General features: G+C 36.4%; 4 protein-coding genes and 1 long non-coding RNA gene across 9 annotated transcripts; 2 read left to right on the top strand and 3 right to left on the bottom strand.

The window, feature by feature from the left end:
- The first annotated feature begins 39792 nt into the window (after positions 1 to 39792).
- LOC114377278 (uncharacterized mitochondrial protein AtMg00810-like) lies at positions 39793 to 40269 on the top strand. Its single transcript, XM_028335718.1, has one exon. It carries the CDS (start codon positions 39793 to 39795, stop codon positions 40267 to 40269), a length of 477 nt encoding a protein of 158 aa, XP_028191519.1.
- A 2343-nt stretch (positions 40270 to 42612) lies between these two features.
- LOC114375106 lies at positions 42613 to 43474 on the bottom strand. The gene is made up of 2 exons (XR_003658714.1): positions 43107 to 43474; positions 42613 to 42997 (listed from the first exon to the last, which is right to left on the bottom strand). It is a non-coding gene; the product is annotated as an uncharacterized LOC114375106 (long non-coding RNA).
- A 291-nt stretch (positions 43475 to 43765) lies between these two features.
- Positions 43766 to 45695, top strand: LOC114373938 (basic leucine zipper 24). Of its 2 annotated transcripts, none has more exons than XM_028331516.1 (2): positions 43766 to 43913; positions 44448 to 45695. In XM_028331516.1, exon 2 carries the CDS (start codon positions 44511 to 44513, stop codon positions 45231 to 45233), a length of 723 nt encoding a protein of 240 aa, XP_028187317.1. In that variant the 5' UTR covers positions 43766 to 43913; positions 44448 to 44510; the 3' UTR covers positions 45234 to 45695. The 2 variants fall into 2 exon arrangements, with proteins under 2 accessions (XP_028187317.1, XP_028187318.1); XM_028331517.1 differs by lacking the exon at positions 43766 to 43913 and adding an exon at positions 44015 to 44145.
- Positions 45696 to 50046: 4351 nt separating this feature from the next.
- On the bottom strand, positions 50047 to 62612 carry LOC114373568. Of its 3 annotated transcripts, none has more exons than XM_028331052.1 (3): positions 62348 to 62612; positions 57873 to 58184; positions 50047 to 50504 (listed from the first exon to the last, which is right to left on the bottom strand). In XM_028331052.1, exons 1-3 carry the CDS (start codon positions 62476 to 62478, stop codon positions 50450 to 50452), a joined length of 498 nt encoding a protein of 165 aa, XP_028186853.1. In that variant the 5' UTR covers positions 62479 to 62612; the 3' UTR covers positions 50047 to 50449. The 3 variants fall into 3 exon arrangements, with proteins under 3 accessions (XP_028186853.1, XP_028186854.1, XP_028186855.1); XM_028331053.1 differs by lacking the exon at positions 50047 to 50504 and adding an exon at positions 50512 to 50867; XM_028331054.1 differs by lacking the exon at positions 50047 to 50504 and adding an exon at positions 55669 to 56084.
- A 4728-nt stretch (positions 62613 to 67340) lies between these two features.
- Positions 67341 to 71401, bottom strand: LOC114377606 (chromatin-remodeling complex subunit ies6). 2 transcript variants are annotated; one of them, XM_028336203.1, is made up of 4 exons: positions 71170 to 71401; positions 69592 to 69772; positions 68744 to 68811; positions 67392 to 67763 (listed from the first exon to the last, which is right to left on the bottom strand). In XM_028336203.1, exons 2-4 carry the CDS (start codon positions 69764 to 69766, stop codon positions 67632 to 67634), a joined length of 375 nt encoding a protein of 124 aa, XP_028192004.1. In that variant the 5' UTR covers positions 69767 to 69772; positions 71170 to 71401; the 3' UTR covers positions 67392 to 67631. The 2 variants fall into 2 exon arrangements, with proteins under 2 accessions (XP_028192003.1, XP_028192004.1); XM_028336202.1 differs by lacking the exon at positions 71170 to 71401 and having other exon boundaries at positions 67341 to 67763; positions 69592 to 69794.
- Positions 71402 to 72089: the final 688 nt, after the last annotated feature.

The following is a 72089-nucleotide window of genomic DNA, read 5'->3' as shown; positions in this document are numbered from 1 at the left end:
AGAATAAGTAAAAATGGTTTGTGAATTGGTTAGTTATAATTTGAGATGGATAAAAAAAATCATTTTCTTTGTTTAATAATTGACTTCTATGACTCTTCAACTTTTGCTGCACAACTAATTTTGTGAGAGAATCCAAAACAAAACAATGATATCACCTTTGCGATACTTATTTTAAGATAAAAGAAAGTGTGCCAGTTGAAAACGGATTTTTCTTATATTTCATACAAAATGTAGTATAGGATAATGCACTAAAAGAGAGAGTAAGTTAATGGTTCATGCAATGCAATGCAATGACAGTTTTATTTTCAGGAGTTTTAAATTTCTATACTTTTATTTTATCATATGCTGTTACATATATAATAAATTTATCATTTTTTATAATAATTATTTTTTACAGATTTATAATAATTATCTTAAAAATTATTCAAACCAACCATGATTTGTGTAAACCATTTTATGGATACAATAGACTAAAAGTAAACTTATAATAAAAAAGAAACTTAAATGTCAACATAAATGATCATTTTGATCTTTAAATATGCGGTAATAATTTAATTTTTAAAAAGTTTGAAAGTTTTAATTTTATTTCTAAATATATGTAAAAATATAAAAATTAAGTATTTTCATATAATTTAATATTAAATTAATCATGATAAATATATTTTAATATTAAATTAATCTTTAAACATTACAGAAAATATAATCATATCAAATTTAACCATAGGATTTCATGCACTGTCACACTATTTATATATTTAAGAATTAAATCAAAAATTTTATTGAGAGATTAAATTATCATCTATTTATTACATATTTTAGAACTAAAGTGATCATTTACTCATCATATTATTTGATTATACATTAATGAGACATGCTAATTAATGGTTAAAAAAAGAAACGCTAATTATTGAAGGGTTTTTTCTACAGTAGTGGCGTGGACTTCAACTTCTTTATTATCGGATTATTGAGAAATAAACCTTTGGTATTACTGCATTTGTAGCTGGTGATGGGTAATTTTAATTTTTTTAAAATAAGTGTTTTTTAAGAAATAGATATAATTTATATATTAAAATAAAAAATTATTATTTTTTAAATAAAATCAATTTAGACAAATACACTAAAAAGATAGAAATTAATCATTTTATTAAAATAAACATTCTTTTAACAAACAAGTAGTTTAAACAAATCCACCAAATATTTGCGAACAGTAAGCAGGTTGTGACTCGTAAGTGTGTGGAGGAGAGTACTGAGAGGTGTCCAAGAAAACAAAGACAAAGATAACTTAACGTAAAGGGCTTCTCTTTAGGTTGCGTGGTGGTGGAGTTTTATTGTGTTTTAGCTAATTGAAAAGTCAAAGACAATGCCTCATATTTCGACTGAAAACATGCCACGCCTTTATTCTGAAAAATGCGTTTTTCTAATTTTTGTCTATATTCTCTACAAAAATTGAGAAATTAGATGATTTTCTCAACATGAAATTAAAATTAACTAAATTAAAAAATATCAAAAGTTTTTATAATATTATCGACGCGTGCCGTGCAACAATAAACAAATTATGTAAGCATTTTTGTTTGGATTTTGTATTGTATTCCTTGCGTTCCTATTTATAAAACATGGTTAATAAAAAAATTGTCTCGTATATAAGATTTTATTTAATCTATTTTGAGTATTAATAATTTTTTTTACTTAAATGTTCTTGTTTCTTTTAATTTATAATTAAATTCTATTTTGAATTATTATTTTCTCTTTCTTACAAAGATCAGAGAATATGAATAGATTTTCATTAATGTTAAAGATAAATTTAGAAAATTACATTAAAGATAAATTTAATGTTACACCTAAATTAATTAATTTTCTTAATAAACATAATTTATGTTTATAATAATTATTATTTTAACGAATATGTTATAGATGTTTTGAAATATTTATTATAATCAAGTCGTTGTTTAAAGCCATTTGAGTAGATTAAAATGATAACTGAAAAAAATGATAAATTGAGAAGCAAAAGAACACAATACTTTATTGCACCTATATGACATTTGAATATCTGGGTGAATATTGTAAAAAATTCCTCGTAATGATAAGATGAGAATTTGTCAAATCTAGAAGACAATCATATAATTACAGTTATATTCCAAACAGCCATATTTTTATAAATAAATATCAATCAAGTAATATTCAATCAATCAATAAAGTATTTTAACTAGAATGTAGTGTCATAAATCAAATAATTATATATTCCATATTCCATAAATCTATTTAATATGTTAGATAACCAATTTAACAAAAGAAATACCCATTGAAACCAATTAGTGATTGTAATAGTTCAATGATACAAATACATGTGGACAATAACTTTTTGAAGTATACTAATTGGCATAAAAGTTATAATCAATAAGAATTTTGCTATATATTAGTGAATTTATAAATTTGTTAATAAGTTAATTAACGTGTATTAAAAATTAATGAGCGAGCATATATTTCTCAAGAATCATAATTAGTGGGTAAGGAAAAAATTATGAAAATTGAAATATGACATTTATTTTATGTATCGAAACACAGTTAATAGGTCAAAGAATTACATCTTATGTCAAATTTTACTATATTTTTCACTAGAGAAAATATTGTAGATCAATTAGGTATTAATATTAAAAAATCAATATCATTCATTACCATTTAATTTCTTGTTGATGATAAAAATATTTAACGGTGGAATTATGTAATATAGTTTGGCAAGAAAATCAAATGGTGTAGTATTTTTTTTTATAAATATTCAAAGATCGTCTCCATAGAGACTATGTTTTTATCAAAGTATTTGTTTAAACCAATTAAATGACAGAAAACATAACAAATTTCTAAGACGCAAATTATCAAATTGTTTTGTGCAAAATGTAGATTTTTAATAAGTGCTCGGTGTTTGATTGTACTCAACTAACTTTTAATATAATATCAGATATTTCACCATTTAATATTAAGTTAAGCGTCATTCTAACACAATTGTTTGTTGTAACATACTGTTCCTTTATTTTTATTAAAATAAATAAATAAGAATTAAGTCATTATAATTCTCACTGTACAAAGAATTTTTGCTCCATAACAGTTTTATGAAATATTTTTATTTTTATTTTAATGACTCTTAAGAACTTTAATAGATCAAGCACGAAAAAATCTTTAGAGAACATAAAAAACGTCAATATTGTTAACAAAGAATACTTAAGCGACTTCATCTAGATAGAACATACTTAAGAATCCTAAAAAATCAATTTTGAATTATTTCTTTTTTTGAAATTCAATTCTATTTTTTCCAAAATTTTCACTTGTTCTTGTGATTAAATTTCACTCGTATAAATTTAATTTATTTACGCATGTTTTAAGTTTTAATTTCACGTAAATTATTTACACATGTTTCAAGCTTTGATTTTAATTTTGAATTATATAACAATAATCATATATATACCTATTGCATAGGTTTCAATTTCAAAACTCACGTAAATTGTCAAACCCTTAAATTTTCGTATGAATAATTCTTATGGTCTGGATTCTTTGATTTTGGCATTCAAAGCATGATGACGCCGTGTCCTTTGTTTATAATAATTAACAATATGCTTATATGACTGTTAGATAGATATATGAGTTATTTTTCAAATGTTTTAATAGCCTAATTTGTTTATTATCACCTTGTCTTTCAATTCATGTAATCTTTGTATTATTAGATATGTGAATATGAATTATTATGGCATCAAATTGCACATGCTGAGGTAGAACCTTTGTACCATTATTGGATAAACTGAAGAGTGCTTTCCGCTGTTACTGGATGCATGGCGCAAATGTTAATATTTAATGGACATTATTTTCTAATCAAAATTACGTTAGAGGCTTTCTTTCTCCACCTAAAGTTATATTCCTCGATTGTGTAAACAATGCTGGAACTTATTGGCCATCCTTTTCAAGGTGCAATAGTAAGTGTCACTTATATATATATATATATATATATATATATATATATATATATACACATGTTTATCTAATGATACATTTATTATTATGGTGTGCTATATATATTTGTTACATGTAAATATATTTATAAACCTTGAAGTTAGATATATTTTATTATTATAATACATGCTTACCTATTTGTTAAATATTTTTGTAGTTAGTTAATTGAGACTTAGGGGTGCATATCAGTATTTTATACTTACTATTTTGACTTGGTTAGTGCTTGTATACCACATAAAGTCTATATTGTTATTAATTAATTGACACCGAAGATGTTATAGTGTTGCTATGATATGATTTTGAAAATTATTTGAGTCGATGTGTATGTCAATGGGTTATGTCTTGTAAACATTGCTATGATTGTATAATATGATATATAAGTATAAGTGAAGTATGCAATGAATTGTGAGCTATATTAACTATGCAATTACACAACAACAAGATCCTTTAAGGGCGACAAGTTCATGCGCAATGAATTTGTGATGGGCTCCACTGTGGGAACCCGACGAGTTTAATTACTGGAGGCGTGATGAGTTAAAACGATTTTGAAAATAATTGAGATTTTAAAAATAATTGAGTAGTTGTGTGTATTGCATAGTTTATAAGTAGAGTTTGTATGTTAAAATATTTTCTGGGTTGGACATGAATCAAGAGGGAGAGGCCCTGATGGACTTCTCGGAGTCTAGACCTTGAGGGTAAATACACTTAGTTTGAGTGCTCCTTTAAGTCTATGTCGATCCCACATGATTGGAACATTCTCGCAAACACAAAGTGACCTTGGCTTGTCTCCCTATGATTTCACTTAGTGAGAGTGTGATGTAATCCTATCCCCCCAAGGCATTGGATAGAAGACTCCAAGAAAATTGGGCTAGAGATGCAGGAGAAGGCCCTAGGGTTCTCATGAGCCTTAAGGTAGATTTTGGGTCCATAGGTTAAGTATGAGCTCACTTATCTTTATACATATTAGATTAGGGTTTCATTATTTTTGGGCCTTGTATTTAGGGCTCCATAGTGTAGGGAGGGTACCCTCGTAATGTAAGATTTTTCAACCCTTGTATTTTAGGGCACCTAGACTAGTTTTTGTATTAGGGGTAGTTTTGTAATTTCACATGCATTAAGTGTACTATTTGATGTGTGTGTTGGGAGAGAAATTTAATTGAATTGGGATAAGCCTAATCCAATTAAATTTCAGACTAGGGGGAGGTGAGCATTTGCTTGCTATACCCCATTGCCACATCATATAGTCACACTTTATGCATGTCCTTCATGCTTTACACGCCTCATGACACCTAAACACGCTTAATGGAGAATCGTGGATTAGTGGGCTGAACCATAACTGAAATTCATTAATCATAATTAGTGAAATTTTAGCTCCAAATTTGACTCCACAAATTCAAATTCAAATTCAAGTGAAATTTTGAATAGAAATGTAAATTTTCCTCCAATTTTGTGTGACACTTAGACGATAAATAAAGGTCTTGCGTGTGCATTTTTTTTAACTTTGATTTTGAGAAAATAGACTTCAAAGTTCATACTTCATTATCCCTGTTCTCTCTCTCAAAATTTCGTTCCCTTCTCCCTCCACTCATCTTCTCCTACCTTCAAATTTTTATCCGTGGCTTCCTATGGTGGTGAGCTTGTTCTTGATTCATTTTCTCCTTAAAGTGGCGTCTCCAATCACCTTTCCTCCTTCTCCATTTTGCTACCACTGATCTTCAAGAAGCAAAGGATTCCATTGATGAAGAAGATCCAAGTCCTACAAGCTCTACATGGAGCTACATTATGTGGTATCAGAGCATCTTCATCTAGGTGATGTTCTTTTGCTTCCTCTATCTTTTGTTCTATCAATTCACTTCAATTCCTTGTTCTTCATCGTCTTCTCCATGTATCTCCTCCATTATCTTGTGGTTTGGTTTTGTTTAGAGTAGATTAAAAAAAATCGATTAAATCTTATATCTACACTTGTTCTTGCATTTCTATGGTTCAAATTTTATAGATTTAATCTTGAATCATGTTTTTGTGTTGATATTAGGTTCTATCATTTTTCAATCATAATTTTCTTGTGCTGAACCTTTAGATCTCAATTTTGTTGCAAAATATTGATTAGAAAAGAAAACACAAAAATCTAAGTGTAAATCACTTCATTCATGTTGTCTTAGAGTCATGTTTAGTCATAATAATTGTTACATTATGTTCTAAGTTTGTGCTGAATTTTGATTTTGTTAATTGAATTCTAGATACATTTGTTCATGTATTCTTGCAATTTTTATCCTGTCATTTGAATTTTGGGTCTAATTCATGCATGTTATTTAGTTCATAACATGTTCTAACTCAATTCCTAGAAGTAGTCTTGTTGTTGAACTTTTCTTGTCTTCTAAGTTTCCTATATGATGCCTATGAAGAAATTGAGTTGTGGTGCTAAGTTGTGGCTGGATTTATGAATCAAAATAATTCTTAAACTCCCTTGAATTGTGTTATCCAAGACAATTGAGCATAAGCAAACACAAATTGTAATTATCCAAGCCTTAACGATTGAGGTTTTGGTGTTATTTTCTAGAGTGTGTGAAACTTGAATAAGTGTGAATAATGTGTGTGATTTTGTGAAGTGATGTTGTTTATGTAAATTCAGCTTTAAGTATTATATGTTTCACATGCTCTAGTATTTTATTATATGCGAATGTGATAACTCAATCCCGGTGTATATTTGGGCTGAATGACATTTTGTTTCAGGTGAGCCAACATATGACGAGTTCTATGCTGGAGATGGATAGGCCTAGCCCTTGCCAGGGAAATGCTCTGATAAATATGACATCGGGGCATGCGGTTTTATTTCATATGTTACAATTTCATGAATAGTATAGTTGTTTTATGTTTTCCGCTATTAGTTTGACTTCTTTTCATTCACAATGGACGGTCTTGTTTTGAGCTGAGATGATTTTATTATTTATTAGGGCAAGTTTCTATTATGATGTTAAAAAAGTGAAAGTGAACCTTTTACCCTATTGAAATGTTTCTTTGAATGTGTTTTAAAACTTTTAATTAATTCTGAATTCCTATTCCTTTTATTATTAGTACATATATGTGTGGGGTAGAGGGTGTCACAATTGTACCCTAACCTATATTCCTCAAGTGAGAGAACCTGAATCACTTAACTCTCAATCCCTTAGTAAGCTAAGCTAAGTGATTTGGATCCACACAACGGTTAAAAATGTAGCTAATAAACGTCATTCCATTCCAAGGCATGAGTTCATTAGGAGCCTTCTTTTAGTTTTTAGTATTAAAGCATTTTCCAATGACAATCATACTATAACACATGCATATGAGTGATCAATCCATAAACAAGACAATAATAATGGAAAGAAAGCAATAGCACTAACAATAACATTGAATGGATGGTAAAAATAATTATATCATAGTGTTTAGTTCACAAAGCCCCCAACAATGGATTTTCTAGTCTCTCATTGTCATGAGACTCATAAAAAATGTAAAATTACAAAAAAAAATGGAGAAATAAGGTGGTAGATGAAGAAAAACAAGGGTATGTGAAGCTTCAACCACCAACACAAAGTCCTGGATTGATATTCCATTGATTCCGTTGATAAGACCCTTTAAATTGGGCAAAAATCTTTGTTTTTTTTTGTTTTTGAATAAAAGGTCAACTCACTTAGTGAGATGCTACGCTTAGTGAGGTGCCACTCACTTAGCGAATTACAGGAAATTGCCTAGATTCCATTCCATTCTATTTTTCCTACACACACCTCTTTTTTCGGAGAGGGGCGTGTGTTGGATATGCACGGGTGCATAGTTTTCAAAATGCTAATGATTATGCACGCCACATGCATAATTTATGTAGGGGTTACACATAAGTTTCTTTTGTTGTTCTTGCGCTATTTTTACTAATTGATCCAACAGTTTTTTTTTTTACCAAACATAAATTGCAACCTAGACTACCTAAGCTTAAAGACATAAAATAGAATATAGGTTGCCTCTTGGAAAAGCTTGTTTAAAGTCACGAGCCTGGCGAAAAATCCTCTTGGGATAAATCAACCACCTTGAACAGGGTGATACTATCTTCCATTAGTAAACCTTCAACATGGTCATTTACCCTGTGCCTAAGAACTAGAATAGTGACGTCATCTTTTTTTATTTTTTATTTTTATCTCCCATACCCTCTATAGTGTCCTCACTTTAGTCACTTGGAAAACCATTAAAATGGGTGTTTTTAAGGTTAGGAGGAGGATACTACTAGCAATCCCAATGGAGAAGGGTGAGGAAGTCTTGTAGTGTCCCCTCAACCTGCTCATCTTCTTCATTTAGATTGGCACGTTCTTCTCCTCCTGCGACCATTCTTTCTCTTTCTCTTCTCTTTGCAATGTTCTTACAAACAAGCCTTTCTAACACTATGAGAAAGATTAAAATGCAACTGATAGAGGACAATAAATAAAAGAAAAATTAAATTGACCCTAACCACGACCTGCTGATAGAACTAAAGTTATAAAAGAAAGTGCAATCCTAACTACGACTTGCCGATAGAACTAACACTATAAAGTTCTTAACCTAAGAACAAAGGGGAAGCTCTCACAATAGAGAAACACTCAATTTGATTGATCTGAATATTCTGCCTTTTGAAGCTTACATGAGGTTTTTATTTATAAGCTATCCTAGGCAATCCTTGAAGTACAAGTAGTGAACTTCCACTAAGCATTAACTTCCCACTAAGCCTTTACTTTCCACTAACCATCACAATGGTTCATTAAGTCCCACTAACCATCATAATGACTTAGGAAGCTCAAAAACACTAAAAACTAACCTAGGAAAGATGAAAATACATATGAACTTATGCCCCCAAAAATAAGAACGAAAATTACATCAAAATAAGTAAATGAACTTAATTAAGTATTCAACCCAAAAACTAAGTAATCCACCCAAATAAACTCCAGCCCACAAATGCATCTTGAGTATTCAATGTTAGGCTAATTTTTCTCTCCAAATTATTGTCTTTAAGTTTGTTGAAATCGTCTTCAAATTGTAGATATGAAACAGTTCTTGGATTGGGCTTTGATTTAGCTAAACCTTCTCTAGATTGCAGCTCCACGATTAAGCTTTGAAAAGTCTATTTGTTTCTTTTAGCTTCTACTTCTGTCAATGAGTCTTCCATCAATTGCAAAAGAGATTTAAAATAATTGGACGTAGAAAGGTTCACATCAAATAGTGTTGCACAAGGGCAAGCATACCCTACGCAATAATTAAAGTGGATCAAAGTTCGGATATCGTACCCAAAATGTCGGATCAAATATTCTGTCAATCTTTAATTAATAATAATTGCTCGAGGGCAAGCAATGCTCAAGTGTGGGGTGGTTGCTATGTTACTATGTTATTTGGATGTTTTTTTAATGGTTTGTAATGGCTTTTTAGTCTATTTTGATTGAAATATATGATATAATTTTCTATTCTCTACCTTTTGTGTTATGTGTTTTTATTTGTTATTCTCATTTGATACACACTTTTTGTCTTTATGATGCCAGAAGGGGGAGAAAGATATGATTGACTTGAGTATGTACCTAGTTGCTTTAATTGAGATGTTATTGATGTTTTTGTTAAGCATGATGTAGAACAAGTACATTGACAAGAAAAAACATCAATACACATTATATGGTTTGGCATGATCAAAACTAAAAAGGGGGATATTGTTGGATCAAAGATTAAATCTTTGAAAATTAGTCTTTAGGTTTTAGTTTTAGTTTGATAATTTTACAATGTCAAACAAGTTTTTACAAATGTGACATTTGTATTGGATGTTTTTAGACTAGATATGATGCTTGATATAATTTAAATTTTCTTTTATTCATGCTTAGTGTGAATCAAATATATTAGGAAAATGGATTGATCTCTAAGTTTCTTAGAAACAATGAGTTCAACAAAGTTTAATCAATTACAAGGTTTTGCAATTAATTACAAAGTGTTAGAACAAGCAACATAACTCACTTTTACTTAAAATTTGGCAAGAAGTAATGAATTAATCAATTACAAAAGCCAATTTCAGAATAAGGAAGGCTTTGTAGCTTGAGATAATCGATTACCATTTATTATAATCGATTAAATTGCATATGAAAACTTAAGAAGCTCTGTCTGTGATGAAATAATCAACTACCACAATTGATAATCGATTATTTCAGCCTCGGTTTTTTTACTACTTCTCTATCCTCATTAGGTTTGTTCTTGAAAACCCATTTGGTTCCAATCATTGACTAATTATTAGGAAAGGCAACAAGATTCTAGACATTGTTCTTGGTGAATTGGCTAAACTCTTCTTCCATAGCAATCACCCAAGAATCTTTACTCAATGCTCTTTGGCTCAATGGTTAAGAGAAGGGACATCATTCCATTTTCTTTGTTCAAAGAGGCTCTAGTCTTGACTCCATATATTGTTTCTCCAATGATCAGATTTGGAGGATGTGAAGAAACAAATCTCCAACTTTTAGGCATATCAACTTTTGTTGTCTATTTTCAGTTTGACCTTTCTAAGCCTTTCTGAGGTGTCTTCTTCTTCAGTTTTCTTGGGGTTTTCTCAAATAGGTACAATGTTCTAAGCATGTTGGTTGGCTTTTATTCTTTCCAGCTCTTCTTCTAAATTTGCAATCATTCTCTTCTCAAGTGTATTATATTCTGACAGATTCATTCTGCTTCTAAATGCTCTTCATGTTGCCTTTGATAAGTCTTCTATGTAAGGTCGTGTTGATTAGTAAAGTGCCACGATTAAGTGCTCACAGGGAAGTAGTTTTCATCATGTTGACGGGCTTTAAGAATTCTTTTGAGTTCACAACACACTAATAACTGTTTTGAGCCTTTCTGAGCACTTCAAAATGAATGAACATGTTTGTGTCTTAAAGTATAAAACACTAAAATACTTATGGAGAATGTTATTCATCACTTAAATCCATCATCCTTTTAATTTTCATTGCTAATGGTTTGTCATAATTAAAATTAGGGATGTTGATTCAACACTTAACACTTTTCTTTAGTCCTTGATAAATTAACGAATTTTATGTTTGCTCCTGATAAATTTTTTCATTTGTCATTAGTATTTTTCAAAGGGACAAATACGAAATGAATTTTTTTATTAGAGAGCAAACACAAAATTTGCTAATTTATCAAGGACTATAAAAAGTGCCAAGGACAGAAAACAAAATTTTTGTTTTATCAAGGAATAAGAAAGAAGAAAAAAATTCTTAGGGAACTAACACTAATTTTGAATATTTATTAGAGGATCACAAACATATTTTAGCCTAAATTTATTATTAATTACTTAATTACAACACAAGTCTATGTGAAGACGATCCTACTTATTTATTTGTTACTTGAGTGATTTGATACTCTTTCCAAAATCATAATAATCATCATTAGTATAACTTTTAAAGCAATTATACAAATTTACTTCTAGTACATAACAATATATAATTGAATAATCTAAAAAAATCTATAAAATAATTTCACTATTTACTCTTTTCTAACTGGTCGTTACTTTGGTTTGACTTTAAAATAAGTTACATCAGTGTGTATTATGTATATTCCAATCATGAAACTATATGTGAATTTCACAGCTACACCAACCAATCAATTTTGTTTTTTGCAATTCAAACCTAAGGATTTTATAACAACTTTTCTATTTTTATTTTTCTATTTTGGTTTTTAATTTAATTGTGCTTACTGAAATCTGGAGCAGACTGACGTGAAGGTCGATGTAGCCAAGATGGGGTCCACGATCTCCCACATTAGACTATAGGTACCCTTTACTAGGAAAACACAAGGGGGGTCCTGTAAAACAAAGGACTCCGATGCTCAAGTAAGTACGTTAGTGAGTTAAGAATGAAATTGAAAAGAGTGAGATAGAACTTGGTATTTATAGCATGGGATAGAAGCTTTGGGTCCTTGATTTTAGGAGCTGTTACAATGGTGTAACAACTCTTGTAGATAATTCCTGGCTTGTAGATAATAACTAGTGGATAATTCATAGCTTGTAGATAATAACTAGTATATAATTCATAGCTTATAGATAATTCATCACTTATAGATAATCCAATGGATTATAGATAATCCATCACTTATAGATAATTCATTGCTAGTAAATAGGTAATGTTAGACATGTGGCCTCAAAAATCTTAAAAAGTGGTGAATTAATTTCCCACTAACAAACTTTTAATCCCCTTCTAAAAGAAAAGATAGGCTCAGAATGCAGAAGAAGCAACAATCAATTTAATAATGTTCTTTAAACATGTAAGACAAAATTGATTGCAATAAAATGAATGAGATAAGGGAAGAGAGAATGCAAACACAGTTTTTATACTGGTTCGGCAAAGTCCGTGCCTATATCCAGTACTTAAGCAATCCACTTGAGATTTTCCACTCCCTTTGTAAAAATCCGTTTACAAAGTTTGAACCACACAGGGACAACCCATCCCTTGTGTTCAGGAATCCTTACAACTTAAGAGACCCTCAGTCCCTTAATCAATCTCTTTGAATGAGAAGAAAGAAAGAAGAATTCTCTCTTGAAGAGAAGGATATTATAATTGAAGTCCATGGAGAAACTCTTAATGGATTTGCAAGTGTTTGCCCAAGAGTTTATTTTCAGAGAGCATTTGGCAATGAAGTTCTCTTGGAATACTCTTTCATACATTTTGTGTCTCAAGTCACTTATTTATAGGCCTTTGATGACCATTCAAAAATCTCTTGAACAGATGTGACTCTCAGGAGTTATTTTCTGAATTTCTAAATTCTTGACTTGGATCAAACTTGAGAAGCGCTTATCTTTGGCATCATCAAAATCATGTATACATACATTCACAGGTAAGTACAAACAACTTGATAAAGAAACGATGGCATTACCATTAAGATTCAAATATATAAATATTTGTTAATAACATGTCGGCCCAATAGCCTGGCTACTGAAGGAGCTATGAATGTGCTCTAGTGTCATGGTTGAGGTGCATATTCTAACGCTAAGTTAATTTTATGGACCTCGAACAGTACATAAGCTCCCTAAGCTTTAAGTCCAGCTTGTTGGCAAAAGAGGTTGTTCGGTGTCGAGGGTGGCAGCCTCAACATGTTCGAGGGTTGCAGGTTTGTCAAGACCCCCCAGCCTGGACAAGTGTTGTCCAGGTTGCTTTGTATGGGGTACTCATGCTTGTTGTTCTACAGGAAAATTCAGGTGTGTCATATAAGAGGCCCTTGTTTTTGACAATTTTTCCCTTTTTGACCATTAGAGTGCGCATTAAAGAGGGACATTCTATTTCTCTTTGTTGCGAGCGGTTTCGCATAGACATTCTTGGTGAAGCACGTCGGACTTCCTGGTGATGATGTGCCTCCTTCTACCGTTGAGCCTCTTGTAGGAAAAATGGGTCAACTTGCTACTAGGTTTGGCCCTGATGATGATGAAGCTGTTGAGGTCACTCTAGCGTGACTCCTTTTTTCCTGGCCAAGAGGAAGCATGATGACGGGGTTAGGGTATCCGAACCTAAGAAGTCAAGTGTGGAAGCAATGCCTTCCAAGGTTATTTTGATGATGCCAAAGAATCAAGAGTTAAGCAAATTTCAAAGATTCAAGAATCTAGTTTCAAGAATCAAGATTCAAGATTCAAGAATCAAGTTTCAAGAATCAAGATTCAAGAATAATCAAGACTTAAGATTCAAGAATCAAGAGAAGACTCAATCAAGATAAGTACTAAAAAAGTTTTTCAAAACATTGAGTAGTACAAGAAGTTTTCACAAAATCATTACCAAAGAGTTTTACTCTCTGGTAATAGATTACCAGAAGGTAGTAATCGATTACCAGTATTTTAAAACGTTAGATTTCAAATTTCAAGAGTCACAACTTATGTTTAAATAGTTTTAAATCATTTTAAACATGTGTAATTGATTACACAATACTTGTAATCGATTACCAGAGTTCTAAACATTTTGATTTTCAAAATTTAAACATGAAGAGTCACATCTGTTGATGTGTAATTGATTACACCTTAATGGTAATCGATTACCAGTGACTGATTTCGAAAAATAAATTTCTAAAAGTCACAATTCTTCAAGTGACTTGTTTCTGAAGATTTTTTCAAAAGTCACAACTTTTTAAGTGACTAATTTTCAAAAGAGTCACAAACTTTAACTTGAGTCATCAAGAGATTATAAATATGTGACCATGGCATCAATCTTTGAAAAATCTTTCAATCAATCTTTCAACGCTTTTCTACAGAACTTTCTAACTCATTTCTCTTCATCTTTCTAAAAGTTTTTGTTCAATACTTTCTCTTTCAAGAAAAGTTCTTTGATAAAAAACTTGTGTTATTCTTTTTCATTCTCTTCTCCCTTTGCCAAAAGAATAGAAGGACTAACTGCCTGAATTTTTTTGTGTCTCTCTTCTCTCTTTCCAAGAAAATTCAAAGGACTAACCGCCTAAGAATTCTTTTGATTCTTCCCTTCCCCTTAAACAAAAGATTTCAAAGGACTAACCGCCTGAGATATCTTTTGTTGCCCCTTACAAAGATTCAAAGGACTAATCACCTGAGAATTCTTTGTCCCAACACATTGGAGGGTACATCCTTTGTGGTACATGTATAGGGTACATCTACTTGGGGATTGTTATACTGAGAACAAGAGAGGGTACATCTCTTGTGGATCAGTTCAAGTGGAGGGTACATCCACTTGGTTATTCAAAGAGAACAAGGGAGGGTACATCACTTGTGGATCTTTGGCTTGTAAAGGATTTTACAAGGTTGAAAAGAAATCTCAAAAATCGTAGGTTGCTTGAGAACTAGATGTAGGCACGGTTTGTGGCCGAACTAGTATAAATCTTATGTTTGTCTTCTTCTTCCCTACACTCTTTAATTTCCACTGTGTACTTTTAATTACCACTTTTACTTTTGGTTAAGTTTCTGTTTCTGTTCTTTACTTTCTTAACTTTGTAGTAAAAGCCTAGTCGAATCTAGTAACATTAAGAAGGTTAATTTTTTAATTAGTCAAGACACATTAATAATTAATTCAACCCCCCTTCTTAATTATTCTGAGGCCACTTGATCCAACATCAAGGGCTCCCTTCAGTCTCCAAGACCTTAAACTGGTGACCGGGTTGATGTCAGGGCTGACCCGTTCACCTTCTGTTTCCTTGGTCATCCAGGCTACTATTGCTGCTCTCACTCCTTCGACACCTTCTTCCTTGCCTACTCAGGAGGTTTCTGTCTCCCTATCTACCATGGTTGCTGCACTAGTCCCTTTGGCCGCTCCTATCATGGCTCCTCCTTCCATCACTGTTACACCTTTGCTTAGTGTTGGTGTAGTGACTATGAGTACTTTGGTGGTCCCACCTCCTTCTTCTTCCACTTCACCAGTTTCAACTTCATTTGTGTTGTCGTTGGTGTTGCCTTCCTTCTCTTCTTGCCCAGTGTCTCCCTATATCATGTTTATACTTCTCGTGATACTGATTCAATATGGAGCATGGGATATGGACTGAAGCAGAGAACTTTGACTAACTTTGTGTCTTCCTTCAGAGGAGTTTGGTGATTCTGGAGGAGAATGAATAGAGGCATCAGGAAGGGTTTCCTCTTTAGAGACTAAGGTTGCAGAGTGGAGGGCCACTACTCGAACAATATGGAGAGTGAAGCATCCCAAGGTGGTCAATGTTACTGTCACCCTTGATGAGGCCACTCGGTCTAACCACCGATAGTTGTCCAGGGTCGATGATGCCCTTGCTAAGCTGTTGCACACCAGATTGGTCGATGACAATATGTTCAGGCATTATAAGGACTTGCTAAGAGAGAAAAATGACTTGACTGACAAGGTGGAGAGCACTATTGTAGAGAAGGAAGAGCTTGCCGTTGAGTCTATTAAGGTGATTACTGGTCTCCGGGCCCAGTTGAAAGAGTCAGAGTCCAAGCAGGAGGAGTTTGAGCTCAAGGCATCGAAGGGGAGGAAGGCCAGTAAAGAGCTTAAAGAGGAGTTGTTGAAGTTCAAGAAGGAAGCCATGGAGCCACACAAGAAGGGCTTTTACAAGGCCGTTAGGCAGGTCGGGTTCTTCACAAAAGATCTTAACTTGGGTCTTTTTGACCCATTTAAGGACGTAAAGGACAATTAACTGCTTGACGAGGAAGAAATAATTATCATGGAGGAGGATGTTGGTGTAGAGCAAGATGTTGGGGCCAATGTTTAGGTTGCCCTTTCTGTTTTTTTTCTTTACTAGATTTTGGGTCGTAATGACTTTGTAACTTTAACAATATTCTTCTATTTTTAATGCATTCGCCTTGTTTGCTCCTGAAACTTGGTTTGTTGTGTGTCTTGCATGTTGTTGCCTTTTGTTTATACAATGCTTCATTGCTTGTGGTAGTAAGGATAGCCTATCTTGATGAGGATGGGATCTTGGCGGCATAGGAAGTGAGACCTTGGCGGATTTGTATGAAATAAAGAATTGGATGACATAAGATCATCCCGGGTTTGATTTTGACCTGGTTAAAGGTCTTACCAATCAATCTGGGTGATGCTTCCTTTCACTTTGCGGAGCTTCTCACCTAAGGCTTATGAGGACTTAGTTTGGTTTCCACCTGATTGAAGGTCTTGCTAACCAGTCTGGGGGTATCTATTTTTTGCCTTGTGAAACCTCTTATTCAAGGACGAGTGTTTTAACCTGGACCTTTGGTTATGCTCATCGTAGTTCCAAAGGAGTAAGCTTACCAAGGGCATGCCTTGGGTTTCTATAGGAATTCTTACCAAGGATGGACCTTGGGTTTCTTGTGTTCCTACAAAGATAAAAGTTGATAATAAAGAAGCTTGTCAAGGGTGGACCTTGCATACCTTAGATTCCCGCAAAGTTAAAACTTGGCAACAGAGGGCTCACCAAGGGTGAACCTTGGGTTTAATGAGCCCCTTGAATCAAGGCCGCGTTCATCTTGAGATTTAGCAAGGCTCACCAAGGCCGGACCTTGGGTTTGATGAGCCTTTGGAGAAACTAGACTCACCAAGGGGGGACCTTGGGTTTGATGAGCCTATGGATAATCCACCAGGGATGCATCAATCCTAGATTTTTGTGAGACTCACCATATTAGGTTGCCAGGCTTGAGGCTGGACCTTAGTGTTGTATCTTCTTGATGCTCAGAGCTTGGTGGCCTCTTCGTTGATTCTAGCCATCTTTTGGACTCCATCCTTCATCTCTAGTTCCACCTTCATATTTTCTTCATTTTGTTGTGCCTGGAAAAACAACCTTCTTGTTGATGGTTCCCCAACTTCGACAGGGGTCATGGCATCTGTGTCGTATTTTGGTTGTTGTCTAGGGTAAGCAATGATAAGCATGAAGTATATTGGGGAGTTCTTCCTTCCACAAACACTCGGGCTTGTCAAGTCTTGTGCGTAGGACTTTAAGGATAACCTTGTTTACTGCCTCTACCTGACCGTTGGTCTGGGGATGTTCAACATAAGTCACAAGGTGCTTGACACCTAGCTTCTTCAAGAATTCTTCATAAGCTTACGCTTTGAATTGAGTATCATTTTCGGTGACTAGGGCATAAAGGAGACCATATATGCATATGAGGTGTTTCTAGGTTAACTTTTCTACCTCGTTGGCTGAGATTTCTCATAATGGCCTTTCCTTGATCCACATAGTGAAATAGTCAATGGCAAATAACAAGTACTTGACCGCTCCTAGGGCTTTTAACAATGGTCCCAATATGTCCATCCCCCACATGGCGAAAGGCCAATGGGAGCTCAGGTTGTGGAGGTTGTCGGGAGGGGTGCATGGAACATCTGTTAATTCCTGGCATCATTTACGCCTCCTTATGATGTCGAGGGTGTCAGCCCTGAGTGTCGACCAATAGTAGTTGGCACACACCACTTTGGTTGCCAGGGAACGTCCTTTAGTCTGGAGACCACAAATTCCTTCATGTAGCTCTCGCATGACGTAATATGCTTGTTGGTTGTTCAAGCATTTGAGCAAGGGTGTTGTTAACCTTCCTTTGAACAGTTTATTGTCAAGGATGACATAGTAGCTGGTCTTCCTTTTTAGGCATCGGGATTCATTTCCGTTTGATGGAAACACCCCCCAAATTAAGAAGTTCTTATAGGGGTTCATCCAGTCTAGGTCCTCTTCTTTAGCCATGACCTCTTTGGTGTCTATGGTCAAAGCTTGTAATGTCTCTTGGTGATGGTATTGAGATGCCCGATCTTTTTAGTGTTGGCCAGTTTGGAGAGCAAGTCTACTCTAGTGTTGTTCTCCCTTGGTATGTGGAACAACTCAAAGCAATCAAAGTCATCAATGAGGGTTTTTGCAACATGATAGTACTTGAACCTTGGCTTGATATTTGTTTGCAACTTGCCCTTAAACAAGGTATGAGTCAGTGTAACACCTTATCTTTTTGGCTTTAACTTCTTTTGCTAGCTTTAGGCATGTTATAAGTGCCTCATATTTAGCTTGATTGTTTGATGCTTTGAAATTGAGCTTGAGAGCTTGCTCTAAAGTAACATTGTCGAGCCCTTCAAGGATGATGCTTGTCCCTACTTCCCTTTATGTTGGATGCTCCATCCACGTAGAGGTTCCACCAGTTTAGGGAGGTTTAGTCATTGCCAGCAAACTCTACTATGAAGTCCTCTATGAATTAGGTTTTCATGGGACCTTGAGGTTCATATTGGATGTCAAATTCTGATACTTCTACGGACCATGCTACTATCCTTCCAACAAGTTCAAGCTTTCTCAACACATGTTTGATAGGATGATCTATCTTCACAATGTCCTGGCGGCTCTAGAAATATGACCTGAGGCATCGGGATGAGGTTACGAGTGCCAATGTTACCTTCTCTATCATCTGGTACCGCTTCTTAACATCATGAAGGATACAAGGGCAGAACTGGGGGTTGTTTCTCATCTGGTGAAGTAGATGGGAATTTGGTGTTTTCCTTTTTCCTGGACGAGGGCAGAACTGAAGGCCTTCTCTACGACTGAGAGGTAAAGGAGCAAGGGTACTCCTGTCTTTGGTTGACTCAAGATTGGTGGTGTTGCGATAGTTTTCTTAATGGCTAAGAAGGATTGCTCGCAAGCTTCATCCCACAAGAATGACTCGGTTTTTCGGAGTAGCTTGTAGAATGGATTTGCCTTCTCCTCGAGTTTCGGGATGAACCTAGACAGAGACACCAGTCGGAGTAGCTTGTAGAATGGCTTTGCATTTCTAGTATTTTTGTGCACTTGTTAGGGTTAGCTTCTATTCCACGGAGGTAATCATGAATCCCAAAAACTTTCCGCAGCCAACCCCAAAGGTACATTTTTCAGGGTTGAGGTGCATGTCATACTTGTGAATCTCTCTAAACACCTCTTCCAAGTCTGCCACATGTTGGACTATGTTGTGATACTTGAAGACCATGTCATCCACATAGACCTTGACATTTCATCCTATCTATTCTTTGAAGATCCGATCCATTAGTCTTTGGTATGTGGCGCTTGCATTTTTCAAGCCAAAGGGCATGACCCTGTAGCAGAAATTAGCATCCTCAATTACAAATGTTGCTTTCTCTTCGTTTGGGGTGTGTATTCTGATCTGATTGTATTTTGAATAGGCATCCAAGAAACTTAGTACTTAGAACCTGGATGCGCCGTCGGCTAAAGGATATGTGTCCTTGGGGAATGCTTTGTTGAGGTCATTGTAGTCAGTGCACATTCACCATTTGTCATTGACTTTTTTGAACATGAAGACATTGGCTAGCTAGGTAGAGTACCTAATTTCTTTGATAAACTAGGCCTTGAGTAGCTTGTCCACCTCCTCTCTGATTGCCTTGTGTCACTTTTCTCCCATCTTCCTCCTCTTTCATGAAACTGGTTTAGCCCGAGGGCATACAGTCAGTTTGCAACATATGATGCTAGGGTGGATACCCGATATGTCAGATGGTTGCCATGCAAATAGGTGTATGTTCCTGCGTAAAACATCAACTATACGTCTGTACTCATGGCTGGTGAGGTCCCTACTAAGCTATGTACATTGCCCAGGTTTGGGTTCGAGCTGCAGCTTGACAAGTTCTTCAATAAGCTTTGGGCCATTGTCAATAGTGTCACCATGCAGATCCATATTAAATACGTTATCTTGATCTCCCTTGGTTGCCTCGTAAATGGTTAGGGCTCGGATTGGGAACCCTTCATCCACACTCATGACTTGACTGCTGCCACCAGATGGGGAAGAAGGCTTATTAGGCTCTCGAACTGGAGGCTAGGGTTCCACCTTTAAGCTTTCAACGTAGCACTGTCAGGCTTGCTTCTAGTCCTCCTTGACAGTTACGATCTCTCCTATCAAGGTTGGGAAATTTCTCTTAAGATGAGGTGTAGAGACGATGGCCCCAAGTTCGTTCAACGTTTTCCTGCCAATCAATGCAAAGTAAAAGGTATTTGCATCGACAATTAAATACCTGACTATGATTCTCCTTGAGAGTTGGCCTTGACCGAAGGTGGTCATTAGGTCCACGTAGCCTCTGGTTTCTACTCTTTCTCCTGCAAAGCCGAGGAGTGATCCATAATGTGGCTGGATTGTATCAGGTGAGGCTTTAAGTCTCTGGAATGTCTTCCAGTAAAGTATGTCTGTGGAGCTACCTTGGTCAATAAGCACCTTAGACACCATGAAATTGGCGGTCACTATGGAGACAACCATGGGGCCATCCTGGTTGACAAGATTGATGCCTCTGAAGTTATGATAGGGAAACTTCTTGGTGATTGTATATTGAGGTAGTTGATGCCAATATCATGGATGGTGTGAAGATTACACTTTTGGGGTTTATTGGACAACCCTCCATAGGAAAATCTGGCCACAATGGTGTTGATTGCCCCTCTGATTTGTTGGACGGACTCGTTTTTCTGCTCTTGCTAAGGCTGACATTCGCGTCTCTACTGGTGATGCCTCTGTCTCCCTCTATTTTCTACTTTATCCCTCCTTCTATCGACATCATGATTTTTGTGTTGGTTGTCTTGGTGCCTTCCGGGTCTCGCTCCTGCTGGGTTATTGTCAGACTTCTTCACAAATTGGGCTAGGTATCCAGCTTGTGTGAGTTCTTCAATTTTATCTTTTAGGGCCCAACGGTCTTCTATATTGTGACCATAGCTATGATGGTATGTATAGTGTTTGGTTTTGTCTGACCCGAGTCTGGGAGGAAATGCCAGAGGTAGCTTTATGGGTATCTCCGAGTTGAAGGCCTCTTTGAGAATAATGGGTTAATTCACAGTCAATGGTGTGTTACACTCGTACCTTGTGTCCCTTTGGGAGAGGCTAGCCCTTGTCCGGCTTGTGCCTTTTGTCCGACTTGTCTGAGTTAGTCTTGGTGTCCCCTTCTCTTTTGTCCCACTTTTGTTTGGCTTGTCAGACTTCATTTTTGAACCTTAACATCTCCTCCATTTGAGTATAGCCTTTGGCTATTTCGCGTAACTTGTTCATGCGTTTGGGAGGTTTTTTGCATAGACTGTTTGCGAACTTACCAGTCGTAGAGGGAGCAACATGGAGTGTAGTGCCACTTCAAGATTCAGGTTTTTGATCTGGATAAAAATTCGGTTGAACCTGTACATGAACTTATAGAGTGATTCATTGTCCGCCTGTCGCAGACTGGCCAGAGCAGCAAAAGTCATGCAGTGTGACTGACTAGTGTTATACAAAAAGTTGAAACGTTTGACAAGGGTGTCAAAGCTATCGATGGACTGTGGGGGGAGTCCTCTGTACCATGTCAATGTTGCCACTTTGAGGGACGTTGGAAAAACTCGACACAAGATTGTGTTGTCGTTCGTGTAAAGATTAGCCTAGGTGAGGAATGCATCCAAATGCTCGTCTGAATCTGTAGTTCCATCGTAGTGTTGTAGGTTGAGAGGTTTCCAACCTAAATGCAACTTGACCTCCATCATATGATCGACAAAGGGATGTCGACGAGTCATCCGTCCTTCATGGCGGTGTATGTGCGAAAGGTTGGGATCATCTTGTGTGTTGATGGTTTGTTGGGGGTGTGATTCCCCTTAAGTATGTTTGTGAATCGTGTGGACAAAGTGCTTGCCGCCCTGGGGGCATCTCACATGAGCCTCCAACTGGTTGTGGTTAGCCTTTAGCTTTTTGAGTTCTTCCTCATGACACCGCTCCATCTTTGTAATACGTGTTTGGAGTTATTAGAGAGTGTCATTGTCTGTCATGGTTGTTGGGGAAAGGTTAGAGCTCTCTAGAGGTGTCTCGCGTTTGAGGTCAGACCACATGCTAACCATTGGTGAAAAGAAGCCGTAGGGAAAGTTTTACCACAACGCCATGGTGGGCACCAAATTTACTTATCGAAATCTAGAGCGGACCGGTGTCAGGGTCGACGTAGCCAAGATGGGGTCCATGATCTCCCACGTCAGACTATAGGTACCATTTACTAGGAGAACACAAAAGGGGACCTGCAAAACAAAAGACTCTGATCTGACACTCAAGTAAGTATTTGAGTGAGTTGAGAATGGAATTGAAAAGGGTGAGATAGAACCTGGTATTTATAATGTGGGATAGGAGCTTCGGGTCCTTGATTGTAGGAGTTGTTACAGTAATGTTACAACTCTTGTAGATAATTCCTAGCTTGTAGATAATAGCTAGTAGATAATTCATAACTTGAAAATAATAGCTATTAGAGATAATTCATCACTTATAGATAATCCAATGGATTACAGATAATCCATCGCTTATAGATAATTTGTTCCTAGTAGATAAGTATGTATATGTAACTTGATAAAGAAACAATAGCATTATCATTAAGATTTAAATATATAGATATTTGTTAATAACTTGTCAGTCCAATAACCCAACTGCTGAGGGAGTTGCGCTTGCGCTCTGGTGTCAGGGTTGACTAAGAGGGTTGACGTGCACATTCTAATGCCACGTCAATTTTGTGGGCCCCGAACAATACATTAATATTTTATTAAAAGGCCACCTTATTCCTAATCTTTCTAATTCAATCCCTAATTTCCTAATTCTGAATGTTAACTTTTTCAGTTTGTGACTACCTCCCACTTTCAGTGTCTCACTCTAAAGATGTATATTAATTAAACAAAAAAAGTGCATGCTATTTTTTGTTAACTCTAATTTACTTTTGTCTATGGCTGAACCATTTTTCCAATATCAAACCATTGAGAGTTGTTTCATGCTTAAAAATTTAGAAAGTTGTAGTTATAAAGTACAAAAAGTGGAACTAGTCAATAGCAAATACGATTAGGCAATATCCAATAAGAGTTCTTGCAAGTAGATCTTAGTCTCAAGATCTGGTCTTGCTAATATCCATTATTGGAGCATCTTATTGAACCTATTGCTTCTATAAGAACTCCTAAGATTTGCAACAATTTAAAAAAAAGATTTTTTTACTCTTTCTCTCCATAATATCCTAGTGGGAAGCAGTTGCTAGCAACAGGAAAAAAAATAGAGCTTTGAGGAGGAGAAGAACAACCAAATACACAACAACACCAGCACCAACATAAATCTCAAATCATGAATGATGAAAAACGAAAAAAAAATTGAAGAGGGAACATCACCATCTTTAAAGGAATAGAGGAGTGGCACCCTCTTAGTCCCATTTCCTCTTTGTATTCACCAGTGCGGATATGGAATGACACAGAGAGTTGTTGTCAACAACTACCTTGGCCACTATGTGGTCCATGCACTTGATGGATACGCACAAAGCCTTGTTGTGCCCCCTGCCCTCAACTGGCATTTCCTCGCCAACAAAAGTCAGGTAATTGTTTGTGGTGATGTTGTTGACTATTCCCCCAAAACCCTCCACTGATATGTCTTGTGCCAACAATGCCCGATAAGTCTCAGAATGTATGAGCAACCTTAATAGAGAGATCTTGGCTGGCATTTTGTTCAATTTCTCAATTACTTTGAATTCACTTTGGTGAATGATTCTCACAAATTTGGTTGCCTCCTTAGCCGATATCTCTCTCTTGCTAAAGTCATCCCCTTCCTCCACAAACTTTCCGACAGGGGCCTCATTATTCGTGGTCAGGCCCGTCTTCTCCCTCTCGCCCATATCTACCTTTGCCTTCCCCTTGTCTTTTGACCTTGCCGATGGTTCGGGAGGAGCAAAAATACATCCACTACGAGTCATGCCACTTGTACCAAAAATATTCGTGATCTTAGCAGCTGGCATGCTAGTCCCAACACGCATGACGGACATGTCCTGCCTCCCGTCGAATCCTTGTATGCCATACCTCCACGGTACTGCCTTGTCACTCTTATAAGGGACGAGCACTAGCATCTTTGCTACAGAGAGCTGGAAACCTCGAGGTATCTGAGTGGTAATATCTCTAGTGAAATGAATTACCAAAGGTTTACGCTTACTTGGGCTTTTGTCACTCGACTGCATGAATACCTCTACTTACTCCTTTTTTGCATTGTGGATTCCAATTTGACCCCTACTTATTAGTCCCTGCAACAGCTCCTCATCCATTGGGCACCTTTTTACATCATGCAACGCCCCTGAATGCATCAAGCATGGATCTCCCTTATTACCACCACATTCAATCACACCAGCCTCGCGCAATGCCTCCAATATGAATCATTTTGGAGTCGACACATCCCTTATTTGTTTCAACTCCTGAGAATTCCTTTCTCCCATCGCGTTCACCGACGAGCTTCCATGATTTGCAAGTGGATTAGTCCTTACATTGGGACTATCCTCTTGAAATGTAAGTCATTCCGCATTAATCAAACTTTGTACTTTGTGCTTAAAAGGTATACATTGCTCGACAGAGTGCCCCAAGATGCCACCATGATAGGCGCATGTGACGTTAGGATTGTACCATCGGGGAAATGGAGGTTGATAGACCTTTCCTGGGCTCACTACGCCTGGGCAAGCTCATTCCTTTAGGGCTAAGTGACTAGCTTGCCTGGGTGATCTTCCCCTGCCCCAAAATGGATTTTTCCTATAAATAGCCATGCTGGGGAGGGATTTAAGGGTTCAAAAGTTGGAAAAAGAAAGAGAACGAGAGAAAGAAGAGGAAGAAGGAAGAAAAGTGAAGTCGAGGCGCTACCGAATCGCGATCGTGATCATTCCCTACATCGTTCTCTTGTTCTGTGTCCCTCGAGCAATAGTCGTTGTCGTCGTCAAAACGTAATCATAGTAATCAAAAGGAACAAACGCACTTTACGACACCTTTATCGAACACGTGCCAAGGCTAGAATCATGAGTGATGTAGAGGAAGTTCAAGAACAAATGAAGGTCGACTTGGAGGCCATGAAAGACCAAATGACCACCATGATGGAGGCCATAATGAGTATGAGAAAAATGATGTTGGTCAATGTGGCTACAGTCGTTGGCACAAGTACCGCCATTGAGGTGAACCCGACTTACCCATCTGCTATCGAAGTGTTGGGAAGTACAAGCAGCCCCTATTTTGTGCAAGTCTAGAGCAAGCATCCCTTCCCACCATATGCCTTGTCTCCCAATTATGCGCCACCCAATATTGCACACGCACCCGATAAGAATGTCAACAACTCCGCTCCCATACCCTTTGAGAGCCAACAACCCCAGTCTGGTCATGCACATGTCTCTCAACCCATGGGGGAGACACCTAAAGTACCCTGACACCACGTTCTAGCTGACTTCGAGCCTCACCTCAGATATGCTACTGAGGGGCAGGCGTTTTGTGGCGTACCCCTGCCAAACACTATGGGGGCCCTCAATATCGCCCACAACCATAACCCTGACATTTTGTAGTGGAAAGAGGACCTCCTGCCATGGTGGAAAGAGAAAATTTTGATCATATAGAAGAGAGGTTGAGGTCCATTGAAGGAGGCAGAGATTTTGCCTTTGCTAACATGGTGAAACTGTGCCTAGTGCCCGACGTCATCATTCCTCCGAAGTTCAAGGTGCCAGATTTTGACAAGTACAAGTCGACTACTTGCCCCAAGAACCATCTGAAAATGTACTGCTGAAAAATGAGAGCATACGCGAAGGATGAAAAACTCTTGATGCATTTTTTTCAAGAGATTTTGGCTGGGGCAGCTATCACTTGGTACACCAATCTAGAATCTTCCCGGGTCCGTTCCTGGAAAGACCCAATGGTTGCCTTCATCAGGCAATACCAGTACAATTCTGATATGGCCCCGAATAGAATGCAATTGCAAAACATGTGCAAAAAGGAGTAGGAATCCTTCAAAGAATATGCCTAGAGATGGAGGGATCTACAACTCATGTAGCGCCCCCAATGATGGAGAAGGAAATGATCACAATGATAATAGACACTTTACATGTGTTCTGCTACAAGAAGATGGTGGGATATATGCCCTCGAGTTTTGCAGATCTGGTATTTGCAGGCGAAAGGATCGAAGTAGGCCTAAGAAGGGGTAAGTTTGAATACGTTGCCTCAACGAGTTCCGGCAATAGGAGGCCTGAGGTAGGTGGAGCAAACAAAAAGAAAGGAGACGCCCACACCATGACCACAGTGTCGTGACCACAGTACTCGCATGGCCAAAATCCCCGCAAACCCCTCACAACCCTATGTATCAGTATCCCCCGCACCAATATAATTACTCAGCCAATATCGGATCTCCCCCCTGCCCAACGCCCTTCCGACCGAGAATGCCTAATCAACCACAAAGACCTCCCCAACATCACCCACAAAATCCATTCCCTACACAGCCCAAACCGAGTGCAAATCCCAACCTCAATACAAACACCAACCCAAGGAGGAACTTCCCAAAGAGAAAACCCGTGGAGTTCACCCTAATCCCAATGTCATACGCCAACCTACTACCATCCTTACTCAGCAGCCAAATGATTGTAGTGAGCCCGAGAAAGATCTATCAACCTCCATTTCCCCGATGGTACAATCCTAACGCCATATGTGCCTATCATGGTGGTGTCCCAGGGCACTCCGTCGAGCAATGTATAGCTCTTAAGCACAAAGTACAAAGTTTGATTGATGCGGGATGGCTTACATTTCAAGAGAATAGTCCCAATGTAAGGACTAATCCACTTGCAAGTCATGGAAGCTCGTCAGTGAATGTGGTGGGAGAAGGGAAATCTCAAGAGTTGAAACAGATAGGGGATGTGTCGACTCCAAAATGATTCATATTGGAGGCGTTGCGTGAGGTCAGTGTGATTGAATGTGATGGTAATAAGGGAGATCCGTGCTTAATGCATTCAATGGCATTGCACGATGTAGAAAGGTGCCCAATGGCTGAGGAATTGCTGCAGGGACTAATAAGTAGAGGTCAAATTGAAATCCACATTGCAAAAAAGAAGGAAAGAGAGGTATTCATGAAGTCGAGTGACATAAACCCAAGTAAGCCTAAACCTTTGGTAATTCATTTCATCAGAAATATTACCACTCAGATACCTCGAGGTTTCCAGCCCTCTGTAGCAAAGATGCCAGCACCCTTCCCTTATAAAAGAGACAAGGTAGTACCGTGGAGGTATGGCGTACAGGGATCTGATGGAAGACAGGATGCGTCTGTCATGCGTGTTGGGACTGGCATGACAGCTGTTAAGATCACGAATATTTCTGCTACGAGCGGCATGACTCATAGTGGATGTATTTTTGCTCTTCTTGAGCCACCGACAAGGTCAAATGACAAGGGAAAGGCAAAGGCAGATATGGGCGAGAGGGAGAAAATCGGCCTGACCGCGAATAACGAGGCCCCCGTCGAAAAGTTTGCAAAGGAAGGGGACGACCTTAGCAAGATAGAGATATCGGTTGAGGAGGCAACCAAATTTGTGAGAATCATTCAACAGAGTGAATTCAAAGTAATTGAGCAATTGAACAAAATGCCAACAAGGATCTCTTTATTAGGGTTTCTCATGCATTCTGAGCCTCATCGGGTGTTATTGGTAAAAATCTTGAACAAGGCCCATGTGGAGCAAGACATATCAGTGGAGGGTTTCGGGGGAATAGTCAACATCACCGCAAACAATTACCTGATCTTTGGTGACGAGGAGATGCCAGTTGAGGGCAAATGGCACAACAAGGCTTTGCACGTATCCGTCAAGTGCATGGACCACATAGTGGCCAAGGTACTCATTGACAACAGCTTTTCTCTCAATGTCATGCCCAAAACGACATTGGATAAATTGCCATTTGATGCATCATATATGTGGCCAAGCTCCATGGTCGTAAGGGCTTTTGATGGTAGTCATTGTGATGTGAGAGGAGAGATCGATCTCCCGATTCAGATTAGGCCACACACGTGCCAGATAACTTTCCAAGTGATGGAGATAAACCCCACCTACAGTTGCTTGGTTGGTCAGCCTTGGATCCATTCTGTTGGGGTGGTCCCATCAAAATTGCACCAGAAATTGAAATTTGTGGTAGGGGGTCAGCGGGTTATAGTGTGAGGCGAGGAGGACATACTAGTGAGTTGTCCATCTTTTACGCCTTATATTGAAGTTGTGGAGGAGTCACTAGAAACATCGTTTCAAGCATTGGAAATTGTGAATAGTGCTTATGTGGAGTCTCCTCCAGTACAACCACATTTGTCTGGTGCCTCTTTGATGGTAGCTCGAGTTATGCTAAAAGATGGTTATGAGCCTAGAATGGGTTTGGGCTGGAACAATGATGGCACGTCAAGCTTGTTGAAGTTTGCTGAAAACCGTGGGAGGTTTGGTATGGGTTACGAGCCTACAAATGCCGACAAGAGGAGGATTTCTTTGGAAAGGAAAGAAAGAAGCTTAGCTTGTTCACAAGGGTGAGGACCACAGGTGGAGAGGGTCCCTATTTATCACATCAACGAGAGCTTTGTCAGCACGGGGTGGATGCATGAAGATCAAGTTGCTATGCTAGATGAAGAAACCAATCAAGATCAGCCGAATAGGGTGCAACCATGTTCCCCGGGCTTTTAATTGAAAATTTGGTAGATCATGGAGCGACTCCAGATTTCTGTGTCGAATCCAATGTAATCAAGTAGTTTGGACCCTATTTGTTGTGCCTAGGCCTTAGGGTCTACTTCTCTTGTTGGGAATACTTTTCTTTAATGTTCTAGCGACTATTAATATACAACCTTTTATTGATATGTTCCCTCTCGCACCTTTGTCCGTTCCATTTTTCTGCATATTTATTTTCATTGTGATTAAATGATTTGACGCAAATCCGACAATGAGTCCTGTGAAAGCAATGATACCGAGGACCCGGATGTTGACTTTGAGCGGCCAGTAAATCAAGTCGAGGAGGAAGAAGATGAGGATTGGGGATTCCCCCAATTTTAGGAGAATAATGGAGTGGGAAGAAAGAGAGATAAAGCCACATCAAGAGAAGACACGGGTTGTGAATTTGGGCACTAGTGGAGGAAAAAAGGAGGTCAAGATTGGCACTAGTGTGTCCGTTAACGTCCAAGATGAGTTAATGGCTCTATTGTGAGACTACCAAGACATCTTCGCTTGGTCTTACCAGGATATGCCTGGTTTGAGCTCAGAAATTGTGCAACACAAGCTACCATTGAATACCGGGTGCTCCCCGATGAAACAAAAATTGAGGAGGATGAAACCTGAGATGTCCCTGAAGATAAAGGAGGAAATGAAGAAACAATTCGATGCAAGTTTTTTGGCTGTCACTCGGTACCCTGAATGAGTTGCCAATATCGTGCCAGTCCCAAAAAAGGATGAAAAGGTGCGAATGTGCATGGACTATCGAGACCTAAATTGAAACAATCCAAAGGATAATTTTCCTTTACCACACATCGACGTTCTCGTGGATAACACAACCCATTTTTCCCTGTTCTTTTTCATGGATGGATTTTTCAGGTTATAACCAGATAAAGATGGCACCAGAGGACATGAAAAAACAACTTTCATTACTCTATGTGGAACCTTCTGCTATAAGGTGATTTCGTTTAGGCTGAAGAATGTTGGGGCAACATACCAGTGGGCCATGGTTGCATTATTCCACGACATGATGCACAAGGAGATCAAGGTCTATGTGGATGATATGATTGCGAAATGAAGAACGGAGGAGGAGCACCTAGTCAATTTGTGAAAGTTGTTTGGGCGACTACGTAAATATAGGTTGACATTGAATCCCACGAAGTGTACGTTTGAGGTAAAATCCAGAAAATTGCTCGGCTTTGTTGTTAGCCATAGAGAAATAAAGGTGGATCCGGACAAGGTGAAAGCGATCCTCGAGATGCCCGAGCCACGTACAGAGAAGCAAGTCCAGGGTTTCATGGGGAGATTGAACTACATTGTTAGATTCATATCACAGTTAACTGCCACTTGTGAGCCTTTTTTCAAGTTGTTGCGTAAGAATCAGTCTATTAAGTGGGACGATGATTGTCAAGTAGCATTTGAAAGAATTAAACGGTGTTTGATGAATCCTCATGTGCTTGTACCACCGGTGCCTGGAAAACCTCTTATTTTGTACATGACAGTGTTACATGATTCGATGGGATGTGTGCTAGGACAACACGATGAATCCAGTAAAAAAGAACGAACCATCTATTACTTGAGCAAGAAATTCACAGCATGCGACCTGAACTACTCATTGCTAGAAATGACATGTTGTGCCTTGGCGTGGGTAGCTCACCGTTTGAGGCAGTATATGTTGAGTTACACTACATGATTGGTGTCCAAAATGGATCCCATCAAGTACATCTTCAAAAAACCCGCTGTTGCAGGAAGAATAGCTCGGTGGCAGGTTTTGTTGTCAGAATTTGATATCGTCTACGTCACTCAGAAGGCAACAAAAAAGAGCGCCTTGGCAGATTATCTAGCTCAACAACCCATAAGTGATTATTAGCCTATGCATCCAGAATTCCCTGACGACCTGACGAGGATATTATGGCCCTGTTTGAGGAAGAGGTTGAAGATAAAGACGAAGATAAATGGGTTGTATGGTTTGATGGTGCGTCTAATGCAATGGGTCATGGTATTGGGGCGGTGCTGGTTTCGCCAGACAAACAATGTTTTCCTTTCATGGCTAGATTGTGTTTCGATTGTACAAAAATATGGCGGAGTACGAAGCATGCGCCCTAGGGATCCAAGCAACGATTGACTTTAGGGTCAAGTTGCTTAAATTATATGAAGACTCGGCGTTGGTATTTCATTAGTTGAAAGGTGAATGGGAGAACAGAGACCACAAGTTGGTGCCTTACCAGGCTTACATCAGGGAATTGATAAAACTCTTTGATGACATCATTTCATCACATTCCTAGAGAGGAAAACCAAATGGCTGACGTGCTTGCCACTCTATCATCCATGTTCAAAGTAAGCCCTCACGGAGAGTTGCCATGCATCGACATCAAATGTCATGTTGAGCCTGCACACTGTTGTTTGATAGAAGAAGAGGAGGATGGTAAACCTTGGTACTTCGATATCAAACGATACATTAAGTATATCAAACCTAGTCCATTTTTTTATGTGTGTTGTATGATATTTTAAATGGACCATATTCTGATGGGAGTGAATTTAGAATTAGGTGCGCTAAGAAGGACTAAGAAATATCAAATTCAAGTGACTTCAATTGAGCCAAAAGATCCATCTTCTCCATAATGTGTTTCATAATACCTTTTGACTCCAATGATCTTCATAGACAACAACCTTGCCATAAGGGTGCTTGCCAAAGCCTTATCAGAAGTTTCAAACTGTGCATCTATGGCTTTCATGAAATCCTTGAACTTTTGGCATTTCAGAATTGAACCACGGATATTAGCATAAATCTCGTCAAAACAAGCATCCCACAAATGGTATTTGAAATTCCATCATTGAAACCAACTTTATATTTTCAAGATATGCAAATAATCACTAAATCACTCACAACAAACCACTAACATCGTGGTTGTTGTTTGAAATTGAAAGTGACCATATACATGAGTGAGTAAACAGAAAATGGAGTGCTAAGAAAAACTAGGATTGTTCGACTAGAATACTTCTTTACTCCTTCTTCCAAATTGGTATTACTTGTTTTTATATGGGAGTGGTCTTACCGGTAAGCGCACTGGGTCGCCAAGTAAAATAATTAAAATGGAATGAACCGAGTATCGAACATAGGGAACTTATTCATTTAACAAAGCTTTGTTAAGTATGCAGGCATTTGCAAACAGAAATTAATGATTGTGAATTAAAGCAAAAGTATGTTCTATCCTAAGTAAAAGTAATAAATGAGAACAAGTAAGTGTGAAAACAGATATCTAAAGGCGTTGGGTCCTCCTACTGAGTAAGTTGATGCAATTAAAGATGTTTTTCCAATTAAAGATGTTTCTGTGTTCTATGCTGAGGACAAAAATACCAAACACCGATTCCTCCAGAGTTTGGACTAATTTAAATCAAACTTCGTTCGTAGATCCCTCTTGTTGAACTTAGCCTAATTTAAACAACATAATACTCACAGCATAATAAAGAAAACTAAAACCCTGCACACTATCCCTAGCAATGCAATTATTCAGTCCCTGCTCTATCAAGTTCTAAGGAAATAGTACATTTCCCAATGCTAAAGTCCCTAACAGCACACACAAATAGGTGATCAAGCCACAAGCATGCATACAATAAGCATAGATAGAAGCAGTGAACACATAAAACAACCTTAATTAGATATGAAAAAGAGTTTACATCAACTACTCAATAAGAATCCCCAACTAAGTGTTTTAGCCTTTCATGGCAAGGAAGCTCCTTTTACACTGAAGAAAAGGAATCAAGAGAAATTGCTTGCTTACAAAGGAGTGGGGATGTCTCCTCCACCTCTAGGAATCTCACAATCACTCAAAAACTCACTAATCTCCCTAAAAGATGAAAACTTGGCCCCTTGCTCTGCTCTACGCTCTCTGAAATTCACACTCTTCAGGCATTTGAGTATTGAATAGTTCTCTTCGCTTCCCCTCAATTCTGTGCAAATCAGGCTCAAAAAAGGCTTCTTGATCTTGACGTCGCGCTCAGCGCCATTCTCACGCTTAGCGCGAGTAAGTGAATTTGAGCTTAGCGTGAGTAAGTGAATTTGAGCTTAGCGTCAATCTAGCGCTAAGCCTGGAAAGTGACAGACGACTCGCTTAGCGAGCTGATAACGCGCTCAGCGCGTATTTGCGTAACATATGTCTTTCCAGATTCCCCTTTACTCGCTAAGCACGCTGGTGCTGGGCTTAGCTGTTGATGCGCGCTAAACGCATTGAGCTCGCTTAGCGCGATGACTCCTTTGGCACTTCTTCAAAATAGCTTCTTTTTGCTTGAAATTAAAGAAAATTTAACATTAATTCCATGAAAGAGGCTTTTACTGAGCAGAGATAAAAACAAAACAATTTTATTTACAATCCTACCGAAAAGAACCATAAAATGGGAGATTTATATACATTTTGGAAAACTTTTCTATATAAAAGTTAGTCGTAAAGGACGACTAACAAGGATCATATGAGATCTCTTAGTTTTTTAAAAAAAATTCAAATTAAGTCTAACAGAAAACACTTGTTATTTAGTTAAATTAAGTTATTATAAGTTACTTAGTTCAAAATCAGATACAATGTGATCGAGGCCATACCCGAATCAAAAAAATATTAAAATGTAGTAACTAGGAAGTGATCCTAGGTCGTTTCCCAACGAGCAATGATAAATCAAATGTTCATAACCGATAGTAGGAATTAGTAACAAATTGGGGGGGGGGGTGTTTGCTTTTGTAAATTAAACAGCGAATAAAATTGAATTAGAAAATATCAGAATTAAAATACGTTGCTTCCCCTTGATTCACAAGCAAGTCTCTTATCCTAGATTGCGAGAATTTATCCTTTATCAGTTTAACCACTTAATCCAACCCTAAATTAAATTACTAAGCGAAATTTAACATAAGGCATTCATTATGTGATTAAGCAACACATACACCAATTACTCATAAATGATCATTAAGCATGAACGTAAATTAAGCGCAGAGATAATTAATCAAGCACTAAGCATGCATGAATTAATAGCAACAAATTCAGAGTAATTAGTGAAGAGGAAAAACTGAACAGAATTTAACAGTAATAATAGAACCTCAAAAAGAACTGTGCTTGATCCTCAAGAGAAAACAACGCTGGGGACTTAGCCTTCCATTAATCAAAAGAGAACGAACTTATAAATTGAAGAACAAAATTTTATTGCTACTGGAATTGCAAAACGAAAATAAATGTCTCAAAGAAAAACTAAAAAAACGAAAATAGGGGAGAGAGAAGAGAGCGAAGAGAGAGAAGAGAGAGGGCCTAGACTAGAACCTTGGTGCTGTTATATAGTTTTTCAGCCCCAAAGCTTACAAATCTGTTTTAAATCCAAGTCCATAAATAAAATAAAATCAAATAAAATCTAGATAAGATAAGATAAGATCTAGATGAAATAATGTTTAGATGAGATCAAATCTAAATAATATCTAGATAAGATAAGGTAAGATAAGATCTAATTTTGTAGAATAAAATAGTTTGTCCTCTTCAAGTTCAAGCCCAATTCTTGATTCAAGTTCAAGCTCAATTCTAAATTCAAGCCCAATGCTTCATTAATTCCTGAAATTAGATTAAAAACATCAAATTAGCTTAATGGGCCCAAATAATAAAACTGCCTAATTAATTTGACAATTAAGACTAATCAGTACTTAAAATGGTGCAAAAAGGGTTAAGAAATATGAGAAAATAATGACACATCACAATGTAAATGATTGACTCTGTATTGTTATATGGATACCTCTTAATCCCTTGTCATTAAATTTCATTTTTGACATTATTTCTACAATGGTATACAACCACTAATACCAAATGTCTTAGGCCTGTAAAAGTGCCTCAATTATGTTACGAAAGACATTTGATTCAATAGTTACCATTTTAGTCTGACCCAAACATTTCTTCAACTATAAGTGGTTAGTGCTAGACACATATAAGGTTAACTAAGTTTTCCATTTAGTAAAAGGAAATTTTTATTAGTGTATTACATGGTAAATAAACTTCATGACCATTAAAAAAAGACTTGATTTTTTTTCAAGGTTCTTAACATTAATTGGTTAGTGCCAGATACAAGATTACCTCAATTTTCAATTTAGTTAAAAACAATGATTATTGTATTACATGCAAAATTGGCTTCGTTGTTATTAAAATGAGTTAAAATGACTTATTGAGGTGGAGATTCCTTCTTTGAGAATTCTAGCGGAGTCGGGATTGGAAGAAGCGAAATGGGCCTGGCACATTTTGACCAGTTAAATCTTATTGAGGAAAAGAGATTGGCTACCATGACCATGGTCGGCTATCTTAGAGCAGAATGAAAAACGCTTTTGACAAAAGAGTGTGCCCGCGTGAGTTCAACGAGGGGGGACCTTGTTCTGAAGAAAGTATTGTAGGTTCAGAAGGATCACCGAGGGAAACGGGTCCCAAACTATGAAGGACCATTTGTGTTAAAAAAGCCTTACTCAGGAAGAGCATTGTTGCTTCATGAATATGGATGATGAAGAACTGCCTTCGCCTGTGAACTCTGATGTTGTCAAGCGATATTATACATAATACTTGGGGCAATTCAAAGGCTCAATGTTTGGGCCTCCTCAAGGACTCATTAGGATCTCTACGTCTTAGGCTATCTTTGTAAACAATAATCGCAACATTAATAAATATTGATTGATGTTTTGTATCTCTCCCTCTAAATGTTGTGTCTTTTGCACTTTTTTATTATCGATGGGCATGAATATACACTCTCGTTTTGCTCCCTCACATGACCCGCACTCCAGAGCCAATGGCCGAATCTATCCGATCAGAAGTCGCTCGTTCAGCACATTTGGTAGGGGTGCCGTAAGCGTTGAGTAAAATTGAAAAAAAAAAAAAGCACAACACTTGGTTAATTGTTGCGCTAAATGAATGTTCAATAAAAACATGCATGCAATTGCATCTTATTATCTCTAAATGTTTTGCAAAGGAAAAAATGAATGAAGAGTCATTTTGGGTTATGATAGGCACTACACCAACTTGGCTAAACCTAGGGACAGATAGGAAAGGCGATACGAGCATTTCATAGCATTTTAAACATTTGCATGTTAACATTCTCTTTGTCAAGGCATTTGAGCAGGTGCCAATCGGTGCTAAGTCCAAGATCGGATTTGCTCACGATCAAAGAAAAGAATTATGAAGGATAAGATGGCAAAACCTTGACCACAACAATGCGTTCGACTAAAGAAGCACTCCTAGGAAGCAACCTAGTATCTCTAAACTTTGCTCTTTAATTTTATGCCTTATGCTTTCTATTGCGAGTTGATATTGTTCAATTTTCTTTATGGATTATTTCATGAATTCGCCTAGGATTTATAGGTAATTATAAAGCTTATTACAGGATTACAACCTTTTGCAAAAACCTTTTTTTCAAAAAAAAATCATTTTAACTCGCTTGGGCGAGTGATTAGCTCACCTGGGTGAGTGTATGTTGAAGATGACCAAAGCTAGTTCCTTTTCATCAAAATTCCTCACTTTGCACTCACCACTTCATCCCATTCAAGTAAGTATCACATCTCCATCTAATTTTACTTTTTTTTCCTTGTAATATTTGGTGCTTTGGTTGTTGCTTTCTTTGCAATGGTTGTAAGATGAGTTGTATATGAACCAATGATCAAATGCTCAGGTTGGTGGCTGTGCTAGATGGCTCTAGGCCTATCCTTGTTTTTTTTTATGAATTTGCATGTCATGTTTGCTCTTTATCCCTCATTTTGCATGCTTCAACATATGCACGCCAAGTGTTTGATGAAATGCCATAAGGGTTAGACTATGTTCTCTTTTGAGTTTTGAAATGTAGGACATGCTTAGTTAAGTATGATATCAACTCAAATTAATAATTTACATAAGGTTGTGGATTAAAATGACAAAATCATTTGAGTTGTTGATGGGCAAGTAACTCTGTGTTTGTGTGTGTGTGTGTGTGTGTGTGTCTTCTATCTTTTACATTTACAAGACTTCAATATCTTCAGTCTTTTACATTAATGTCTTCTGTCTTTTACTTTTTACAAGACTTCAATGTCTTTAGTCTTTCACATTTTCAAAGACTTCAATGTCTTCAGTCTTTCGCATTTTCAAAGACTTCAATGTCTTTTACATTTCCAAAGACTTCAATGTCTTCTGTCTTTTAATTTTTACAATACTTCAATGTCTTCAGTCTTTCACATTTTCAAAGACTTCAATGTCTTCTGTCTTTTACTTTTTACAAGACTTCAATGTCTTTCAGTCTTTCACATTTTCAAAGACTTCAATGTCTTCAGTCTTTTACATTTACAAGACTTCAAGGTCTTCTGTCTTTTACGTTTATAATACTTCAATGTCTTCAGTCTTTTACACTTCCAAAGACTTCAATGTCTTCTGTCTTTTACATTTACAAGACTTCAATGTTTTCAGTCTTTTACAAAGACTTTAATATCTCCAGTCTTATGTTTTACAAGACTACGTCGTCTTTTGCTTGATGCTTTCGATATTTCAATGTCAATGTCCTTTTGCTTTTTCAGTTCCACTTCCTCTGTTTCCTCTGGCGTCCGGTTTCGAATAGCAAGATCGCTCAGATGAAATTAGTGTCCTTCTCTTTACTTACCTTTTCATTTTTAATAAAAGATAAGTAAAGAGGGGCAACTGTCAGACCCTAATTTCGTCCGGGGAATATCGTTCGATATGATATTTTGATTCTTGCTAGTCGAATTATGATATTTGGCACTAGTTACAGTGCAAAGCAAAGAATCACTCAATGTTTTGATCAAAAAAATAAAAAGATACCAAGTAAGGGGGCTTCGTGCCTATTTGGATTTTTCTAGACCCTAGCTCGCCCAGGCTAGCATCTGGCTTGCCTAGGCCATGAAATGGCTTCGTGCCTAAGCAACCAGCTCGCCTGGGCGAGCTTCCTTTACCCCAAAATGGCTTTTTCCAATAAATAGCCATGTTGGAGGAGGGGTTTAAGGGTTCAGAAGTTGGAAAAAAAAGAGAAAGAAGAGAAAAAAGGAAGAAAAGCAAAGCCGAGGCGCTACCGAATTGCGACCGTGATCATTCCTACATCGTTCTCTTGTTATGTGTCCCTCGTGCAATAATCGGTTATTTTTTTCCAAGAGTTGAATGTAATCTATGTACCCTTAGAGGTCTCTTCTATTATTATGTGCATATTCATCTTCTTCATTTATCATTGGTGATCTCGTTTTTATTTGTAAAGTTTAATCATAATCGATCACTAGTGTCGTAAAATGGTCTTTAAAGAGATTGAAAGTTAATAAACAAAACCAAAATAAAAACCAACTCATAACTAAACTTCTCTCCATAAAATATCATTTGAGTAATAAAAAGGAATCTTTCAAAAGCATAAAACCAACTCAACACACAAACTTTCTCACTTTAAAGAACTATGTAGGCCTGAATTCCTCATCACACCTAAAGATACGTAAGAGCAAGGGCATCCCCTTGTCGACCCCAAAATAATAAAAAAATATAAAAAGGAAAAAATAAATAATTTTGAAGTCATGTTGTGCACACTCGATTAAAGGTTGTCGTCCCTTGTAACGAGTGCATGGAGTGTTAATACCTTCCCTATGCGTAAATAACTCTCGAACCCTTATTTTCAAAATTCACAGACCTCTTTTTGGTTTTTCTAATGTTTTCCTTAAATAAATGTTGGTGACAACTCCCACCCATTTTCCTTTTAGAAGACGCACTTTTGTTGTTCGCCCGCCCATCATAGGGTAGGTTGCAACACCTATACTGATCTTTTTCCTTCTTCCTCTAATTCCACAAAAAATCTTGATTCTTATTTAAGCCTAAGTCCTAACCTTTCTCCACCTTTTGCTGCCCCTATTCCTCAAACATCTCAAGCATCACCTGTTAATTCAACCTTTGTCCCTCTTATTCCTCTAGGGTTTTCACCCTTACCTGGTCATCCCCCCATCACAATTGTTTGCGTACCTTGTCCCTCTACTTCTTTTGCACCCATCCCCATTTAGCCACAAAATTCTGAGTCTACTAATCCTACTTCATTTGCTTCAGAGTCTATGTCTATACCCAACTCTATCCCAGTCAATACCCACCCTATGCAAACAAGGTCTAAATCTGGTATTCACAACCCTAGACTTCACCCTTCACTTTTTCTCACTTATTCTAAGCCTAAAACTGTGAAACATGCTCTAGCAAACAAAAATTGGCTCATTTCTATGCAATAGGAGTATGATGCCTTGCTGAAAAATCATACTTGGGACTTAGTATCTTTACCTCCTAACACACAGGCCATTGGCTGTAAATGGATTTGCAAGGTGAAGGAAAAATGTTGATAGATCAATTAATAGGTTCAAAGCAAGATTGGTAGCTAAACGGTTTCATCAAGTTCATGGTTTTGATTTCCATGAAACTTTCTCTCCCGTGATCAAGCCTGTCACTATTCGAATTATTCTTACTATTGCCCTGTTCTATGGGTGGAAACTGTTTCAACTTGATGTGAATAATGTCTTTTTAAATGGTACTCTTGAAGAAATTGTTTTTATGATACAACCTCCTGGTTTTGAAGTTGCAGACAAGTCACTGGTCTGCAGGCTAAATAAAGCTATCTATGGTTAAAACAAGCTCCAAGGCAATAGTTTGACAGACTCAAGTCCACTCTGTTACAGTTTGGGTTTGTTGACAGCAAAAGTGATTCTTCCTTATTTATCTATCGGCATCAAGAGGATGTTTTTTATCTGCTGGTATATGGGGATGATATAATTCTCATAAGTAGCTCAACCACTATGATTCAGCAGCTCACGAACAGATTAAATACTGCTTTTTCTCTCAAACAGCTTGGTCATCTGGATTATTTCTTAGGTCTGAAAATCAAATATCTATCCAACAGTGCTATCTTAATGACCAAGAGTAAATACAATTTTGATTTGCTTCACAAAACTCACATGGCTGAAGCTCATTCAATCTCTTCTCCCATGGTTTCTAACTGCAATTTGTCTAAACATAGTGTTGATGCTTTCCATGATCCTTTTCTCTATAGGTCTATAGTTAGTGCATTACAATATGCTACTCTCACTAGACCTGAATTTAGTTTTGCTGTCAATAAGGTTTGTCAATTTATGGCTGCTCCTTTGGATTCTCACTGGACTGTGGTGAAAAGGATTCTAAGATATCTTAAAGGTGCTTTGTTTCATGGTCTGCTCCTACAGCCTGCTTCTACTAATAATCCCTTGGCCATTCGAGCATTCTGTGATGCTAATTGGGCATCTGATGTGGATGACAAGCGCTCCACCTCCGGGACTGCCATTTTTCTTGGTCTAAATTTAGTCTTTTGGTGGTCTCGCAAACAAAAGGTTACTGTCAGGTCTAGTACTGAAGCTGAATATCACAGCATTGCTCAAACTTCCACTGAATTGACTTAGGTTTATACCTTGCTGACAAAGTTACAAGTTTCTTTTACTACTCCAGTAATATTTTGTGATAATCAGAGTGTTGTTTCTATTGCTCACAATCCAATTTTTCACAGTCGAACAAAACACATGGAGATTGATGTGTTTTTTGTCAGAGAGAAGATTTTGACCAAGCAGCTCTCAATTGTTCATATTCCAACTCTGGATCAGTGGACTGATATTCTAACTAAACCCCTATCTACATCAAGATTTGAGGCTCTGAGAAGCAAACTCAATGTGAAGAATGTTTCCAATGAAAACTCTCCCCCTTGAGTTTGAGGGGGGATATCAGTATATGTCAATGTATAACTGTGAAAATAGTTTTGTATTTTGTCTGTAAGGGCTATTAGCTTTTGCTAACAGCACCCATTTCGTGGTAGTTAGTAATTCAGGGAGTACAAGGACTTTTCTAACTGCACCTCAATAGGATCAGTCAGTTAGCTTTCTGTTAAAGTTAGTTAGCTTTCTGTTAGAGTTAGTTGGCTTTCTGTTAGAGTTATTATAGTTTGTTCTGTTGTATAAAGGTTTATAAATACCTGGATTGTAACTATCTCTAACTAGTTTTTCAGATCAATGAAATCAGCTTTGCTTTTCTCTTTTTTCTCTGTTATCTCTCTACTTTCCTCTCAGTTTATCAAAAACCCTCAGAGTGATGGCCAAATTAAGGTGTTGAACAAGTACTAGAACAGTATTTAAGGGCATTTATGCATAACAAGCCATCTCAATGAGAAAAATTCTTGTGTTTAGCCGAGTGGTGCTAAAATGCAACATGTCATTCCACTACCAATTTAACCCCATATGAGGTTACCAATGGCAAACCTCCCCAAGCATTCCTCGGTACATACCAGGAACCTCCTCGGTGGAAGCAATTGATTTCCTCCTAGCCTCACGCCAAGATATGTTTCAACTTCTCAAGAAGAAGCTTGAACGTGCCCAAGAACATAAAAAAGTTGTTGATGCACATCGTAAGGATGTGTGGTTTTTGCTATTGGTGATTGGGTTTACGTGAAGCTGTGCCGCCAAACTTCTTTATCAGGTACCACTTATCAAAAGATGGGAAAACGGTATTATGGTCCCTACCAAATCACAAAGATCATTGGTTCAGTTGCTTATAAAGTGGCTCTACCTGAGTCAGCTAAGATTCATCCGGTGTTCCATTCTTCTTTGCTGAAGCCTTATCATGATCCATCTCAATCTGAACAACCCCTACCTCCAACAGCTATAGAGGGAAAACCAACTATCCAGCAAATCACTATACTGGATCACAAGTGGGATTCGTCTGATTCACCCAAACGCTTGGTTCTGGTGCAATGGCTGGGTTTGCAACCTGAAGATTCCAGTTGGGAAGATTGGACTGAATTGCAAGCTAATTACCACCTTGAGGACAAGGTGTTTCTTGAAGGGGTAAGGAATGATAGAACCCAAGGCCCAATGGATAATCACAAGTTCAACAGGATCTCCAAGAGACCTCAAAGCTGGGACGAATACATCCCCTAAGTAGTATGAGTCATTTATTTGTTTTGTAGTGATCCAGCATTTGTTTTTAATGAGTCAGCTGTTAGTGAATGACTGGAGCTGTTAAGAATCTGTTAGGAGTCTGTTATTTTTCAGTACTGCTATTTTGAATTCCCTAAGCCTTTGTAAGCCTTTATAAAGTCACGTTAGAATGAATGAGAAGACACGAAAGTAATATTCAGCACATCTATCTCCTCTCTACATTTCTGGAGGTATTCTCCTGACCTCAAATTCAGGAAAATAATATTCACTGTCCTTAGAATCTTACCCCTATCAGAAACTCGTTTTCCTTATCCCGTGCTTGCATCTCAAGCTTTGTCAATGTCATTGCACGACTGTGTGTCTTGTTTAGCAGCAAAGTGCAGAACAAATGTCATATTCATAAGAGAAAAAGAAAGGGTCAAATAAATGAATAATCCACTTGAAGTGTATGTAATCTATCTCAATAGCCGTATTGAGGACAATCCATTTATCCAAGCTATATTATCAATTTCAAGTTCCAATATACAATAGATTTTTAAAGATCTCCTTTTCGAAAGGTGACACTAACTGTTGCTGAGCAGTAATTCCATCCTCCATCTTCTATTTTTCGTACCTAAGAGGCTAACAAACGCAAACAATATCCTAAAAAGTGTTTAAGACCAAATAAGTTCAATATCCATTCACAACACAAAAGGATGCTTGATTACCTTTGTTATGCCATTCATTATAACCCGATAAGGCAATAAATATAGGTGGGGGGTCATCTGTTCAAGTTACTGTGAACAGGCTGCAATGTGAAAGAGTGCATTCAGTAACAGATTAAGAAAGATAGAGTTTCCAGTTATACCATTCACAACACAGAAGGATGGACACAAAACCAACCAATTCACTATTCCAAGTTAGAGTTCACTCAAAAATCCACCCAAATCAAATTTTACATCCACTATTCCAATCATACAACAAAAAGTTGAAATTAAACTTTGCACGCTCAATAATAGGCAACATGACATAGATAATTGTAAGTAGGCAACAAAAAACCACAGTCATATATCCTTCCTCGTCCCATATCACTCAAATTACAGATATGACAAAAATATTCTTGAGGTTCCAAAGCCAAGTGCATACTCTGCAGCAGCTCTCAATCATGTGACAGTGGCAAAGAACATGCACAACAACTTGCAGCCGTTTCCTGATAACAGGATAACTAAAACCAAAAATTCAATTACGCAACTATAAGACGCAAGCAACTAAAAGAAAAGAGTTAACTCAATAAATTAACCAAAACAAAAAATATACTGCAACAAAAAGTGTACCTAAATCAGAGATTTGTCCAGTAACATAATCTCTATTACTCAACAGAGGAACAACAACATATTCACCCAATACTTGTTCCACAGCAAATTCAACAGGTGTGAATCAAGAGAGGACTTGAAGTAAGTGATATCCAAGGCATAATACTGCAAAAGCACATGAATGGAATTCAGAAATATGAAAAAAAATGGGCATTGACGCGAGTTTTGGTGCCTTCGACGGGAAGGGCGAAGGCGTCTATGACGATGATGGCGTCGGAGCGCGCGATTGTCAAGTGGTTGTCGGTTACTACTGTCGACTTGTCTAAATATCGGGACTCTTTTAATCAAGGGACAAAATCTCATGAAGAATTAGGAAATTAGAAATTGAATTATAAAGATTAAGAATAAAGTGATCTTTTAATAAACAGTAAATTAAAAATTAAAATATTAAATAAAAATTTATAATTTATTATAAGATCGTCAAATTTAAATTAAAAAAAATTAATTGACTGATGTAATTACATATATTTCCTGATTAAATTATATAATTCACACCTGATAAAGTAACGGCATTTCCAATTTATAGCAGTAGTCTAAAACGGAAATGCCCGCCAGGGTGGCAGTAGGGACCACTCTCACTGCTCATGTCAATGGAAGAACAGTTCCACATTTTGTATCATAGAGTACTTTGACTTACTCTTTACACAGAAATTAAGGCCAAAGAACAATCTCGAGCAACAAACTTCCATTATGCTCATCTCATCCATTACCATGGGCTAAAAGCTAGCAAGTAGAAACCATCATGTTTCTGGTGCCACCAAGGGCCAGGTAAATGAATCCACTCTAATCTCTAATTTTTTAATAAAAGGAAGCACACTCATGCTTCTTTATTGGCTCTTTCATGACTCATCATGGATTTTTTTTTTTTTTGCTACTATTATTCTCTGTCATCTTGCCTCCACTAGAACTTGGATTCTCTCTCCCCTCCCATCTTATTTCAACATTAAAAAAGTTTTTCCTTTATGCTCAATTCTGTATTATTGGGAAGACAATCCAACTGGTTAATCTTTACTTTGCTTAATTAAGCAGCTTTGGGAATCTTTGCACCCTCATCATCTAAATTTAAGAATAGTATTTGACATCACTCCTTGGCAATTGTTTTGTCACATATATTCCTTGATCAGGACTACTCAAAATGATTTTTTTTTTACTGTTTTTGTGTTCTAGGCATATGCTTCTTTCATTCTTTGCATATATTCCATATTAGGTCTGTGCTGTGACATAATATTATATTGGGATGTTCTCATGTTCTATTCCATTTTTCATGTCATGGTGATGGTTAATTTCAAATGGATGTTGCAGATACACTTTTTTTTCTGTTGAGAGATTGCAGCTGAATTTCATTGGGGGGTGCAGAAAGAAAACATGGATGATGGAAATGCTGAGCTTTCTGATAAGCTTTCAGATAATAATGTTCTATTTTTGAATCCAGAGTCATGTAGCAGTTTTCAGGCTTCAAGTAGCAGCAGAACATGCACACACACTCACACTTGCAATCCACCTGGCCCTGATGCTGCTCATACACACACATGCTATCACACACACACCCAAGTTTTTGCACCAGAAGATGATGGCAGGAAGCACTCAAACTCCAAGCAAAAAAGGCCTTCTGGAAACCGAGAAGCGGTTAGGAAGTATAGGGAGAAGAAGAAGGCACACACAGCATACTTGGAGGAGGAAGTTAAGAAATTGCATATGGTGAATCAACAACTAGTGAGGAAGCTACAAGGGCAGGCACTTCTTGAAGCAGAATTAGCAAGGTTGAGGAGCATTTTGGCACGACTTAAGGGGAAAATAGACAGTGAATTGGGTGCTTGGCCCTTTCAAAAACAATATTGTAACACTTCTTACATTTTCAAAGAAGGGGATGCTGGTCTTGAGTGTCAGAAGAACAATTTGCCATGCTTCCATCCACATGTAGGATCATCATCCCAGGTCAACATTTGTGCATGTGGAAAATCCATGATTCCATTGGATGGAAACTGCCAACCTGAAATGGTAGATTGCCAAGTAGATGCAAATAACATGACCAGTACTGAAGGACAAACTGTGGATAACGTCATGTCATCTGCATCTCAAGACGGATAGTTTAGCCAGACAAAAATGTCTTTCTTGTGAGTTTCTATCCAATTGCTATCACAGATGATTTGTTTGTTTAGCATTTGTAGTTGATAGGTAAGATGAGGTACATAAAAATATAATCACTGTTACCCTAAAAGGTATGTATGTAAGGACCAGCCCAATAGAAAGTGAGACCTAAAGCAAAAAAAAATTGAGAGAGACTTTATCTATGTTAAAGAAAAGAGTGATATGTGTGACCTTTTATTCAACATGTGTGGTCTTTTTTATTTTAAAAAACTAATAACAAATGTTAGGCCTAAAGCTCAAGCTTTACTTGGTTTACCCTTGGGCCGGCCCTATGTTAGATGATTCATAACTTACTCATGAAGTTTGCAATCTGCAATCTATAGGATATGTATACATAGACAAAGTAACAAAGTTCCTTGTGTAATAAGTTTGTCATGATAAAGAAATTAATACTTTTCTCCAGCTAGAACCTAGAAGTAGTATTAATGTTCCCTCTAAAAGCATCTCATCCTACATGCTACAGCAATATAAAAGTCTTGAGTTCATCTATACCAGCCATTTGTGCTACCTAACTCACATAATCCAAAGCTAATTTTGTAATTAAAAAACTGAGCTTGCTTCCCATATTTAACGATGTAGAATAATTGATATAAAGAGACGTATGTTGAAGTACACCCGCATCATAGTATTGGAAATAAGAGGGGTGAGTACAACTAAATATTTACCATCAAGACTCAAGAGTAGCCATTTCTTAACCTGCTCCAGATTCTGATGATAAGCCTCGGAACATTAGGTTGTAAGGCAATTCATTCAAAGTGTAAACTGAATGTTATGTCCAGGAAGATGCATCACAACTTTTTTTTCTTTCTTATATCTTTTAATTCTAAGCATAGTCATAGATGATAAATGACTCTTTCCAAGCACCAAGTAAGAAGTAACGTTTGTTATTTTTCCTCTTGCTGTCTCTACCGATTTCTCACAATCTCTGTACCGTCCCATTACGTATATTTTTATAATTATTAATAATTTAATTATATATTTATATGTAATTGTTAGTTATATAATTATTTCCTATTTTATCTTTTTATAATTATTTAAAATATAGAATAACTATTTTAATAGTTAATTAAATAATATTATAATTATACTATTAATTATAAAAAAATAAAAATTTAATTTAATTTTTATATATGTTTGCATTATTTATTTTTTATTGAATTATATATATATATATATATATATATATATATATATATCAATTGAATTAAAATGTAATTAATAATTTAATCTATGATATATTTAAAATATATGAACAAATAATTTTTAAAAAAAAATGTAAGATGGATTTCCCGCATGTTTTCTTGAACCCGATAAAATCCAATGAAAATGGAGTTGGGTTCCAGTTATTAACAAATGCATCAAGTTCTATCAAAGTTGTTTTTGACTTAAACAAATGTATCTTGACTTAACATCCAGTTATTAACAAATGCATCAAGTTCCATTATCACTACTACAAAAGGACAAGATTCTTTCATAAGTCCCTTGTAGCTTAACCTTAGTAGTTTTGCACTAGTCTCTCCAAGCCAAAACCCAAGTATTCTTTGATACATGGCCTCTTCATGCTTCAACAAATCAAACAAATTTGTTTAAGGTAAGGGGTACACTGACTTTTTGCTATCATCTTAGAGATGGATATAAGCTTAAGCACACAGTTAATATTCTCACAATATACAAGGTGTTTTGAGAGCAAGCTTATATCTACACATATTGTTAGATTCTAAACTTAGAATGAATAACAATGAATTGGAATGTTTTTGAATTTTTTGTCCACACATAAGGTTCTCTAACTTTAGTAATTCAAATCTTCGGCTATTTATAGTTTTCATCGAGAAGTAAATGTTGTGACAAAGCGACCTTCTTCTTTGTCTTCTTCATTGTTTATTACTGAAGGTATTTATTGAAGCATTAAATTTAACATCAAATGCATGTCACAAACTTGTCAAATTGATCTAATAATGTAGCTTGCTTGTCTTCCTTTACCTACACTCCAGATCTCACATCAATGGTCACCTTTTGTGCATTCAAATATATTGTAACTTGCTTTGACACACCTTTTAATGGAGTAACTAGCTTTTTCATTGACTTATTTCTCTTTCTTGCTCTTTGACATATCCTATGAAGAATAAAGAAGATTCTTTGCATAGAGGATCAAAACATCATAGCATTAAACATGATTACAAATGCACAAACTAAGCAATTGTTGAGCTATCTATGTTAGACAGACCAAGACACAACACAACTTTTGTCTTTTGTGCTATAAGATGCAAACTTTAAAACTTAATGTTTGTTTGCATTAATCCAAACATCTGAGGCACCTAATTCATTTTATGCCTTAACACTTATATATTATAAAATAAAATAAGATATAATATTTGAATGTGGCCAACAATCTAGGATGGTGACATATGTTACATAATTTATAATCATGGACATGAAAAATAGAATATTTTATAAAATACTGATACATAATAAAAATAATACCATTTAAAATGAAAAGATGACTAAATTTTTTTATTCTTATAATATATGATTATTTTCATTTGAGTCCTCTTAATTTTCTTTTCTATGTGGTCCTTTTTTATTTAACCTATGATGTCAAGGGGTTCTATTAAGTGATGTTGTGTCTAATAGATATTAAACAAACTTGATTTTGATTAAATAACAGGTGTTAAAATTTCTATTTGTCCGTATTTTTCTTAGCCTATAATTAGGTGATGATGCATCTAACAAAGATTGAACAACAAGCTTCATTTTGCTTAAATAACAAGTGTTAAAATGAAATTTTTCTAATATTAGATTATCAATAGAAATATTTTGAGGTGACCAAGATGGAATGTGCAAGGACTATGGCCTTTTTGGGAAATATTTGTTTGTTTAGGATTATTATGTTGTCTGGTTACAACTAGTCTTGACTTCGTTGTGATCCCCTATTTTTTGTATAATCAATTATCCTTATAATTGAGTCCTCTATTGAGTATTTCTACCCACTTGTTTTAGAGATCCTTCAAATTTATGTGATATTTTGAATTGAAGTGCACCCAAGTATTTGGGTATTTGGATTGAGTCTATATCACTTAAACTCCAAAACACAAAAGTAAAAATGTTAATATTTAAAATGATGGAATCAAATTTATTTTAACTCAAAATATTTTCATGAAACAAACATGATATTTTATCCTTTTTCCTAAAGTGTTACATGCACCAATCATTATGTGTTTTACTGTTTTTGTTGCCACTTAAAAATTATTTTGGATAGCCGACGTGATGAGGCCAAGAGGTAAGATCGTTGCCAAATTATAAGGATGAAAATAAAGGCAAATATATTCAAAGTTATTTTGAATTATTTAAATTTATTATCGTTAAAAGATTACAATTTGAGAATAACATCAACTGAAATCAACAAAGGATATGCGTTGATCATGGGTAGATACGCTCAAAGAGGCAGTTTCAAAAAGAGTGTTAGTGGAACAGGAAGATAAGCTCAGCTGAACAGCAGATAGGAGCAAAAATCAAAGCCTAGAGAGCACGATTGAAGATAAGGTTAGCCGAAACCTTTGTAAACTAGCCAAAATTGATAAAATGACAGTCAATTACCGACCTAACGTGCACAAACATGATCTTAGTCAATTATTTCTTATCTTTTGTATAAATGTGTTTGAAAAATCGTTGGGAACACAATCAAACAAATCAACCAATGCAATTATCTTTTTTCTGCCATTTTTCTTCCAATTTACTTGTTTCTGTTTTGTTGTTTTGAATTTATTTATCTTTAGTCCCATATTCTTTCTAAATTTTGTGATAGTTCACTTTGAAACCAAGTACTTTAAACAGTAAAAAAAATTGTTATATAAAGTGTTTTAGAGACGAAAAATAAAACAAATACATTTTACAAGAATTAAAACGAAAAAAAAATACAAAAACAAAAATGAAAAAAAAAATACTCAATCGCAGTAACAAAGAATGTATTTAAGCTTCTTTTTTCAACTCTTTCTAGAACAACTTGCACATGGTAGCGTGGTAATGAAACTTGGAGCTATGTCTTCTTAACAAAGTGGTGGTGGTGACTCAATATTGCAGCCTGGGTCCTAGTATGATCCCCAATTAACATGACCATCAGGAATGGGAACAATTGCGGGACTAGCCCTAGGTAGTTGATGACAAAAAGTAACCATGATATTGAGGATGGAAATACTTGTATCGATTCCCACAAATTACGTCGAAATAATCTGATCAAGCCTTCTCAATTTGAGGCCTACTAAATATGCTTCAGGTTGAAGTAAAGACAGTGGTGGTCCAACATGGAGACAAAGGTGTGAGTAACCACAAAAGTACATAAACACCCAAGGTAGTTCATAGCAGTAGAGTGATAATATATAAGATAATGAGTCTACCTAGTGATATTAGCAACACTATTTATGGTGCTTGAACACAAACATATCATCCAAGCTAACCTAAGGTAATCCTAGGAGATAGTGAACTACTCTAATCACTCAATGTTTTGGAATCCTTGGCATAAGGGGTGTGAGCATCATATAGACTTTAAATGGAGTAGTGGGTATCAAATTGGTCCCTCAGTCCTAAAAGGGATTTAGGCAACTGAGACCATCTTGGGCTTGGCACTGTCAACTTGGACCTAATCATTTAGACCCTACATATATGATCATGTTCAATTTTAAAACAAATTGTAAAATAAAATATCATTACAGTTCAACTAAAGGAAATGTGAAACATAATTGCAAGACAAAAGCTGAAATTTATATAAGTATCTCCTTGCAATCACTCGAACCTGTACCTTACGAAAAGAAGAACATGCAAGCCTGAAAATATTTATAAAATCCTCAACAAGGCATGAAAATATCTTTCATAGTATTCTCAAGAATCCTAAATCGTAACTGCAAATCCAATAAATATGCGGTGAAGCAAATCACCCGTCGGGTTTCTGCTCCATTTTTTTTTACTTGGCTAAGCTGTAAGTTAACAACGTAATATAATCAACTAGACGAAGTACTACTTACGGGTAAACAAACTTAAAAGTTAAACAAGTACACTTTCTACGATAGCAAGCACTTTCAAGCAGGAGAAGTGCCACATCTTCGGGTTTACATTTCTTACCCATCATTAATTTTAATATGCAAACTTCTAACGTTATATGAATGTTAGTGTTGTTTTTTTACAAAGAGCTTGCTTATGTCTTCTGTAACAACATTTTTCCTGAAAATTACAAAATCAGAAATCCATGAATATATATAAAGAAAACACACACACACACACACACAAAGACATTTCAGTTATGAGAATTTGAAGAACAGACAACAAGTATCTCAGCTTTAGCATTGCCTAAAACAAAACAGTAAAAGAAAAGATTAGTAGCATGTTTGCTTGTGCGCTTTTTATGCACGTTTGCCCAACTTGTCACGTCAAGAACGTAGAAGCTATGCTTTATTGCTTCAGAATGGATGGCACAGACGGGAAACCAAACTATAGGACATGGGAATGTGTATGGCAAAGTACTAAACAATTATCCCTAGACATCAGATGCTTCTGGAAGAGGAACAACCAGCATGTGCAGACTGTCTGGAGGAAGTGAGATAGTAAGCATTATTTAACTCAGGATAAATTTCAATTTCAACTTTTCTAAGAAGATAGAATTTTAATTGGTGATGTCATCAAATGCCCTTTCAAAGCAGAGCTATCTATAAAAAGAAAAACAAATGAAAAAAGATGGCCTAGTGCTCAAGCCTCCTGACAGGTAGGGTCTGAAGAGAAGTAGATTAAACACCCTTACCCCCCAAGCAAAGAGGTTGTTCTCGGGATTTGAATCCATGACCTCTCTAGGTCACAGACTCACAGTGCTACAACCTTACCGTTGCACCAAGGATTGCCCCTAGAAAGGAAAGGGAATAAAACAAAAAAGAATAAAATAAGACCAAGAGAAGATTCCAATATTTGCATTGCTTCCTACTCCGGTCCAAGTTACCCAACTCTCTACACAAAGGAATGGGAACATATGTGAGTGCAACATGTACTCATCAGAACAATCTATACTGGTATTTTTAATTTAATAGTTACAACATGAAACCTTCCTGGAAATTAAAAATACAACAGTGAAACACAGTGAAAATTGTGTTGGTATAATGACTCTCTTTTAATAGGAATATGATCAGAAAAATACTAAATATATTGAAAAGAACAGGACTCTTATTGATTATCACTCTTCTTCAATCTGAATCAAGATGATTGTCGCTGAATCAAGAGGGAAGATATCACAACTCCACAAAATCCAAGAGTCCCCTCTCTCTCTCTCTCTCTCTCAATGTCTAACCCAAATACAATCGAACATGTCTCTACAATATTCATTCAATCTTGAGTTAAAGAAGATTAGCTCATAATTCTGCTAATAAAACATCCCTTTCAAATACCATCTGATTAACTTGTACAACAGAGGGTACAGTAGTTCATTTGAGCAAAAGTGGGTATCTCAACCATTTAGAACCTTGAAGGGTGTAATATGAGTGGAGCTATTATACTTAGTACCATACCAAACCCATACCCAAATTAACCACGCAAGCCATTGTTTCAGCCTCTCATTGGTAAATGACCTGCCTTTGGCAAACTGTAGATCCCTCTCTATTTCCTTCTCTGTTTTGTCCTATTTCTTTCTTTCTTAGTGATTATGTCCTCTTTGTTGAAGCAAGGGTTACTAAACAGATTTTTTGGTGAATTTTATTTGTTACAGTATTTCTGGTTTATTGTTCTCGAGTCTTGACATAAGTTTATTATATCCTGCATCGTTTTCTTGTTATACTGTGTGATAGCCACAACATCGGGCACTTTGTTGTGGCCGCGATGAAGTGCAATCAGTACTTGACATTTTTACCAACTAAGGGCTATTTGCTGGAGATGACAAATGTGAGAGCAGCTGACCACATGAGTTTGGGCCTCTGAGGTAGAAGCAGAGAACTACAAGTGTAGACAGCAAAGATGTAAGAGCAAAGGTGTGTTTGTTGTGGTTTGATGGGCTATTATGGGTTGATTGGACATTAGGACTTTTCTTAGGTGATATGCATCTGTTTTTTTGTTTTTTTATTTTAAGGTGATTTAGCTGCTATTTCCACCATGGCCATCAGAACTGCCATGAAAATAGTAGTGGCCATCATAGGCAGGCATGTGAAAGTTTCCATGCCATGGTCATTAGATGGCGTTTTTATAAAAAATCCACAATGCCATACTGCAATGATGCTGCCATGGCTGCAATTTGACAACACTAGCTCACATGAATCTTCACATGGTCTTAAACAGAAAGTGCTATCTCTCAATCAGATAGGTTGAGGTAGCCAGCTGAGCTAGCCATCAAGAGCAAAAAGTGCTATCTCTGTAAAATGAGAAAATATAGAGGGATGATAGACTGAAACCGTGTCAGAGTACACAACGGATGCATGTTTATATAGGATAGTTACATCAATTATACATAAATAGAGGATATTTTGTTTCCTCTAAATCAAAAGATAATATCCCTATAAACTATAATTAATACTAGAATCAGAATATTAATTCTGATTTTCAACACTCCTCAAGCTGAAGCTTACTAAGCAATCAGCTTGTTACAAGAAAATTAATTCTAAACAATAAACAAAAAAGTGAGCTCCACTAAAAAGGCAATAGTTTGAATGACAACTCAGGGATGCTGGTGAAGTCAGGGAATATGGCTAGAATGAGAGAGCTGGAATATTGCATCAGCCTAAGAAAAGCAAGTTCCGACTTTCTTAAAACCATCATTTGGAAGCTTCAAACCAATATTTTGAAGATGACTCAAGGATCTAGGGGAAATCGAGGAATATTACTAGAAAGAGAGAGCTGGAATATCCATCAACCTAAGAAAATTCAAAGCAAGTTCAAATCTTCTTAAAACCAAGATTTAGAAGCTTCAAACAAACATCGGAGACCCAAAACTATTGAAACTTAAAAAGGAGGAAATAGTGGCAGAAACACACAACCAGCGAAGCACAAAAGTCACCGAGAAACACGCCGGAAAAATACAGTGACAAAGAGGCAATCAGAAAGTTTTCCGCCGGAAAATGAGCAGCGAGCTGAAGGTGGTTGCCGGAAAGCATGCTGAAAAAGAGACAGCGGCAGGATATGTGACATACATTCTTTGCCGAAAAATGAACGACTAGGAGGCAGTGACAAACCACTGGCTAAAATTCTCACAAGAACCCGAAGTAGCCAAGAGAGTGCAGGAAAATGAAAAATGTAAGGTGAGTTAGGCTCATAACCCACTTTCTGACATAGTATCAGATCCTATCTTGGATGGATCCCTATGTTTGTCACACTCTAGGAAGGTAGTGTTGAGCGTGAGGGGGATGTTGGAAAAAGTCACCTAAATTGTCGTCACCTGTAGATAGAAGGAGTGTGTAGAAAGTTCCACATGACGGGTAGCCGTAGGCAAAAGGGGACATGTTGAAGTCCCACAATGATTAATATAGTGTCGAGATAAACTATATAAGCGGGCAGCAATCCTCACTTTTCAAGCCGGCTTTGTAGGTTTGAGTTAGGCTCATAACCCACTTTCTAACATGGTATCAGAGCCTATCCTGGATGGGTCCATGTGTTTGTCACGCTCTAGGCAGATAGCCTTGAGAGTGAGGGGGAATGTTGGAAAAAACCACCTAAATTGTGGTCACCCCTAAATAGAGAGGGTGTGTTGAAAGTACCAAATGGTGGATAGTCATGGGCAAAAAGGGACATGTTGAAGTCCCACATCAACTAAAGATAGTGTTAGAATAAACTATATAAGTGGGAAGCAATCCTTACCTTACAAACCAGTTTTGTAGGATTGAGTTAAGCCCAAACCTACTTTCTGACAGGGTATCAGAGTCTATCCTAAATGAGTTCCTATGTTTGTCATGATCTAGGCAGGTAGCCTTGAGCATGATGGGAGATGTTGGAAAAAGCCACCTAAATTGTGGTCACCCCTAGATAGAAGGGATGTGTTGAAAGTTCTACATGGGGAGTAGCTGGGGCAAAAGGGACATATTGAAGTCCCATATCGGCTAAACATAGTGTCAAGATAAACTATATAAGTGGCAAGGAATCCTCACCTTACAAGTCGGTTTTGTAGGGTTGAGTTAGACTCATAACCCACTTTCTGACAACAAACAAACAGTACCTGCAACAAAAGAAAGAAGCTGGAAAAACAAACGGGTTACAAAAGAGAGAGCACGTCGAACGAGGTCATAATGGCCCCAAACTGCAGGGGTAGAAGTGTAAAGAAGGGATGTCGCTAGAGGTGGAAGCATGCCGGCAAAGGCACCATTACGCGCCTTCATGTGTCAGAGAACAGTGACGCGTGGGTGCTGTTTGGCTCATTAGGGAAAGAGTGTGTGGGAGCTCACGAAATGCTGGATGGGGAAGTGGGTTGCTAGGAAAGCTTAAAATGTCACTGGAAAAGGTGTGGCGAGTATAAAGGTCCACCAGAAAGAGGGCGACAAGCAAAAGGCCTCATCAGGGACAATGGGTCGCCAGAAAAGTGACGGTGGCCAAAAATGTCACCGGAAAAAGAAGAAAGGGTCATCGAAAGATAGGTGAAGAGCAGAAAGGTCCACCAGGATGTGGAAAAAACGGTGAGAAGTAGAGAGGTTCACCAGAATGTGGAAAGAATCGCTGGAAAAGGCGCGGCAAATATAAAGGTTCACCAGAAATTAGAAAAAGAATGATAGAAGAAAGGTAGTGAGCAAAAAGGCTCACTAGGGACAGTGGGTCCCCGTTGAGGAATGGTTTTTCCTTATTCTCTCAACGTAGCTTTTGATACCATGTAAAATGAGAAAATATAGAGGGATGATAGACTGAAACCGTGTGTCAGAGTACACAACGGATGCGTGTTTATATAGGATAATTACATTAAATACTAATAATGAGACGATATGTTTCCTTTAAATCAAATACTAATAAATCTATAAATTATATATTTCTGATTCTTAACACTCTCAAAAGGAATTGTGCTTGACATTGTGGAAGAAACTGGGATGCTAGATTGCAAATCAACTGATAAGCCAATGTACCTCAACAATAAACTTCTATACCAGATTAAGGGGAATTGTATTTAGACCTGGGAAAATATTGGAGACCAGTGGGAAAATAAACTGCCTCGATAAAACCACAACAGATATATCCCTTTCCATTGGAGTTGTTAGTTAAACTATCCCGTGACAGCCATTGGGATGCAATGGACAATGGTTTGGATTTTGAGATATATTCTTCTCCTAAAATAGGGTTTATCTATGAGAGCTGTCGCAATATGGACATTGTTACTTATACAAATGTAGACTGGGCTGACTCTTCTCTGGTAAGAAAAAAAAGCCTTTCACATTACCTTAGATCTGGATTTTCATTAATGAACTGGACATATATAAAATTATTGCTATTTAGTCAAAGAAAATATTATCTCCTAAGAAATCACTATAATTGTGAAATCTAGTGATCAACTAGCACATATTTTCACCAAGTCTCTCTAGGGCAATAGGATACCTTATGCTAAGATTACATAATATTCTCTTATTTATGATTAGATTGATCTTATGTAATCAATATAGACATGATTCACACTCTTAACACTTGTAATCTAATGAGATCAGGAACCATTTGCTTTAACTTTGACAAATTTGGATGACATAAGCAATCATGAAGAAGTTTAGGAGATGGAGCAGCAACACAGGACACAAAAGAACTTGTTTCCAGATAGTAGAGTCCTCTTGACTCACGTCCTACTCCAATTGTAAGACCTGTACCACCTTCCTGTATAATAAAGGAATCATCACAGAATGTTACAGAACAATTTAGAGACTTGGTTAACTAACTTAGAGAAATTAAACCAAAAGGACAATTAGGAACAAAAAGGACAGATTTTAAGGTTAAGGAAGGGCATAGAGAAATTTGACCAATTCCTTTAGAAGTCACATTGGATCCATTTGCAAAGTTTATAAGATGAGGAAACTTTTGGGAAGACATGGAGGTAAACAAAGATGCATCACCAGAAATATGATCAAAAGCACCTTTGTCAATCACCCATGGACCTTGAATGTCCATAGATTGAGAAATGCAAGCTGTTGAAATACTAGAGGTTAAAGGAGGTTGAGCTTGTCTGCTGGCTTTTAACCTTAGATATTCCTGATATTCTTCATCAGAGAATTTAGGCTCGGCTCTCTTGAGTTTGGATGCATCTGTTGTCTTGTTAGGGATACCAAATAAATTCAAGCATTTTTCCAAGTATGCCCAGTTCCTCTTGCAAAATGTGCATTCAATATGGTCTTTTCTAGTAATCCTCTTGTTAGGCATGGTGAGGAAGATCAGACCTGGTCATTTTGCTGTAACAGGAAAAGAATAAGACCCAAAAGAGAAAAAAAAAGATGTTGAACACAGTCTTCATACTGAGGCAAATTGAAGAGGGACTTGAAATAGGGCCAATAGGCAACGACAAGCAGCTGGTGGCAGCAACATAACTTTCCAGTGACAGTAGAACCAACAACTCAAGTATTTCCCAAAAACAGAGTACAAACCCAAGACCAAGAAAGGGTTACATTCAAACCCACAAACCAAACACGGAAGAAACGACGAATCAGGGCCTAAAAAGGGACCAGGAGCCTCCGGCAATTACTATGGCAGTGGTCAGGTGACATTCCGACAATGGACACACAGCGCGTGAACTGCACACGCCTTACAAGGTGGTGTACAAAAGCTGCACGTGGGAATGAAATAGGACCTGTGACCACTTGGGTTCTGCCTCGCTCAGAAAGGCACTCTAGATCTGGTGTTTGCCAGATAAACATCGGCGGTGGACGGTGGCTGGAGACAATGGCTGGCAGCGGAAACCAGGCAGAGCGGGATTGACCCGCTATGATACCAAATTGAGACTCAGATACTTGAATAATAATACTTGAATAATAATACTTGAGTGTCTCACACACAGCTGAAATGTATTTATACATTAAGAGTTCAAATACAAGCTGTCTCTCTATGACAAATGACTACGGCAGAGACAAGACACTAAAATATAAAATAACATAAAAGCTATACATATATAAATCTAACATATATAGTATAAGCTAGCTTTTACCCATTCATTGTCGGTTTTTGGTCATTAATTTTCAAAGGGGTTGCTGTCTCGGATGTGCAAGGGGAATGGAGAGCTATATTATTTTCTTTTCTTTCCCTTTTTCTTCACTTAAGGTGGAAGTCTCTTTTTTAATCAAAATAATAATACTAATAAGTAATGACCTGTATAATATCTACACATTGTCTCAACAAAACTAAAATAACAAAGTATAGAAAACAATACAAAATTGCAAAAAACAGTACTAAATTGATGAAATCAATATCTAAATTATAAACAGACAGCAGGGCAGAGCTCATTTCAAATTCAATCTAAGTGCATAACTTGTGTAAATTCACCCCATGTCACCCGATGCATCAATTCAAGATAAAATTTTAAAAAACAAACAAACTCTAACTTCTAAAAATAACTAGCAGCAAATGCACAAATAAGTCAAAAAGCAGACAGCTATCTGTTTACACATCACTACATACCTTCCACTGATCTGAGGTGGAACTAGCATACTACCAGAAGTTTCTGGAACATTCCTTGAATGGGGCAAGTTTGCTCTGGGAACTTTACTACGAACAGTAGAGGATGCCATTCCATTTGAGTCTCGCTTCCGTGAAGCATTTTCAGCTTGAGCTGCGGCAACTCGAGAGAAGTGGTCACTAGCACTCATTAGATTAGATGAGACAGTGGGTGCATCCAAAAGAAGAGAAGCATCAGGAAGTTTCTCCACTGAAGGCGGAGATGAATGTGGTTTATTTTCTAGCTGCTGGTTAGATGAAGATCCAGATTTAGTCCTACACATTGAAAATGCATTAATATTGAGAATAGAGAACAATGTTGGTCAAGAAAGGTGAAACGATACATTGTTACTATAGTTTATGTTTGTTAACACTTTGCATAAGACGACAAAAACAGACGTGTCACACACTGATGCACACATGTATAAAACATGCCTTTATCTCCAGGTCCTTTCTTTTGTACTTTTCAGGAAAGCAGAATTTTTATGGGATCTAGCTCACTGATGTAGTTATGATGAGACTCTTTAAGGTTAACATGTATGATGTATCTTACACAAAAATCATGAAAAGAGTATACGTTCCATTTTCTTTACATGACAATGAAATTTTAATTAGAAGAGATACATGGGTCACTGATGCAGTTACGATGTGACTCAGGATCAAGTAACCACTCCATTGGTCAAAGATTTTTAGAAGAGGTTAATGAGCAATTACTTATTTACTTCATTACTGCTTGAGTGCTTGAATGGTTATATGTTCCTAGATTAGAAATTCCGTTTACCGAAATTTCCTATTTTGTAATTTCCCAAAAGAAATCATTGTGCAACATCAGCACAAAAGCATGGGGAGAAAAAGGAATGTAAAAATTAAATTATATGAGCAGAAAAGGGCTCTCTGCTCTCTCTGAATTTCCATCAAAGACAGACCCCTGAAGAAACCATAGAAGTACAACATAAGAGAGCTTGCATGAAAATTCTTTCACAGATAAGCTAAAAATATATAAACCACAGTGAACCAGTGAATTTTAACACTAAACTCAAATCAGGTAAACACCAAAGGCTTCTTTATAAATCACACTGAGACAATGCAATCTTCTCCCTCTTCCTTCTATGAAAATTGCACAATCTTTTCAAGGGCATTAAAGTTGCACAATGATTCAGCAAGAAACACTCCAAAAATATTCAGGGATAAATTATGACTCTCAAAAGATGTCCAAAGCATTATAAGCAGCAAATGCAACAACCAAGTCTTTTCCCACGAGGTGGGTTGGCTTCACGGATCAAACAACACCATAAAGTTCTATGATGAATATGGACAGTGTCTAGGGTGGACCACCATCATAGGTGCCACCATGCACCACAATTCACGCCCGTTAGATTCATCTGGTGCAAAGTCTTATTGTAAAATTAGATAAAATATAGAGGGATAATAGACTGAAACCGTGTGTCAAAGTACACAGCGGATGCTTGTTTATACAGATAGTTAGTATTGATTACACATAATTAGAGGATATTCAGTTTCCTTTAAATCAGATATTGTATCCTATCACATCATTATACATTAAATTCCTTATTCCCAACACTTATCATAGACTCTCCCTACCAAATTATATCCTTCCCTTCCAACTTTCCTCCCTTCCAACACGTCCACCACTGCTGCACTCCAGTTGCCACCAAACCAATCAGAGATCACAATCATAATAATGCAAACATTTCGTGTTAATTTCATTAAACCAAATTCTGGCTGCAAACCATAAACATTACACACTTACACAATCAAAACAAAATAAAAACCGAAGAATCGTTTCCTGATTTAAGAAACATTAGCATAAAACAGTGGTTCCTCTCTCGCTAAAAAATAGAGATTTATCTACTTCTAAAAAAAACTTAAGAGAAATTTCATAATCCATTTCAGATCAAGTGATCTCTTGTGAAGGAGGATGGTTAAGGTCGAGATAGAAGATTCTAGAACTGGTCCCGTTAACATCACCTTTATTATGGTTCAAATCGATCATGGAGGACAAGTCCGAATCACTTGTCATCACGTGGTGGAACTCAATTGCGGCAATGGGGTGATGATTGTAACCAAACCCAAAGCCACATGGATCGGCCATGCTGGCGTGTAGGACAATGTCGAAATATAAAACCTGGTAGGCCACTAGCGCTGCACCGAAAAAAAAATGGTAACTGGTTCCGGAAGGGGACGGCAGTGGGGGTGTGGTTCAGGTTGGGCAGAGGGGGTGAGATTCAGGTTGAGCGGCGACATCATGGTTGCAGCTGGAGGACTCGATGGTTGGAAGGGAGAGCGAAATTAGTCTTTGCCTTAGGACCGCAAAACTCACATGCAGAGGAAATTAAGACAAGAAGGCATAGGTCATACAAGATCTCCGAAGGAAGCAGTTGACCAACGATGTAAGGCGTTTGGCAGCAGCAGGAGCATAGAAGGAGGGTGGCAGCAGCAGCAGCCATGAAGGAAGGAAGGGAAGTAGGAGATGATTTGGTAGGAAGGGTCTATGATACGACTTTGCACCGTAGATGAATCTAAAAGTTGTGAATTGTGGTGCATGGTGCACAACCTATGATGCTGGTCCGCCATAGAATCTGTCATGAATATGAGCTACAATACAATTCAAAAGCAAAATCTACACATTGCCTTTGTAATAGGAAACCTTAACAAGGATCGGCACCCCCACCCTAACTTGGCTAAAATTTGGATTGTAGTTGAATAAGTTAGCATGACCAATAATCTTTATATTTCCTGCATTTACTTTCAGTCTTTGTTGCAGTTCTTAGAAACAAAACATTATCTTTTAGGCTAATGATGAGAATCATGAAACTGGCCAAATACAGGCTAAAGGCCCAAGTGGAGAAGGACGAAGCCCAAGTGGAGAAGGACAAAGCCCCCGAGTGGAGAAGGATGAAGGCCCAAGTGGAGAAGGATGAAGGCCCAGAGGCAGAGACACTATCAAGACAATTAATTGTTGCTGAAGGCCCAAACTAATTTGAAGGCCCAAGTTAAATATGTTTTTAGTTATAATTTATTTTTATTGTAATTTTGGCCCAAACTGTTTAGAAGGTCCATGCCTATTTTTATCTTTTTGTTCAGACACACTATAAATATTGGTTTTTGTTTTGAATGAAAAAGACTTTTGGCATTTGATAAAATTGGATGAGAGTTTCTCTCTGGGTTCCTTGCTGAACCAATTATCAGACTTATCAAGGTAATCATTGTAGCGTCTACCCTGACTTATCTTCCTTCACTGGAAGTGGCGTCTACCCTGACTTATCTTCCTTCACCGGAAGTGGCGTCTACCCTGACTTATCTTCCTTCACCAGAAGTAGCGTCATCCAAACCTCCATAGCCAGTATCAAGCGATCCACTCCTACTCAGGTTCACATCAGGCTATGCCGCAATACTGTTCTTACCAGTAAACAGTTTCAATGGTGTTGAATATTTAGGTTTAGGATTGGGAAAAAAGGGAAAGAGAGAAAAATGGCACAAAAATACTGAAAATATAATTGATGGATATAATATATTACAATACCTTAACCTAATACTCCTATTTATACTATTAATTAATTAGGTAAAAGTACTAGTAGAACTAGTACAAGCCTAACCAGTTAATTAGGTAATGAAACAAATCAAGAAAGATATCCTAAATATTCTGTAACAAACTGTTGCTACATTGTGATGGTTATATACTTTCTCCCCAAGAAAGAATTGCAAAAAATGCAAACAACACAAAATAAAACAAATCTCTTTAAATATCCATCAAAGACAGAGCCTTGAAGAAATTATAGGCAAACGCATGCAGAATTCTAATGCCAGAACAATGAGTTTGTGTATACTACCAAACTGCAAGCTATGAATATGCCATTTAAAAGTTTTAATAGAAATGACATGTCATGTGTTTTCAACCCCACCTACTTCCTAATTGTGTTTCTAATGGGGAATTTTCAGCAGGGATCATCCCCCACTCCCAACCCCACCTGTCTCTTCAGCTAAAAATTGCATTAAACCAAAAAGCTAACCATATGCAATCGGCTATATATGCAAAGCTCCAACATTGAACTTTTATTTCAGATAAGTTAGCAGGTCTAAGAAACCAAACAATTTCTTCTCCTAGGTTGTGTATGAGCTAACTTTTGGGGTTGAGTTAGATAAAACTCACATTCTAAGAATACACATCATTCTTTGTGTCAGTTCCCAATGCATAAAGTGCAAACAAAAGACAAGAATCTATAAAGCTAAAAATGCCAACTACAACACAAGCCAGTGTATCTCAAAATTAAAATTGCGAAAGAATACAGAAAAATTATCGATATATCTCACAGCAAGAAACCAAAATCACTAAAAAAATAATAACCCAAGGAATTATACACTGAAAGCACAAAGCAATTAGAACAACTTTGTGAAAAAGCAAAGGGAAATGGAATTACTTGGAACGAAGAGGAGGTGATTGGGGCTCCTCCTTTTTACGGTGTTCTTCTTCAGTGGGTTCCGGAACGTCGTCGTCTGAAGAGGAAGCGTAATCGACAAGCGACATTTTAAATTTGTCTCTCTCGGTCATCTGGCGTCACAAGTTGCGGTGGTTTTCGGCCGTTGACGGCGATTCTGGGTTTCTTCTGCGGTGTGACACACAGTGGGTGTAACGAGTGAGAGCCTTGTAGATTGCACACTACCACACAAAATGATATATTTTGCTCTTTCTTAACATCGACCTTATGAAATATTGTAAGAATTGATGTCAGAAGTGAAAAAAAATTATTAAAAAAGATAAATATTTTTTAATTTTATTAGCAAGTATTTTTTTTTTTTTGGATTTCTAACGAGTAATATTTTTAATAAAAAAAAATAATAACTCTTTGGCCTTAACTCTGAGTGATAATATTTATTCAAATATGAAAAAGTATTTTATATGACAATTTTATTATTTAATTAAACTCTTAAAAAATACTTTAAAAACATTTTTAAAAAAAATCAAACATACATTGATATAATATACAAAAATTAATAAATGCATGTAAGTAAATTAAACTTGAAAAGAAATATTAATATAATTTTTAATGCCATTAATATTATATAATTTTATAAGAAACATGTAAATAAATAGTTCATATATAGTATCGCATAATTTTTTTTATTTAATTTACATTTTAAAAAAAATCTTTATGCAGCATATTTTAAAAATAAAAATCCTAGTGTATATTAATATAATATACAAAATTGATAATATATATACATATAAATTAAAACTTGAAAATAAATATTAATCTACCATTTACTATTATTATATTATTATGTGAAGCCTTTTTTTATATTGATTATTATGGGGTCTCTACATCTATTGTAGAACCAATGTCAAAGATTCTTTTAACATTGAAAATTTTTACCGATATAGAATCTCAAGTTGTTCCTATTCACCAATGTTAAACATTCTAACATTTTATTTTACCAATGAGGGGGAAGGGATTCATGTTAGGTCATTTCACCCACAATTTGATGGTGATATTGTAGCATTTATACTTATGTCTTCGGTGTGATCTTTTGTTCTTAACATTGTTTTAGTTTCCTATTACTTTATAGGAATTCGTTTTAATAGAACCCTTTAAAAATATAAAATAAAAATTATTTTTGAACTTAGAATTCTTAAGTGTGGAAAAGTTGATAAACCGAGATTTGATGTTATTTTTTTAGTGATTTTTCATGCCAATTTGATTCATTGTAACACACTTTCGAAGACAATTTGGAAAAATAATTTAGAAGCATTAATGTTGTCGTCCAAAGCTCGAAAGATGAACTTGTGAAGATGCTAACATGGATTAACACGGATGACATAAGCCTGGCAATTTTTGGAGGAACAAAAACTTTTGTTGTTACGGCTTAGGCCAGTTAGTCACGAAAATTGTAAGAGCATAGTAATCTTGTACGAGTTCTAACTTTGTACGCGCGCGGTATTTTTTTACAAGTTTGTACATCTATAGCACGCTTAAATAGAGAAATTAGGTTTATCTCGGTATCTTTTCTCCTATTCACATAAATTATAGGTAATAGTGACCACCTAGGCATAGTGTAAAAGTTCTTTTGGATTAAGAAGAACGTGAGTAAGATTGTGGGGGTTTCACATTGTAATTTCTATTTTTTTTCCTTATCTTTCTCATTTATCTAAAGTTGTTGTTTTTGCTTGTTTGTGCCCATGGCTGACTAAACCCCTCTTTTTATAAGGTTATGATGTAATATGCAGATGAACCTCAATTTTATCTATTGAAATTTGTCTGTATTCAACTAATTGTTTTATTCTATTATGTTTGATTTCCTTTAGAATTGATAACTCTGTCTTTTAGTTGTTTGTGACCAACTTTTGTGCGAACCATAAAATTTTAGAATAATTGAGTTCTCTAAAATAACGAATGAACAAATATATTTTAGGAATTTCTAATGCAATTGGTAATTTCAACTTCACTTTCTAGACTTATACCTCTCTCTTAATTTAATTTGTAATTGACCAAATATGATTTGAATTAAGAGAATGATGGTTAATAGAGTTTGACCAAAACCTATTAGCTAATTTAAGAGAAGTCACTGATTGAAGAATAATTTATATTGCATGATTTTAATCATAACCCTAGGCTTACTTATCTATTGAATTCATCTCACTATTTACTAATTGCTTGAGTTTTATTTTCTAACGGGTAATTAAACACAAATCCTTCAACTTCTGATAAAATCCAAATTATTTAATTTTATGCAAATTAAATTATTTGGGAACACAACTAGTCTCAAGGATACAGTATCCAGACTTAGAGTCCACGATGTAACATCACTTATTTTTTACTTCACACTATGGCACTTCACACCCATCTCATAATTACTCCAAGTCAAACACGTTTAACTATGAAATTCTTATGTGATGGGTTATCGAAAAGTAGATGCACCTTGTTGATATAGGTAGGCCTCATACATACATAGTCTTTGGATCTTTCTCTTTCTAGTATAATTTGTTGAAGTGTTACATACGATTCTATTATGTAGGATATATTTGTCCTTAACAAACATATTTTTATTCATCATGAGTTGACCGTCTCGGTATGTGATTTCATTCATAATTTTGAGTGGAATCTTCCTTCAGATCTTTGCAATGCACATCCCGTTTTAACTTCTCAAATTCTGCAAATTGAGATTCCTTCAGAACTTATCCCTGACAGTCTTATGTGGAAACAATCTTCGAATGGTTTGTTAACTTTCAAAGAGGCCTTTAAGTTCCTACACCCTTCTCAACAAGTTTGTGCCCGGGATAAATTTTGTTTGACAATCATTTGTGCCTCCCTCTAAATCGTCTGTGTTTTGGTGATGGATTCATGGTAAGCTCCCCACATATGAGATCCTTCGTTCAAAAGGTTATGTGATGGTGTCTATTTGTAGCCTTTGCTACAAGACTGCAGAGACTTATGACCATATTTTCTTCCACTATGATTTTGTCAAGCATATATGGTCTTGGCTTTCTTTTGCAGGTCACTCTTTTAACCTCTCCTCTCATGTTGATCTTCTAGAAGTTAGTAGATTGTTTGTTAGTCCTTAAGCTAAGGACATGTTGATTGCTGGAGCCATTCATGCGGTTTGGATTCTTTGGCACTATCACAACCAGGCTCGCTTCAACAACGTTTTTGTTCCTTGGCAAAAAGCTTCCAATTCTCTTTTTGCTAATATTTCTGTCAGGTAACCTTACCCCGAGTTGCATCACTTGCATGAGATCAAATTTGAGAGTTTTTCAGTTGGTTAAAGCTTTTCATGTCCTCATTCATGCTCCAAGGGTAGAGGGGATCACTCAAGATTTTTGGTATACTCGATTGAGGATTTAAGTGTAACTTTGACAGGGCTATTGGGGGTACCCCTAGGCATGCTGCTTGTTGAGGTCTATTTTGTTACCATATTGTTGGGATTTTGGGAGGCTTTGCTCTTTTCATCGGCATTTGTAATGCTTTCCATGTTGAGTTGAAGGGTGCAGCTTTGGCTATTCACCATTGCTAAATCCAAAGGGTGGAGGAATCTTTGGCTTGGAGTGGATTCTGTCCTAATCATTAAAGATTCCCAATATATTAGCTTGGTCCCTTGGGATTTCAGAAACTCCTGGCTGAATGTTCTTTCGATTATATCTCATGGAATTTCGAAATTAAAACTTTTGTTACTCATTTACAATTGTATGCACACTTGATAATTGTATGCCCTTTTATATGTATACTTACTTAATTTTATTAATTAACCATCCATTTTAATTTAAAAATAATCTTATATAACAATTTAAGTTATTTATCATAAATCTAAATTATAATTTATAGGCAAAATTGCACTTTTGGTCCCCCAGTTTATCTCCAATTTCGAATTTGGTCCCCCTATAATTTAATTCACAAATTTGGTCCCCCAGTTTTATAAATCCTTGTAAAATTGGTCCCGGAAGCTCGATTTGGACGTTGACCGTTAACCTCAGACGTTGACTGCCGTGTGTCAATGCCACGTGTCAATGACACGTGTCAACGTCTGAATGGTTCCCTATAAAGGCTTCATTTTTTTGTAGGTAAAATTGCACTTTTGATCCTCCAATTTTACTCCAATTTTGATTTTGGTCACCCTATTGTTTAATCCACACATTTAGTCCCCCAGTTTTATAATACTCTTTATAAATTGTTCCTACAAAGTTGGTCTTTTGAATGATTTAGCCACTGGTGCTAGAGACATGATAAGTCTTAATAAATCTCGCACTTCTTTTTCATCGCAAATTTTTCACTCACTTGAAACCCAGAGAAAAATCACTTTTTGTCTCTCTCCCACTTCCAAGGTTGTTCAACTTGGGAAAGTGGCGCATGAATTCCAACTTGGGTCTGAAATTTTTAAATCTCTTACTTTAACAAGTTCTGTAATAACCCCCTATTTTTTTTTTCTTTTTTTGCTCCCCCATGCGGTATTATGTGTATACGACTACTTAAGTGACCTATGTATAACAATAATATTTTTGTTTGAAATTTGAAATACAACTTCTCCAATAATGAAATTTGACTGAATTTATAAAGAAATTTATAAAACTGGGAGACCAAATGTGCAAATTAAATTATAAGGGGACCAAAATCGAAATTGGAGTAAAACTGTGGAACTAAAAATACAATTTTACCTACAAAAAATGAAATCTTTATAGGGAACCACTCAGACGTTGATACGTGACATTGACACATGATATTGACATGTAAAAGCCACACGTGGCATTTACACGTGACAATCAACATCTGAGGTTAACGGTTAACGTCTAAATCAGACTTCCAGAACCAATTTTGCAGAGATTTATAAAATTAGGGGACCAAATTAGTAAATTAAATTAGAGGGGGACCAAATCCGAAATTAGAGATAAGCTGGAGGACCAAAAGTACAATTTTGCCTAATTTATATATTTAATATAATTATTTTTATAAATAAATGTTTATCGTGCACGGATATAAATACTAGTTTGTGTACATGCAACATTATTGATTGGCAACCGTTATCGTTATTTATCAATACAAATCTTGCAATCAACTAATTATCATACAAGACAGTTGGTGACAGACCGACACTAGATGAGTTAAGAATGTCTTAAAGAGTACATCTAATTCACATTCTAAAAGATTTTATTCACAAATTGATAAAAGAAACTCGAAGGAATAGGAATTGAGTTCAGAGGTGAGGAAAGTGACACGACTACTTCAGAACGATTGCTGCATTCCTTAGAGATAGGTATCTTTGAACATACTCATTAGGAAGCGATCTGATGATTTTGAAAACTTCAGCATTTGCATACCTAAGATTAGTCCTAGGATCATGGTAAGGTGCCTGCAGCATAAACTAATTAATTAATTCCCCAGTACAAGTGCTAATCGCATGGCATAATCATCAACATTTACAATTAATTAATCCGGGGGAAGAGCACATTTTACACCAATATATATGCATAAATTCTTGTTTTAGAATGTAGCACGCTCAATTAACAAGCTGCTAAATTTGACAGCATGGGAATGCCATGTAAATAAACCAAGGCCAAACTTTTTTTTGAATAGAATCAAATTAAGCATCGTGATTCAATAGGATTAGAGACATAACAGATTATATACAGTTTGTCCCACAATCTCAGTCTAGCATTCGTTGTTCGATTATTTTGAAGTGTTCTGTCTCCACAATATGAGGACCAAAAAGGGGATTATACACAGGAGATAAACAATGTAGTGTACAAATATTTCACACTATCCACCTATTTCCAACTTCCAACAACAAGCATGTCTTAGCTTCCCTTTCCAAATTAAAAATGCCCTAATCACGTAGGTACTAATGCAAGAAACATAAAACGCAGATCATGGGAAAATGCACATAACATATTAACTCAGACTCAATTACTCAAATAACATTGGTCACAAAACCCAACCCACGAGCCCAGCAGCTACAATCTTTTGAGTATGATCGGTGAATTCACTCCTATCCCACAAGGTTGCAATCCTAGGAGGGATCTAGCATAGAGAGGATGACTAACTCCTAGAATTGTGCATTCCTATGAGTATGATCATGATTTTGACAACAATTTACAAGTGACAAGATATAGATAAAGCATGATTATTTACACAAATTCTGTGAGAACAGGTGAAAAATGTCTTTTACAAGTAGAAATTATGCAAACTTGAAACTCCTGCATATACTGTCATTTAAAACCAAAACTAAGGTTAATTTTTTTTATTTCCAACTCAATGGGCTAATAAATTATTCAGATTTAGAGAAGATAGGAGAAATGTGATTCAACAAGAACAATAAAGATCACTATATACCTCAAAGCCTGTAATATCACAAATTCTCTTGCAGGGGTGCATAGATGGGGGTGACTCAATATTAGCATCTGTAAGATAATCCAAATAAAAAAATAATTAAAATTCTTTGACAAGGATGACACATATAACAACCAAACAAACAAATAATCAAAATTGGAATACAGGAAGTAGCCTCTGGCACCAAGGTTAAACAATTAACACTCATTCATTGTTTCTTTTATAAAAAGATATATTATTGAAGAGAAACAAGAAGTACAATTAGAATTTAGAAGGACAGGAGGTGAACACGTCCTCCAAAAAAGGAGGGAGGACTGAGAAAGTAAAGAAGTTCAATAGTGCAGTAAGGCTGCTCAATTTGAAGATAAGCTTCCCTAAAACATTCATGTGCAACCAAACCGAAACCATAAAAGTCTATTTTACAACACAACAGATGTAGGGGCAAAGATCTTCCCTTGAAAATCCAGACATTCTACTCCAACCTTGGGTCCTTATCCTTAACCATAAAAATGATCTCTAACATTATATCTCTTTCAAATGTATGGCCAAAACAAAAAGCAAACCCTATAAGTAAAATAACAGACAATTACCGTGCATTGATAAGAAAAATTCCAACAACCAAGATCACAATTATTTCCAAACAATTCACCAACTTCAGCATGGTTAAAATTTCAAGAAACACAAATCACAAATTTATTATCTCTCTATCTCTTGATATATTTATATGAGAAGATGCACAGTATATGCAGGAAGTAGCTATACAGGTGTTCATTTCATTTTTTTTTCCTTTTCAAAAAAGTGACTTTATTAATTCATAAGAAAGTACAGACAAAGGGTGTGCAATAGCTTACAATTTGGTTCATCAGGAGGGTAATTCTGGTAATTCTCAGCTTGGATAATCTGCTTAAGATGTTTCCAATGCCTGCCTCTGGCTTGGCCTTTTGGGTATTTCTCATACATTTGAATTCTCTTGAAACTGAGGTAGCTTGGCAACACAAGCTCTGCCTCCACCACCTCTGCCTCCATTTTACCCTTCATTAACATGGCAAACAAAAACTTTTGAGTAACTAGTTTCTGTTCAAAACATATAATAGAAAATAACAGCATAAAAAAAACATAAAAGGTTTAATCACTCATTTGATCTTTATACCTGCACAGTCTTTCTAGTTTAGTCCCTAAACCTAAAAACTACTTCTTTTGGTCCGTACATATGCACTTTTTAACTCGTTTGAGTCTCTACATATACATCTTTTAATCCATTTTAGTCCCTACAATTTTGGACAGCAGGGACTAAAACGGCTTAAAAGTGTATGAGCAAGGGGCCAAATGAGTAATTAAACCAACATAAAATCATAAGGCGCTAAAAGCAAAATGCCATCAACAAACTTTCCTAATAGCTGTTAACAACCCTTCCAGGGCAGGTTTGGACTGGCATAGAAAACCAAAGTACCAAACCAAAATAAACTGGTAAAGTGGTTTGGTTTTTCAACCAAACCATTTAGTTCAGCCAAAATGGTTTATGTCTTGGTGAATCAGTTCAGTTCGGGTTTAGGTTCGAAACAAATCCAAAACTAGTTTTCAACTGGTTTAAGACCTGTTCAAAACCAGTTTATAAACTGAAAAAACTGTTTTTTCAAGTGAAAACAGGTTCAAAACTAGCACCAAGATTACTAGTCATTCATGTGCAAAGGGTTTTCTGAGCCTTATCTCTAATAAATTATAAATATAATGCAATTCAGAATGAAAACAAAGGAAATAACACACTGTTCTACCGGAGTACATTCTTATACAGTGATTCACTACTAAATTATTGGATTGTAAATTAATGCAACACAGCAACCAAGTTATATTAAAAATATTAGTGTGCAACCGTGACTAGGGGTGCTTATGGTTTGGTTATTTAAATAATCATAACTATAACTAATAAATTACTAGATTATAAGGGGTTATTATAACTATAACCATAACTAGTTTTGTATAACTAGTTATAACTGGTTATTGTTTTTAAAAACCAGTTATATAACCGGTTACGGATAAATAACTGGTTAAACAATTATTTAACTAGTTTTTAAATACCCTCTATTTCATTTTCTTTTTTTCGATCAACTTTATTTCTTATTTTAAATAGTGAGATTCATGAACGTGCACCACAAACCACTGCAATCACAGATTGACCCAACTAAGAATACAAACATAGAGTTACAAAGCCAAACCCTCTCAAGCTTGTCCCCACTCAAAAGCGTCCCTAACCAAGCAATTGCAAGAATTTATATAACATGAACAGTAAATAGGACATAAATTTAGAAATGAATAATATAATTAGATACACACTAACAACAGATCCTAAAATATCAACATAAATTGAAACTCAGGATAAATGTCACCAGAAGAATGGAATCTCTTGCCGGTTATTTTAAAACCCAATTTACCGTTCTCACAACCCAACCCAACCCAAATCGCCAGCGACTGTGAGTGACGACGGGAGCGAGGTCGCGACTCCGCACTGCACCGGCGCCGACTGGGACCGTGGTGGCGTGGAGGTCGTGGAATCGTGGTGGAGAGCAAGGCTGCCGCGCCTGACAAGTGACACTATCTTTTAGGGTTAACACAAGAAGAACCAAGATGAGAGTGAGTATTTACCCGCAAAGTTTTGCCAAAATGGTTGCGAGTACCGGTAATAAAAAATAATTAATGTAATTATAAGATGTTACTTAAGCAAATAATTTATATTTTGTGTAAAAATAATAATTATACTTTTCTAATTTAATTGTTATTTTAAAGTCACTTTGCATGCTTTTCAATTATATCGTAATTGAGGTTTTTGAACTAAGGATGTGTAATATTAATTTTATTTCATATTAATTCTTTTATGTTGGGACCATAAAATATAATTATGATATTGGTTTGTGAATTTTATGTTACCACTTTTATGTTGAGGCCAATATTATTCATATGCTTTCAACTAACATTTTGGTTTTAGATTGACTTATAAATTCCAAATAATGTTTTGGGTAGAAGGATAATATTAAATTGAACATCCATTATATTATATTTGTTTAACTTTATTTAAAAATATTGAACAAATATTTACTTTTATATATAAATTTAGGACTTTGTTGACAAGTTTTAGAGAATATCATCATTATAAGATGGCTATGTTTAATTAGAGTTTTTATTAAGTGATTAAAATATTAACTTTAAGAATCACTATGTTGGATTATTATCATTATAATATTATTTATTTATGACTTAAGTTTCAACAAATTCATGTAATATTTTTTATATCATGTGTGGATGTTTTTAATATTATGTTTGAATTATTTAAGAGCAAATTTATAATTTACTATTA

Source organism: Glycine soja, chromosome 11 (assembly GCF_004193775.1).
Source record: "Glycine soja cultivar W05 chromosome 11, ASM419377v2, whole genome shotgun sequence".
Lineage (NCBI taxonomy): Eukaryota > Viridiplantae > Streptophyta > Magnoliopsida > Fabales > Fabaceae > Glycine > Glycine soja.
This window is presented reverse-complemented; position numbering and strand designations above follow the sequence as displayed.

Bases quoted from the DNA above. Each gene is read 5' to 3' on its own strand.
- LOC114377278 (XM_028335718.1), top strand. From the start codon at position 39,793: ATGGCTGAAGCTCATTCAATCTCTTCTCCCATGGTTTCTAACTGCAAT.
- LOC114373568 (XM_028331052.1), bottom strand. From the start codon at position 62,478: ATGACCGAGAGAGACAAATTTAAAATGTCGCTTGTCGATTACGCTTCC. The intron at 58,185-62,347 runs GTAATTCCATTT...TTCAATGTGTAG, and splicing joins TCACCTCCTCTTCGTTCCAA to GACTAAATCTGGATCTTCAT. The intron at 50,505-57,872 runs GTATGTAGTGAT...TGTAATTTTCAG, and splicing joins CCACCTCAGATCAGTGGAAG to GAAAAATGTTGTTACAGAAG.
- LOC114373938 (XM_028331516.1), top strand. From the start codon at position 44,511: ATGGATGATGGAAATGCTGAGCTTTCTGATAAGCTTTCAGATAATAAT.
- LOC114377606 (XM_028336202.1), bottom strand. From the start codon at position 69,784: ATGTTAATGAAGGGTAAAATGGAGGCAGAGGTGGTGGAGGCAGAGCTT. The intron at 68,812-69,591 runs GTAAGCTATTGC...ATTATCTTACAG, and splicing joins CCCTCCTGATGAACCAAATT to ATGCTAATATTGAGTCACCC. The intron at 67,764-68,743 runs GTATATAGTGAT...TTTATGCTGCAG, and splicing joins GTGATATTACAGGCTTTGAG to GCACCTTACCATGATCCTAG.